The sequence below is a fragment of the Lampetra planeri genome, chromosome 25, assembly GCF_965212315.1.
Source record: "Lampetra planeri chromosome 25, kcLamPlan1.2.h2, whole genome shotgun sequence".
Classification (NCBI taxonomy): domain Eukaryota; kingdom Metazoa; phylum Chordata; class Hyperoartia; order Petromyzontiformes; family Petromyzontidae; genus Lampetra; species Lampetra planeri.
In genome coordinates this window covers 6,277,153-6,327,773 of record NC_136131.1, presented here as the reverse complement: position 1 = coordinate 6,327,773, position 50,621 = coordinate 6,277,153, and the positions used below count along the sequence as shown (strand labels likewise).

The window sequence follows — 50,621 nt, the reverse complement described above, 5'->3', positions numbered from 1 at the left end:
ATGTAATGAGTCTGCCTCGCGCAGGGAGTGCGTGCCATCGTGCTGAGTAGCGGTCGTGTCGAGGTTTTTCACGCTGCGGTACGGAAGCCGACTATAAGAGGTTTTCGTTTGGATCTCGTAAATATAGACCTGTCGTTAAACCCGATACGGCCAACTTTTAAGGGTTGTCTAAATACAACCTGCGATTTCGTCACTAGTACAGCACACCGGTGTGATGGATAGCCAAGTGGTCACCACGTCTATGCCGTTCAGGACCGAAACAGGTGGACTTCTCCACAAATCGGGCTATCGCCTGATGAAGCTATTGCTAATTACTGGCGAAACGTCGTACTTTGATTGTAAATGTTGCGGCTTGGCTCTCCAACACACCGGTGTGCTGTACTAGTAACGAATTGGCATGTTCTGTTTACGTGACAACCCATACTAGTCTGTTGGGTGGTTGCGGGCTTAACAACATCTACGCGATCTAACTCAAAAACCTATTCTACCTACTATAATCACCCAGGAATGTCTGAACGCTCGTGACGTCACTCCACATCGAGCAGCCCCTGCACTATGAATGAGACATTTTGTCATCCTTGCTCTCCAGATCGCAATAAAGTTTCTTGGGTACAAGTTTGACTCGACTTATGAAATTACAAGTAACATTCACAATAAGGAAAGTTGCAGGCTTCGTTAACTAGGCCTCGTAGTTATCGTAACATTTTAACAGCATTATAAAGGCATTTACATCACTATACCGGTCATTCTAACATAACAGCATTGCCAATATTATAAGAACATAAACGAACTTACAGACAATGCTTCTTAAAGTCCCACAATGGACAATTGCGGCTGGCTTCACTGGGACGCGATGTGTGCCGCCATCTTGAATTATGTGTGTAATGGCCGACGCCCGCGTGGTTGAGCGGGAATCTTAAATCGCAACTTCCTGGTCACGTGACCAAACTTAGCATCAAAAACAGGAAATTCCTGTGTACATACGCCCCACATCTGCCGTGAGGCAAGACACCTGCCGTGAGGCAGAACACTTTCGGTAAAGTCACGTAGATAGGTGTAATAAAAACTTCGACGACAATAGACTGTCGTATTTATTTATTTATTTGCTTATTTATTTATTTATCGCCGCTAGACAGCTCCGCGTTATTCCACACTATCTCCATCGCTACGCGTTGCGCGGCGTGAGTTGGTATCCTCCGCACTCGCTCACTCTCCCGCTCCCGCTCCCACGCACCGCTGGCAGACGGCGCGCAGGGAGACCGTCTCCGGACCGCCACGTGGCCGATGGCGTCCCGGAGGCGCGAGACGTGGTCCCACTTCCAGACTTCCCACACTGACCCAGAGTCCCTTCCAGCTTCCCCTTATCACCCCCTCCTGCGTCACCAAGCCCCACTACTAGCCACGCCCCCTTACGAATCTTCTAGATGGTACCCCACTAGCACCCTCCGGCTCTGCCCTTGAACTCTAGCCCAGATACTCCCTGTCACCCGATTGGCTTAGAGGCTGAATCGACGAAGTCTATCCCACCATTCGGCGACCGTCAGCATATGCAACACAAGCGGTCGTCTTCGAAAGGCAAACTATTGACAGTATAACGGTTTGAAATGGGCATAGCCCAAATGTCAGCAACCAATGTTAATGTTAAGGCAGCCAACCTGACGGTGGCTGCCATGTGACAATTAGCATGTTGAAACACGTAATCAGCCAGGCTATGCGTTAATTGTGTGTTAACCGACTCTCTGTGTTGTATTACATCACATTTCGATATTTTGCTAGGTTATTTAATTTTCGTGTGCCTGTCTCCTAATTCTCAATTTTGCGTGCCCGTTTTTAATTTTGCGTGCCCGTTCCACATTGTCATCTTACTTGCAACAGCAGTACGTTGCCGTACACTCATTGATATGCTAATTCTCTCTGCCCCCTCCCTCTCTCCGTCCCCGCCCCCCCCCTCTCTATATTTAAGGGACCGTCACAGAAACGACCCCTCTCTTTGTGCCGATTTGTGTCCTCTCTCTGTGTGCCGTTGTGATGTCTGTCTGCTTGTATGTCTGTCTATAGTTTTCTAGTTAGATTTTTGTTGCTATTTCTTTTATACCTGATGATGATTGCTTGTGTTGCAATCGAAACGTCGTAATATGTTATTTTAATTTATTATTTTATTTTTAGACGTGACTTAACCGAAAAGAACCAAAGAATAATTCCTGCAGTCACGAAAGCTCCAAAATTAAGATTGAACCACTTCTACGGGGAAGTTTTAAGCTTATCCTTTTTCTTTCTGGCTATTTGTTCTCTCTACCTGTGTCCTCTCTTTGGAATTTTCACACTTAAAATTCTAACTTAGCAAATTTTGAAACACGTAATCAACCAGGCTATGCGTTAATTGTGTGTTAACCGACTCTCTGTGTTGTATTACATCACATTTCGATATTTTGCTAGGTTATTTAATTTTCGTGTGCCTGTCTCCTAATTTTCTATTTTGCGTGCCCGTTTTCAATTTTGCGTGCCCGTTCCACATTGTCATCTTACTTGCAACAGCAGTACGTTGCCGTACACTCATTGATATGCTAATTCTCTCTGCCCCCTCCCTCTCTCCGTCCCCGCCCCCCCCCCCCTCTCTATATTTAAGGGACCGTCACAGAAACGACCCCTCTCTTTGTGCCGATTTGTGTCCTCTCTCTGTGTGCCGTTGTGATGTCTGTCTGCTTGTATGTCTGTCTATAGTTTTCTAGTTAGATTTTTGTTGCTATTTCTTTTATACCTGATGATGATTGCTTGTGTTGCAATCGAAACGTCGTAATATGTTATTTTAATTTATTATTTTATTTTTAGACGTGACTTAACCGAAAAGAACCAAAGAATAATTCCTGCAGTCACGAAAGCTCCTAAATTAAGATTGAACCACTTCTACGGGGAAGTTTTAAGCTTATCCTTTTTCTTTCTGGCTATTTGTTCTCTCTACCTGTGTCCTCTCTTTGGAATTTTCACACTTAAAATTCTAACTTAGCAAATTTTGAAACACGTAATCAACCAGGCTATGCGTTAATTGTGTGTTAACCGACTCTCTGTGTTGTATTACATCACATTTCGATATTTTGCTAGGTTATTTAATTTTCGTGTGCCTGTCTCCTAATTTTCAATTTTGCGTGCCCGTTTTCAATTTTGCGTGCCCGTTCCACATTGTCATCTTACTTGCAACAGCAGTACGTTGCCGTACACTCATTGATATGCTAATTCTCTCTGCCCCCTCCCTCTCTCCGTCCCCGCCCCCCCTCTCTATATTTAAGGGACCGTCACAGAAACGACCCCTCTCTTTGTGCCGATTTGTGTCCTCTCTCTGTGTGCCGTTGTGATGTCTGTCTGCTTGTATGTCTGTCTATAGTTTTCTAGTTAGATTTTTGTTGCCATTTCTTTTATACCTGATGATGATTGCTTGTGTTGCAATCGAAACGTCGTAATATGTTATTTTAATTTATTATTTTATTTTTAGACGTGACTTAACAGAAAAGAACCAAAGAATAATTCCTGCAGTCACGAAAGCTCCTAAATTAAGAATTAGCATGTTTATGAGAGATTAGCATGTTAATAGAAATCGTAAAGCACGCAACCGAGGGGTAGTTGGCGCGCGAAGTGGCTGTGTTGGTCTGAAACATGTGAACGCGCAAGTTTGAAATGGGCGTAAAGAACAACTAACATCGGAAATTGGTGGGATGGGAACATCAAAGCCAATTACGACTTAAACTGGTTGGTAACGTTCTTTCAATGATTGATCAGTTTGTACCCATATTCTCGGTTGAAATTGTGTCTGTGTCTATATATATGTGTAATAAATGATGCTGACAACACACAGCTTGGTCTCCGTCCCTCTTTTATTCCTTGTTATGCCGCTCACACTCTGCTGGTCCCGATAGTGGACCGGCTGTTCCTCTTGCGCGCCCCGCGCGCCCTTCCCATCAATCGCCCTCCTCCCTGCTCCCGCACACCGTTGGCTGACGGATTGCTTGGAGTCGTCTCCAGCCACATGGCTGATGGTGCAGAAGACCTCCCACGACCCAATGTGGTCCCACTCCGTGACTACGCCAACTGCCCCTCACACGTCATCCTGTCTCCAACTTACACCACGCCCTTTCCGAACCTTCCAGATTACGCCGTTCACTTAGCGCCCCCCCCCCCCGGTTCCGCCCTTACGCTCCGCCCCTGATCTTCTGGACCGGAGGTGGTCGATGGACCTTCCCATATGCCCACATTACTGGGCCCCACTCCCAATACGCCGGGCCGTCTGATTGGCCCAGAGCTGAGCGACAAAACCTCGCTTACAAATCTTTGTTGATAGCCAGTGGGCTTGCAAAGTACCTTTATCAAGGTGAAATCAATTTTGTGTGAGCCGACCGCATTAAAACAATGATCAGCCACAGCTGAGGTATTGGTCCGACCGTGTTTCAGATCTGCCTTATGTTCACGAACACAGTCCGAGACATGTCGCTTAGTTTCCCCAATGTAACTCCTACCACAGACACAACTTAGTTTGTAGATGCTGGGGTATTGCATGGGATCACACCCTTCACAGATGGGATCAGATCACGAATTTTATGTACTGTGTTAAATCGAACCTGCATCTTGTGTTTGCTCATGATTTTGGAAATATTTTTAGTGACCCCTACTATGTATGGCAACTTGATGGTTATGAACGGGTCCTCAGATGGTTATTTCCCAACGGTTGGGGTGATAGCTTTACGGATTGTGTAGTCTGAATATCCATTCATCTTGAGAGCCTGGTGTGGATGCCTGGATGGCATCTGGCTCATAGTTTTCCATGAAAATATTAGCTACACCTGGAGATCAGGGAGAACCCATTGGGGTACCTTCAACTTGTTTGGAGAAAGTTCCATTCCAGGTGAAGTAAGTGTGGTGAGGCAGTGTTCCACCATGAATGGTACATCAGCATTCAGTCCTTGTGTAATAAAAGACTCCGTCAGGCACTGCTGGTCTCAAGTTCTTTCTCCGTACCCCACTGGTCTCCTCCGCGGACCAGCGTCGTCTCGCGCGCGCCCCGCACGCGCTTCCTCCTCAGCTCCTCCACTCTTCCTCACACCCCGCTGGTCCTGACAAGGGACCAGCGTCTCCTCTCGCGTGCCGCGCACGCTCCTCCGTTAGCTCCGACCAGTGTCTCTTCTCGCGTGCCGCGCACGCTCCTCTCGCATGCCGCGCACGCTCTTCCGTCAGCTCCTCCTAGCACGCGCCCGCACGCGCTCTCCCGTCAGTCGCTCCACTCCTCCCCGCTCCGCACACCACTGGCCGACAGTGTGCCGAAGCCCCATCAGCCACGTGGCTGATGGCGCGGCGGCCACCCAACGTGGTCCCGCTTCTTCACTCCAACAACTGACCCCGATCTCTTCCGGGCTCCCACTTATATCTTCTTTCCCACGTGACCCTGACTCCTCCCCTTCCGGATCGTCAGATCCGGCCTTCCCATACTGCCCTGCAAACCAGGCTCCACCCCCCAATACCCCGGGCCGTGTGATTGGGCCAGAGCCCGCAAACAACCCCATTTACGCTCGCAATACATGACCCCCCCCCCTGATGAAAAAGCCAGCCGTCCCGGCTGCAATAGGATAAAATAATGCGAGCGACAGCATCACAATCAGGAATCACCAGACACAACGGAGAGTACAATGACAACACAATTAACGAAAGGGAAGGGATTAGGATCCGGTACGGAACACCGGCCCGTCCTCGGTGCAACAAGCAAGAAAGAATTAAGGAATGGAAGGCAATGCACAACAACGGTAACCGACACGCAAGAACGGCAGACTCGCATAAATCAGGAATGCGGTGTCTTAGAGCGTGTCCGTGTTGCTGGTCCATCCGCCTGGCTCAAGTCTAACTTCAGAGAACAACTGGTAGAGTAGGAGTGACGAACAGGCGCTCCACTCCCCCTTCAAGTCCACATCTGGTTAGCACAACCGGTGACACCCAGCGTGGCAGGCACCGAAGATCTGTGACGAGAAGGAGAACCCAACCCCCTGAGGCATAGCACCACGAACGCACATCCGCATGTCGTACACGAAAGCCACCCGGCCCCAGGGTAGTGGAGATGAACGTAATCCGCCCGGCGTGAAGAGAAACCCAATAAATACACAAAAATCGACGCGATGGATGCCCCAGTATCTACATTTTAGCAAAAAAATATTATTTACACGTGACAACAAAAATTTTCCTGCTCTTGCCCATCAGCAGTCCTCCCTTGAGGACCAGCACAGACATCTCACGTACTCCTCCCCCTTAGTCAGACACGGGCCACTATGCTGCTGTTACCCCGATGGGCGCCAACACGCCAGCATTGCGCACAACACGCAATGCACGCACACAAGAGTCAAGGGATGAGATCCATAACCGCATCCCCACGGCTCGACGTGTATCCTTATAATGGCGGCGGCACACGCGAAGCGCCCCGACCGAGGTTTCCTGCGCTCAAAATGGCAGCGGTACGCACGCCCTCGCGTGCTCAAAATGGCGGCCCCATGCGCCGAGCGCATCCCCGCGATTTCCCACGCTAGCCAAAATGGCGGCCCAACGTGCGACCAATTCGGCAGTTTTTCTCGTGCGTGCACCCCAGCTGCCCCTTGCTGGGGGTCACAACACACATCCCCTGTCACGTTTAAACAACCCCCAACGATACAACGCATCGCCGCTGCTCACAGCAGTCGTATCGGGGAAATTTTTAACCCATAGTTGACCAAGACACATTGCTCATACACACCAACTCGCAATACAACCCCTGGTCGCACGCAATCAACGGAAAGAGCGACGCCACTTGGCGGCAATTTACGGCCCCATCACCCTTGACGGCAGAGCCACCAACAACGCCCTCATCCCTCAACACTCGCAATTTCCTATGAACGCACATGCAATCTCGTGTGCACGAACACCCATACAACCAAAATGTAGGGTCCCCCAACGAATTGACAAATTTCCGAACAGGTACGCACAACTAATAACAATCCCGAACCCAATGGTCAGAACAATGCACCGCACTCCGTATCCGTACAGAAAGACAGTCTATACAGTACGTGCAGTCAGGATATCGCGATTACAAGCAGCAAAGTTCCACACAGGTCCCACATTATACACAATCGCAAGCAGAACTGCAGGCAGACAACACACCGTTAACCCTGTCGTACCTTGCAGCAAAAAAAAATCATAAAAATAAACACGTCGCACACGGCAACCCACGGGATGTTAATGGCGACTCGACGCAACCGAATTAAAAATTAACTTCGCCATCGAGATAACATCCCCATGCCGCAACGCATAAACACTATTTGACACAGAGCAACCACAAGCAGACAGCGCGTCCATCCTCAACACACACACACAGCCCGAACTGCGCTCCGCAATCTCAAGCCATAACAACCAATCGCACCCCGGCACACGCAAGATGGGTGAGGTGTGTGCTAGGGCCGTGCGCATATCGTCACGACTCGCTCGGGGCTGCAGCGAGCAGAGGACGGCAGGGTGGTGACTTGAGATGCCTCGAAGAACTCGGACGGTGAGCGCGGCGTCCTCCCTTGACTGCTCTGGTGTCTCGCACACGAGCCAGGACGGGGCTGCTCCCGCCCAGGCAGCAGCAGCAACGGCGGCTTCCCCCGTGGCTACGGCCTCTCTCGTTGAAGGTGGTGAAGCAGCGTCGGCGTCCTCTCCTTGCGGCTCCTTCCCACAAAACAGCTGCTTAGCAGCAGGATGCACACCACGTGGCGCCTCCGAAATGCCAGTGCACGGCCGCCTCTCCACCGCGATGTTCAAGATGGCGGCGTCCTGCCACGTGGTCGCTGGAGGACGTGTGCCGGTGGCTGTCTCTTCGTCGTCAGAAGATGTAACAAGTGGGTTACGCTTTTTCAAGTTCTCGGCCATCTTCCTCGAAGTTATTTTGCCTTGAAAAAGTCCACTTCTGACTCCAGTGTAATAAAAGACTCCGTCAGGCACTGCTGGTCTCCGTTGGTCTTTAATTCAAGTTCTTTCTCCGTTCCCCGCTATTCTCCTCCACGGACCAGCGTCGTCTCGCGCGCGCCCCGCACGCGCTTCCTCCTCAGCTCCTCCACTCTTCCTCACACCCCGCTGGTCCTGACAAGGGACCAGCGTCTCCTATCACGTGCCGCGCATGCTCCTCTCGCGTGCCACGCATGCTCCTCCGTTAGCTCCGACCAGCGTCTCCTATCGCGTGCCGCGCACGCTCCTCTCGCGTGCCGTGCACGCTCTTCCGTCAGCTCCTCCTCACGTGCGCCTCGCACACGCTCTCCCGTCAGTCGCTCCACTCCTCCCCGCTCCGCACACCGCTGGCCGACGGTGTGCCGAAGCCCCTTCAGCCAAGTGGCTGATGGCGCGGCGGCCACCCAACGTGGTCCCGCTTCTTCACTCCAACAACTGACCACGATCTCTTCCGGGCTTCCACTTATATCTTCTTTCCCACCTGACCCTGACTCCTCCCCTTCCGGATTGTCAGATCCGGCCTTCCCATACTGCCCTGCAGACCAGGCTCCGCCCCCCAATACCCTGGGCCGTGTGATTGGGCCAGAGTCCAGCAACAACCCCATTTATGCTCGTACTACACTTGTTTGACCAAATCTTCAATGACTGCAATGGTGTCAGGCACAGGAACTTTGGTTCTTTTGGTAAAGTCACGTAGAATAAATAGAATAAACACGACGTTTCGATCGCAATAAAAGTGGTCGAAACGTCGTGGTAATTTTTTTATTTGCATGTATTATTTTATTATTTATGCATTTCATTATTTTTATTTTACGTGACTTTACCTACGAGCAAACCACCTGGAGATAGTGAGATGTCCTTAATTAACGATAAGTACAGCTGAAGTGGTCTTACCAGTAAATGGTTGTAAGGTCTCAGACAGAAATCGGGCCAGTTTGTAGGTGGGTAAGTCAATGGCGGAGATGATAGGACGAAGGGGTGTACCCTGTTTATGGATCTTTGGTAAGCCATACAATCTGGGTGGTCGAGCATCAGAGGGTTTTAAGGAAACCCGCTTGGTTGGTTCGATTAAAAATGTCGAATCGGTGATGATGTTGTTGGTTTTCGTAGCGAGGCTGTTCGTGGGATCTCTTTTAATTTTAGTATAACTACCATCATTAAGTAGGGCCTGAATTTTGTTATTTTATGTGGTTTTGTCCATGATGACTGTGGCATTGCCCTTGTCGGCTGAGAGGATGACGATATCATCTCTTTTTTTTATTAAGAAAGCTCAAAGCGCTCATCAATACTGATGTTTATCATAGGTGACTTAGAGTTTTTTAGGATTGTAGCGATTTCCGATCTTGCCACGTCTGTAATGATGTATCCCAAACCTTTGAGGGCTATGTCAACCTGGGCAATGATGTCATCAACTGGGATGTGTTTAGGGGTGACTGCGAAATTCAATCCTTTGTTGTGGCTTGGCTCTCCAACACACCGGTGTGCTGTACTCGTGACGAATTTGCATGTTCTGTTTACGTGACAACCCTTACTGGTTGTCTGTGTCTGGTGGTGGCGGGATTAACGACATATTTATGCGATCTATCCCAAAAAAAACTATACCTAGTAAAATCACCAAGGAATGTCTGTCCTTAACGCGCATGACGTCACTCCACATCGACCAGCCCCTCTCATTAATAATCATGAACAGGTTACGTCCTCCTCATGGACCCCCTCCTCATTAATAATCATGAGCAGGTGACGTCACTCCACATGGAGCACCCCACCCTCACTAATAATCATGAGCAGGTCACGTCACTCCACATCGAACAGCCCCCTCATTAATAATTATTATAAGGTAACGTCCTCCAAATGGACACACCCCGCCATTCATAATAATAAGCGGCTGACGTCACTCCACATGGGGGGCCGAGGCGCTTCCTCCCCCCTCCTCAGCGTCAACTTACAACCCTCACTACAAAGGCAGAACCCTCACGTCACGCGATCTCCGTAACGCTGTTGAGATATAGAAGCAAACAGAGGGTCCAATGAGATCAGCTCCCGTGTAAGGCGCGAGCTGCATGCATCGTGAGAGGCGACGAGGCTGGGAGACGTTCCACCAGCAGTGGATTGATCAATATCCGATGATGATTATGACGACACCAACACACGCCGTCCCCCCCACCCACCAATGCGAGATTCCCATCGAGAAGTCACTTCGCCGCTTCCTCTCTGGAGGGGGTGGGGGAGGTGGGGCGGAGGTGGAGATGGGTGGTTGGTGGAGGTGGGCATGGGTAGGGGGGTGGTGTAGGTGGGGATGGTTTCTGATCCATCAGCGTTGCCGAGTGAATGAGCCCCACCTGAGCAAGTGCCTGCCGCGCCACTCATTGAGGCGCTCGACTCGTTGGTCGCGCCATTAAGCACCACGACGCACGCACCGGGATGGTCGCGCGCCCCAATGCGCCATTCACTCCTCGCGCTCATTGGCCGCGAGTTTATTGGGCACGTGGCTCCAATCATCACCCCCCCAAAAGCCCGCACCTCGCTGGGTATAAAGCAGAGATGTGGCGAGGAGGTGTGAGGGACACAGATTCGCTTTTTCCAGCCTCATCGCTAGCAACACTACGAAAAGATGCAGTCATCGGCGAGTCTCATGCTGGTGGGCGCGGTGCTGATGGCGCTGGGAGGCTGTGAGTACTCGCGCTGCTGCCAGGCACCCAGGGATCGATTTGGATCGAAGGGGGCTCGAAGCTACGATGGTTTTAGAGACCCATTTTGGTTATTTTACTTCCTCCCCTTTTACTGTTCACCACCAACCGTCCCCGATGCCGACTCCATTACCATTGTTCTACAGTGGCTACTTGCGTGCATTTTTGTGCCATTTCTCCTACCAACAACGAATGCGGTCGTACTAGTTCGCGAATCCATGGGCTTTGATTTACCATCGCCAATTCCCACCCCGATCCCAGGGACCACGAGGGGCTGCGTGGACGCCGCGACGATTCGTGGTGACCCAGGAGCGTGGCGGCAGGTGGCCCAGTCCGGGGAGATCTCGAAACTGAACCTGGCTGTGAGTAACGCATCGTGTAACAAACGATTCGGAAAGCTCGGTGGAATTCTGTGGTGCATCTGCCGGTCGCCTTGGTCTGTTAAAAACTACAATCTTGTTATGAGTGTAAGCGAATCTCTCTGCCAGGACTGGCCGAAATGTGCATCTGACATGCCACGGGTGAGTGCAGCTAAATTAGTAGGGAATGGCAGTGTTGTGGGAAGCTGCGTCTTGACTCCTGATGACCCGCGTCCTGTCCCCTGACGCTATGCCAGGTCCGGCACCACGTTCAAAGCGAAGCGGCCGACTTGCTAACTGGAGACGAAACTGCGACATCCGCGGCGCCGGCCACGGAGGAGCCCAAGACGCTGGAGCCGGCCACGGAGGAGCCCAAGACGCTGGAGCCGGCCACGGAGGAGCCCAAGACGCTGGAGCCGGCCACGGAGGAGCCCAAGACGCTGGAGCCGGCCACGGAGGAGCCGGCCACGGAGGAGCCCAAGACGCTGGAGCCGGCCACGGAGGAGCCCAAGACGCTGGAGCCGGCCACGGAGGAGCCCAAGACGCTGGAGCCGGCCACGGAGGAGCCCAAGACGCTGGAGCCGGCCACGGAGGAGCCCAAGACGCTGGAGCCGGCCACGGAGGAGCCCAAGACGCTGGAGCCGGCCACGGAGGAGCCCAAGACGCTGGAGCCGGCCACGGAGGAGCCCAAGACGCTGGAGCCGGCCACGGAGGAGCCCAAGACGCTGGAGCCGGCCACGGAGGAGCCCAAGACGCTGGAGCCGGCCACGGAGGAGCCCAAGACGCTGGAGCCGGCCACGGAGGAGCCCAAGACGCTGGAGCCGGCCACGGAGGAGCCCAAGACGCTGGAGCCGGCCACGGAGGAGCCCAAGACGCTGGAGCCGGCCACGGAGGAGCCCAAGACGCTGGAGCCGGCCACGGAGGAGCCCAAGACGCTGGAGCCGGCCACGGAGGAGCCCAAGACGCTGGAGCCGGCCACGGAGGAGCCCAAGACGCTGGAGCCGGCCACGGAGGAGCCCAAGACGCTGGAGCCGGCCACGGAGGAGCCCAAGACGCTGGAGCCGGCCACGGAGGAGCCCAAGACGCTGGAGCCGGCCACGGAGGAGCCCAAGACGCTGGAGCCGGCCACGGAGGAGCCCAAGACGCTGGAGCCGGCCACGGAGGAGCCCAAGTAACGCCATTGCAGCTTTTCTGACGCCGGCGGCTGTTGGAGGCTCCTTCTCCGGGTCGCACGTGGGGCCAAATATCCCTTTTGGAGCCGCTTTAGCCGGTCGTTAATTCTGACGCTCTGGGCATCCCTAATCCCGCTCCTTTGTCCCAATTGCTCAATAAAGATGATCTTGACTTGATGCTGCGTCCCGATTCGTGGTTTAACTTGCGTGAGTTGCACCGCCCTCCAACGTGAAAGGTTATTTTGTGAACCGCAAAGCGGTTGCCAAGCCATGAGCTGTTTTATCCACTGAGGGATTGGAGGCTTTTTCAATGAGGTCCTTTGTCTCATGATGCCACAGTATCCTTGGGTTCGAGGAGCTTGGTGGCCTTCACACCATGGGGTTCATGGACGTTGCTCATGCGAAGGTGGACGATTGACGCACGTGTTCTAGGAGCATGGGTGGAATCTTCCCGTTTGACTTGTGGGGGGAGGCAATTGGCGATACCGCTGTGGCTCTTGACCAGACACTGCGCGTGTAACGGCCTGAGCGCGAGCACGGCTGGCTGCATCAGTCGGTGCAGAGCCTCCACGTGTGGGGGACGTCCATTGCGCAACGTGACTAATGAACCCCAGCAAGAGCCGACTGAAATTCGTCGCAAACTTACCCCCCGTATAGACACCTGGAGCTATTCATGACTCCTAGCAATGTATAGAGGCCCCCTCTACAGGCGATCCTCTACTTACTAACCAGCTTCGTTGAAATGTTAAACAAATTGGTATTGACTCAACGCAAAAACTCGCACTTGCCACGTAAAAAATTGCTTTAAAGGCGCGATCCTCTGCGAGATGTAATGAGTCTGCCTCGCGCAGGGAGTGAGTGCCATCGTGCTGAGTAGCGGTCGTGTCGAGGTTTTTCACGCTGCGGTACGGAAGCTGACTATAAGAGGTTTTCGTTTGGATCTCGTAAATATAGACCTGTCGTTAAACCCGACACGGCCAACTTTTAAGGGTTGTCTAAATACAACCTGCGATTTCGTCACTAGTACAGCACACCGGTGTGATGGATAGCCAAGTGGTCACCACGTCTATGCCGTTCAGGACCAAAACAGGTGGACTTCTCCACAAATCGGGCTATCGCCTGATGAAGCTATTTGTAATTACTGGCAAAACGTCGTACTTTGATTGTAAATGTTGCGGCTTGGCTCTCCAACACACCGGTGTGCTGTACTAGCAACGAATTGGCATGTTCTGTATACGTGACAACCCATACTAGTCTGTTGGGTGGTTGCGGGCTTAACAACATCTACGCGATCTAACTCAAAAACCTATTCTACCTACTATAATCACCCAGGAATGTCTGAACGCTCGTGACGTCACTCCACATCGAGCAGCCCCTGCACTATGAATGAGACATTTTGTCATCCTTGCTCTCCAGATCGCAATAAAGTTTCTTGGGTACAAGTTTGACTCGACTTATGAAATTACAAGTAACATTCACAGTAAGGAAAGTTGCAGGCTTCGTTAACTAGGCCTCGTAGTTATCGTAACATTTTAACAGCATTATAAAGGCATTTACATCACTATACCGGTCATTCTAACATAACAGCATTGCCAATATTATAAGAACATAAACGAACTTACAGACAATGCTTCTTAAATTCCCACAATGGACAATTGCGGCTGGCTTCACTGGGACGCGATGTGTGCCGCCATCTTGAATTATGTGTGTAATGGCCGACGCCCGCGTGGTTGAGCGGGAATCTTAAATCGCAACTTCCTGGTCACGTGACCAAACTTAGCATCAAAAACAGGAAATTCCTGTGTACATACGCCCCACATCTGCCGTGAGGCAAGACACCTGCCGTGAGGCAGAACACTTTCGGTAAAGTCACGTAGATAGGTGTAATAAAAACTTCGACGACAATAGACTGTCGTATTTATTTATTTATTTGCTTATTTATTTATTTATCGCCGCTAGACAGCTCCGCGTTATTCCACACTATCTCCATCGCTACGCGTTGCGCGGCGTGAGTTGGTATCCTCCGCACTCGCTCACTCTCCCGCTCCCGCTCCCACGCACCGCTGGCAGACGGCGCGCAGGGAGACCGTCTCCGGACCGCCATGTGGCCGATGGCGTCCCGGAGGCGCGAGACGTGGTCCCGCTTCCAGACTTCCCACACTGACCCAGAGTCCCTTCCGGCTTCCCCTTATCACCCCCTCCCGCGTCACCAAGCCCCACTACTAGCCACGCCCCCTTACGAATCTTCTAGATGGTACCCCACTAGCACCCTCCGGCTCTGCCCTTGAACTCTAGCCCAGATACTCCCTGTCACCCGATTGGCTTAGAGGCTGAATCGACGAAGTCTATCCCACCGTTCGGCGACCGTCAGCATATGCAACACAAGCGGTCGTCTTCGAAAGGCAAACTATTGACAGTATAACGGTTTGAAATGGGCATAGCCCAAATGTCAGCAACCAATGTCAATGTTAAGGCAGCCAACCTGACGGTGGTTGGTTTTACACCAAACAAAGGGCTGCCATGTGACAATTAGCATGTTTATGAGAGATTAGCATGTTAATAGAAATCGTAAAGCACGCAACCAAGGGGTAGTTGGCGCGCGAAGTGGCTGTGTTGGTCTGAATCCTGTGAACGCGCAAGTTTGAAATGGGCGTAACGAACAACTAACATCGGAAATTGGTGGGATGGGAACATCAAAGCCAATTACGACTTAAACTGGTTGGTAACGTTCTTTCAATGATTGATCAGTTTGTACCCATATTCTCGGTTGAAATTGTGTCTGTGTCAATATATATGTGTAATAAATGATGCTGACAACACACAGCTTGGTCTCCGTCCCTCTTTTATTCCTTGTTATGCCGCTCACACTCTGCTGGTCCCGATAGTGGACCGGCTGTTCCTCTTGCGCGCCCCGCGCGCCCTTCCCGTCAATCGCCCTCCTCCCTGCTCCCGCACACCGTTGGCTGACGGATTGCTTGGAGTCGTCTCCAGCCACATGGCTGATGGTGCAGAAGACCTCCCACGACCCAATGTGGTCCCACTCCGTGACTACGCCAACTGCCCCGAGCCTCTTACGGATCCCCCTTATATTCCCCTCACACGTCATCCTGTCTCCAACTTCCACCACGCCCTTTCCGAACCTTCCAGATTACGCCGTTCACTTAGCGCCCCCCCCGGTTCCGCCCTTACGCTCCGCCCCTGATCTTCTGGACCGGAGGTGGTCGATGGACCTTCCCATATGCCCACATTACTGGGCCCCACTCCCAATATGCTGGGCCGTCTGATTGGCCCAGAGCTGAGCGACAAAACCTCGCTTACAAATCTTTGTTGATAGCCAGTGGGCTTGCAAAGTACCTTTATCAAGGTGAAATCAATTTTGTGTGAGCTCACCGCATTAAAACAATGATCAGCCACAGCTGAGGTATTGGTCCGACCGTGTTTCAGATCTGCCTTATGTTCACGAACACAGTCCGAGACATGTCGCTTAGTTTCCCCAATGTAACTCCTGCCACAGACACAACTTAGTTTGTAGATGCTGGGGTATTGCATGGGATCACACCCTTCACAGATGGGATCAGATCACGAATTTTATGTACTGTGTTAAATCGAACCTGGATCTTGTGTTTGCTCATGATTTTGGAAATATTTTTAGTGACCCCTACTATGTATGGCAAGTTGATGGTTTTGATTGGGTCCTCAGATGGTTATTTCCCAACGGTTGGGGTGATAGCTTTACCGATTGTGTAGTCTGAATATCCATTCATCTTGAGAGCCTGGTGTGGATGCCTGGATGGCATCTGGCTCATAGTTTTCCATGAAAATATTAGCTACAACTGGAGATCAGGGAGAACCCATTGGGGTACCTTCAACTTGTTTGGAGAAAGTTCCATTCCAGGTGAAGTAAGTGTGGTGAGGCAGTGTCCCACCATGAATGGTACATCAGCATTCAGTCCTTGTGTAATAAAAGACTCCGTCAGGCACTGCTGGTCTCAAGTTCTTTCTCCGTACCCCACTGGTCTCCTCCGCGGACCAGCGTCGTCTCGCGCGCGCCCCGCACGCACCTCCTCCTCAGCACCTCCACTCTTCCTCACACCCCGCTGGTCCTGACAAGGGACCAGCGTCTCCTCTCGCGTGCCGCGCACGCTCCTCCGTTAGCTCCGACCAGTGTCTCCTCTCGTGTGCCGCGCACGCTCCTCTCGCATGCCGCGCACGCTCTTCCGTCAGCTCCTCCTCGCACGCGCCCCGCACGCGTCAGTCGCTCCACTCCTCCCCGCTCCGCACACCGCTGGCCGACAGTGTGCCGAAGCCCCATCAGCCACGTGGCTGATGGCGCGGCGGCCACCCAACGTGGTCCCGCTTCTTCACTCCAACAACTGACCCCGATCTCTTCCGGGCTCCCACTTATATCTTCTTTCCCACGTGACCCTGACTCCTCTTCTTCCGGATCGTCAGATCCGGCCTTCCCATACTGCCCTGCAGACCAGGCTCCACCCCCCAATACCCCGGGCCGTGTGATTGGGCCAGAGCCCAGCAACAACCCCATTTACGCTCGCAATACATGACCCCCCCCCCTGATGAAAAAGCCAGCCGTCCCGGCTGCAATAGAATAAAATAATGCGAGCGACAGCATCACAATCAGGAATCACCAGACACAACGGAGAGTACAATGACAACACAATTAACGAAAGGGAAGGGATTAGGATCCGGTACGGAACACCGGCCCGTCCTCGGTGCAACAAGCAAGAAAGAATTAAGGAATGGAAGGCAATGCACAACAACGGTAACCGACACACAAGAACGGCAGACTCGCATAAATCAGGAATGCGGTGTCTTAGAGCGTGTCTGTGTTGCTGGTCCATCCGCCTGGCTCAAGTCTAACTTCAGAGAACAACTGGTAGAGTAGGAGTGACGAACAGGCGCTCCACTCCCCCTTCAAGTCCACATCCGGTTAGCACAACCGGTGACACCCAGTGTGGCAGGCACCGAAGATCTGTGACGAGAAGGAGAACCCAACCCCCTGAGGCATAGCACCACGAACGCACATCCGCATGTCGTACACGAAAGCCACCAGGCCCCAGGGTAGTGGAGATGAACGTAATCCGCCCGGCGTAAGGAGAAACCCAATAAATACACAAAAATCGACGCGATGGATGCCCCAGTATCTACATTTTAACAAAAAAATATTATTTACACGTGACAACAAAAATTTTCCTGCTCTTGCCCATCAGCAGTCCTCCCTTGAGGACCAGCACAGACATCTCACGTACTCCTCCCCCTTAGTCAGACACGGGCCACTATGTGCTGTTACCCCGATGGGCGCCAACACGCCAGCATTGCGCACAACACGCAATGCACGCACACAAGAGTCAAGGGATGAGATCCATAACCGCATCCCCACGGCTCGACGTGTATCCTTATAATGGCGGCGGCACACGCGAAGTGCCCCCACGGAGGTTTCCTGTGCTCAAAATGGCGGCGGTACGCACGCCCTCGCATGCTCAAAATGGCGGCCCCATGCGCCGAGCGCATCCCCGCGATTTCCCACGCTAGCCAAAATGGCGGCCCAACGTGCGACCAATTCGGCAGTTTTTCTCGTGCGTGCACCCCAGCTGCCCCTTGCTGGGGGTCACAACACACATCCCCTGTCACGTTTAAACAACCCCCAACGATACAACGCATCGCCGCTGCTCACAGCAGTCGTATCGGGGAAATTTTTAACCCATAGTTGACCAAGACACATTGCTCATACACACCAACTCGCAATGCAACCCCTGGTCGCACGCAATCAACGGAAAGAGCGACGCCACTTGGCGGCAATTTACGGCCCCATCACCCTTTACGGCAGAGCCACCAACAACGCCCTCATCCCTCAACACTCGCAATTTCCTATGAACACACATGCAATCTCGTGTGCACGAACACCCATACAACCAAAATGTAGGGTCCCTCAACGAATTGACAAATTTCCGAACAGGTACGCACAACTAATAACAATCCCGAACCCAATGGTCAGAACAATGCACCGCACTCCGTATCCGTACAGAAAGACAGTCTATACAGTACGTGCAGTCAGGATATCGCGATTACAAGCAGCAAAGTTCCACACAGGTCCCACATTATGCGCAATCGCAAGCAGAACGGCAGGCAGACAACGCACCGTTAACCCTGTCGTACCTTGCAGCAAAAACAAATCATAAAAATAAACACGTCGCACACGGCAACCCACGGGATGTTAATGGCGACTCGATGCAACCGAATTAAAAATTAACTTCGCCATCGAGATAACATCCCCATGCCGCAACGCATAAACACTATTTAACACAGAGCAACCACAAGCAGACAGCGCGTCCATCCTCAACACACACACACAGCCCGAACTGCGCTCCGCAATCTCAAGCCATAACAACCAATCGCACCCCGGCACACGCAAGATGGGTGAGGTGTGTGCTAGGGCCGTGTGCATATCGTCACGACTCGCCCGGGGCTGCAGCGAGCAGAGGACGGCAGGGTGGTGACTTGAGACGCCTCGAAGAACTCGGACGGTGAGCGCGGCGTCCTCCCTTGACTGCTCTGGTGTCTCGCACACGAGCCAGGACGGGGGTGCTCCCGCCCAGGCAGCAGCAGCAACGGGGGCTTCCCCCGTGGCTACGGCCTCTCTCGTTGAAGGTGGTGAAGCAGCGTCGGCGTCCTCTCCTTGCGGCTCCTTCCCGCAAAACAGCTGCTTAGCAGCAGGATGCACACCACGTGGCGCCTCCGAAATGCCAGCGCACGGCCGCCTCTCCACCGCGATGTTCAAGATGGCGGCGTCCTGCCACGTGGTCGCTGGAGGACGTGTGCCGGTGGCTGTCTCTTCGTCGTCAGAAGATGTAACAAGTGGGTTACGCTTTTTCAAGTTCTCGGCCATCTTCCTCGAAGTTATTTTGCCTTGAAAAAGTCCACTTCTGACTCCAGTGTAATAAAAGACTCCGTCAGGCACTGCTGGTCTCCGTTGGTCTTTAATTCAAGTTCTTTCTCCGTTCCCCGCTAGTCTCCTCCACGGACCAGCGTCGTCTCGCGCGCGCCCCGCACGCGCTTCCTAATCAGCTCCTCCACTCTTCCTCACACCCCGCTGGTCCTGACAAGGGACCAGCGTCTCCTATCACGTGCCGCGCACGCTCCTCTCGCGTGCCACGCATGCTCCTCCGTTAGCTCCGACCAGCGTCTCCTCTCGCGTGCCGCGCACGCTCCTCTCGCGTGCCGTGCACGCTCTTCCGTCAGCTCCTCCTCGCGTGCGCCTCGCACACGCTCTCCCGTCAGTCGCTCCACTCCTCCCTGCTCCGCACACCGCTGGCCGACGGTGTGCCGAAGCCCCTTCAGCCAAGTGGCTGATGGCGCGGCGGCCACCCAACGTGGTCCCGCTTCTTCACTCCAACAACTGACCACGATCTCTTCCGGGCTTCCACTTATATCTTCTTTCCCACCTGACCCTGACTCCTCCCCTTCCGGATTGTCAGATCCGGCCTTCCCATACTGCCCTGCAGACCAGGCTCCGCCCCCCAATACCCTGGGCCGTGTGATTGGGCCAGAGTCCAGCAACAACCCCATTTATGCTCGTACTACACTTGTTTGACCAAATCTTCAATGACTGCAATGGTGTCAGGCACAGGAACTTTGGTTCTTTTGGTAAAGTCACGTAGAATAAATAGAATAAACACGACGTTTCGATCGCAATAAAAGTGGTCGAAACGTCGTGGTAATTTTTTTATTTGCATGTATTATTTTATTATTTATGCATTTCATTATTTTTATTTTACGTGACTTTACCTACGAGCAAAACACCTGGAGATAGTGAGATGTCCTTAATTAACGATAAGTACAGCTGAAGTGGTCTTACCAGTAAATGGTTGTAAGGTCTCAGACAGAAATCGGGCCAGTTTGTAGGTGGGTAAGTCAATGGCGGAGATGATAGGACGAAGGGGTGTACCCTGTTTATGGATCTTTGGTAAGCCATACAATCTGGGTGGTCGAGCATCAGAGGGTTTTAAGGAAACCCGCTTGGTTGGTTCGATTAAAAATGTCGAATCGGTGATGATGTTGTTGGTTTTCGTAGCGAGGCTGTTCGTGGGATCTCTTTTAATTTTAGTATAACTACCATCATTAAGTAGGGCCTGAATTTTGTTATTTTATGTGGTTTTGTCCATGATGACTGTGGCATTGCCCTTGTCGGCTAAGAGGATGACGATATCATCTCTTTTTTTTATTAAGAAAGCTCAAAGCGCTCATCAATACTGATGTTTATCATAGGTGACTTAGAGTTTTTTAGGATTGTAGCGATTTCCGATCTTGCCACGTCTGTAATGATGTATCCCAAACCTTTGAGGGCTATGTCAACCTGGGCAATGATGTCATCAACTGGGATGTGTTTAGGGGTGACTGCGAAATTCAATCCTTTGTTGTGGCTTGGCTCTCCAACACACCGGTGTGCTGTACTCGTGACGAATTTGCATGTTCTGTTTACGTGACAACCCTTACTGGTTGTCTGTGTCTGGTGGTGGCGGGATTAACGACATATTTATGCGATCTATCCCAAAAAAAACTATACCTAGTAAAATCACCAAGGAATGTCTGTCCTTAACGCGCATGACGTCACTCCACATCGACCAGCCCCTCTCATTAATAATCATGAACAGGTTACGTCCTCCTCATGAACCCCCTCCTCATTAATAATCATGAGCAGGTGACGTCACTCCACATGGAGCACCCCACCCTCACTAATAATCATGAGCAGGTCACGTCACTCCACATCGAACAGCCCCCTCATTAATAATTATTATAAGGTAACGTCCTCCAAATGGACACCCCCCGCCATTCATAATAATAAGCGGCTGACGTCACTCCACATGGGGGGCCGAGGCGCTTCCTCCCCCCTCCTCAGCGTCAACTTACAACCCTCACTACAAAGGCAGAACCCTCACGTCACGCGATCTCCGTAACGCTGTTGAGATATAGAAGCAAACAGAGGGTCCAATGAGATCAGCTCCCGTGTAAGGCGCGAGCTGCATGCATCGTGAGAGGCGACGAGGCTGGGAGACGTTCCACCAGCAGTGGATTGATCAATATCCGATGATGATTATGACGACACCAACACACGCCGTCCCCCCCACCCACCAATGCGAGATTCCCATCGAGAAGTCACTTCGCCGCTTCCTCTCTGGAGGGGGTGGGGGAGGTGGGGCGGAGGTGGAGATGGGTGGTTGGTGGAGGTGGGCATGGGTAGGGGGGTGGTGTAGGTGGGGATGGTTTCTGATCCATCAGCGTTGCCGAGTGAATGAGCCCCACCTGAGCAAGTGCCTGCCGCGCCACTCATTGAGGCGCTCGACTCGTTGGTCGCGCCATTAAGCACCACGACGCACGCACCGGGATGGTCGCGCGCCCCAATGCGCCATTCACTCCTCGCGCTCATTGGCCGCGAGTTTATTGGGCACGTGGCTCCAATCATCACCCCCCCAAAAGCCCGCACCTCGCTGGGTATAAAGCAGAGATGTGGCGAGGAGGTGTGAGGGACACAGATTCGCTTTTTCCAGCCTCATCGCTAGCAACACTACGAAAAGATGCAGTCATCGGCGAGTCTCATGCTGGTGGGCGCGGTGCTGATGGCGCTGGGAGGCTGTGAGTACTCGCGCTGCTGCCAGGCACCCAGGGATCGATTTGGATCGAAGGGGGCTCGAGGCTACGATGGTTTTAGAGACCCATTTTGGTTATTTTACTTCCTCCCCTTTTATTGTTCACCACCAACCGTCCCCGATGCCGACTCCATTACCATTGTTCTACAGTGGCTACTTGCGTGCATTTTTGTGCCATTTCTCCTACCAACAACGAATGCGATCGTACTAGTTCGCGAATCCATGGGCTTTGATTTACCATCGCCCATTCCCACCCCGATCCCAGGGACCACGAGGGGCTGCGTAGACGCCGCGACGATTCGTGGTGACCCAGGAGCGTGGCGGCAGGCGGCCCAGTCCGGGGAGATCTCGAAACTGAACCTGGCTGTGAGTAACGCATCGTGTGACAAACGATTCGGAAAGCTCGGTGGAATTCTGTGGTGCATCTGCCGGTCGCCTTGGTCTGTTAAAAACTACAATCTTGTTATGAGTGTAAGCGATTCTCTCTGCCAGGACTGGCCGAAATATGCATCTGACATGCCACGGGTGAGTGCAGCTAAATTAGTAGGGAATGGCAGTGTTGTGGGAAGCTGCGTCTTGACTCCTGATGACCCGCGTCCTGTCCCCTGACCCTATGCCAGGTCCGGCACCACGTTCAAAACGAAGCTGCCGACTTGCTAACTGGAGACGAAACTGCGACATCCGCGGCGCCGGCCACGGAGGAGCCCAAGACGCTGGAGCCGGCCACGGAGGAGCCCAAGACGCTGGAGCCGGCCACGGAGGAGCCCAAGACGCTGGAGCCGGCCACGGAGGAGCCCAAGACGCTGGAGCCGGCCACGGAGGAGCCCAAGACGCTGGAGCCGGCCACGGAGGAGCCCAAGACGCTGGAGCCGGCCACGGAGGCGCCCAAGACGCTGGAGCCGGCCACGGAGGAGCCCAAGACGCTGGAGCCGGCCACGGAGGAGCCCAAGACGCTGGAGCCGGCCACGGAGGAGCCCAAGACGCTGGAGCCGGCCACGGAGGAGCCCAAGACGCTGGAGCCGGCCACGGAGGAGCCCAAGACGCTGGAGCCGGCCACGGAGGAGCCCAAGACGCTGGAGCCGGCCACGGAGGAGCCCAAGACGCTGGAGCCGGCCACGGAGGAGCCCAAGACGCTGGAGCCGGCCACGGAGGAGCCCAAGACGCTGGAGCCGGCCACGGAGGAGCCCAAGACGCTGGAGCCGGCCACGGAGGAGCCCAAGACGCTGGAGCCGGCCACGGAGGAGCCCAAGACGCTGGAGCCGGCCACGGAGGAGCCCAAGACGCTGGAGCCGGCCACGGAGGAGCCCAAGACGCTGGAGCCGGCCACGGAGGAGCCCAAGACGCTGGAGCCGGCCACGGAGGAGCCCAAGACGCTGGAGCCGGCCACGGAGGAGCCCAAGACGCTGGAGCCGGCCACGGAGGAGCCCAAGACGCTGGAGCCGGCCACGGAGGAGCCCAAGACGCTGGAGCCGGCCACGGAGGAGCCCAAGACGCTGGAGCCGGCCACGGAGGAGCCCAAGACGCTGGAGCCGGCCACGGAGGAGCCCAAGACGCTGGAGCCGGCCACGGAGGAGCCCAAGACGCTGGAGCCGGCCACGGAGGAGCCCAAGACGCTGGAGCCGGCCACGGAGGAGCCCAAGACGCTGGAGCCGGCCACGGAGGAGCCCAAGACGCTGGAGCCGGCCACGGAGGAGCCCAAGACGCTGGAGCCGGCCACGGAGGAGCCCAAGACGCTGGAGCCGGCCACGGAGGAGCCCAAGTAACGCCATTGCAGCTTTTCTGACGCCGGCGGCTGTTGGAAGCTCCTTCTCCGGGTCGCACGTGGGGCCAAATATCCCTTTTGGAGCCGCTTCAGCCGCTCGTTAATTCCGACGCTCTGGGCATCCCTAATCCCGCTCATCTGTTCCAATTGCTCAAGGATGATCTTTACTTGCTGCTCCGTCCCGGTTCGTCGTTTAACTTGCGCGAGTTGCACCACCCCCGCCCTCCAACGTGCAAGGTTGTATTGTGAACCGTGAAGCGGTTGCCAAGCCATAAGCTGTTCTATCCACTGGGGGATTTGAGGCTTTTCCAATGAGGTCATTGGTCTCATGGTGCCACAATGTATCCTTGGATTTGAGGAGCGTGGTGGCCGTCACACCATGGGGTTCATGGACGTGGCTCGTGCGAAGTTAGTAGCGGTCGATTGACGCACGTGCTCTCGGAGTCGAGGTGGAACGTCCCTATTTTACTGGGGGGGACCAATTGGCGATATCGCTGTGGCCCTTGACCAGACACTGCGTGTGTAACGGCCTGAGCGTGAGCACGGCTGGCTGCATCGGTCGGTGTAGACTGTAGACCCTCTGTGGGGGACGTCCATTGAGCAACCTGACCACAGAACCACAGCAAGAGCCGACTGTCGCAAACTTACCCCCTAGATATACCTTGAGCTGTTCTTGACTCGTCGGAATGTATAGATTTCCCCCCCCCCCCCCCTGCAGGCAGCCCCCAAATCGATTTTGTTCAGGAGAGATTTTCTGCGAGATGTAATGAGTCTGCCTCGCGCAGAGAGAGTGCCCTCGTCCATGGGGAGTGGCCGTGTAGCGGTTATCGCGCTATGAAAGCGATGGCCAGAGTTTGAATCTTGCTCGCAGTCAACGCCAGTGACAATTGTCACTCTTAAGCCTACCTAGGTCTATTCGGCCTCAAGTGAATCCTGAGTACGGTGTAAACATTGGGGAGGCAAAGGTGGTCAGGCATGGTGCTCGCGACCCACCCCCTCGTGTACTGTTCCGACTAAGTGCTCCTAAGGTCTTTGCGTGTGTGGGGGGAGTGGCAGTGCAATGATTAGCATGCTGTGCTACCGAACTGGCGACCAAAATTAAATTCCCGCTTACGATCAACCCCCAGTTAAAATTATCTGACTGTAACCCGTGCCTCCCCTAGGTCGACTTGTGAACAACAACATCATGCAATCAATAACTGGGCAATGCTGCGGACGTCGGTGGATAATACCCTGAGTGAATAGTTTACTTGTTTTATAACCACCTTTAATGCGTTTTGTCTGCTATTGATGAGATGCTATCCACAGATGAAACGGCGCAAATCACGTTGTTCCAATCACAAGACCACAACACTGCCAAGGTCAATGTCGGGCAGCTGTTGAAGGCGTACGGAATTAAAATGTTGACAAGCAACCGAGAGCGGGACTGAGTGCTTTTGAAACATCGAACTTGATCTTGAAAATCACATACCAATGTGCGCAAGGAAGACCGTTAGAACATTTTCAGTACGCTATATACTGCCGACTCTTACACGTGACTACGATTGACATTTACAAAAAATAAGAAAAGTGCGCAAAGAGAAATGGAAATTCACGATTGAAATTACATTGAAAGACAGGAGCACGTTAACAGACAGTGTCGTGACATCATTGAAGCTGTTAATGTAAGTGGACTTGGGCAGGAGACGGTCGCACCAACACGCAGGAGGCACAGACCCAGGCCACCCCTCAGTCCGTCTCCTTGTTGGGATAAACCTCCCCGCTCCCCTTCGGCGCTCCATTCGGACGATCCCAATGCATATTGGAGGGGTAGTGGGGGTGGATCGGCGGTGGTGGAGTGGGGGATTGATGGGTGGGGGTGATGGAGGTGCGGATGAATTCTCATCCATCAGCGCTGCTGAGTGAATGAGCGCCACCTGAGCACTTGCCTCGTTGGTTGCGTGCGCTCTGCGGACCATTAAGCATCGCGACGTTCGCACGCTTCGCGCTCATTGGTCCTTCGCTTAATGGGCACGTGGCTCCAATCACCCCCCCCCCCCCCCACATACGAGCCTTGCTGGGTATAAAGCGGAGGTGCAACGAGGAGGTTTGAGCGACACAGAACTGTGTGGTTTTTTTCTCATCGCCAGAATCAATACGAGAAGATGGAGTCTTGGGCGCGTCTCATGGTGCTGGGCGCGGTGCTGATGACGCTGGGAGCCTAAGTTGTCGCTCCACTGGCGAAATGTTAATTACCTCGCCTAGTATACAGGCGATCATGAGTTCGATCCCAACACTGACGCTTGTATCTTGGAGTATGCATCTTCTCCCCATGTTCCCGTTGATTTTTCTCCGTATCCTTCGGTGAGTTTCCTTCGTTCAGTCACATGCGTTTTGGCATATGTGACTGCTAATAAATGTCTACGTAACAAGCCACTTGGTTGCACTTTAATTTGTAGGCACATCTGTTCTGAAAGAGCTATATAGCTCCGTGGGCCTTTGCCTGTTTAAACAAAATGGTCTTCATTAATTTAGCTTGTGCCATGCAACGCCTAAATAAGTTTACATCAACTGGTAATAATCTTCGCTTTTTGCAAGGTGCGTTCCATCCGCGGATCCCACCAACGCGCCCCGTCTATGTAAAGCCGGGAATAAACAGACCGAGGTGAAACGGCCGCGGAGCCGGCGAACATTCGGAACAATCGGAACGCCTCCGGTTGGCTGCTGTCGGAGCTACTGCTCTCCACGAGCTCGTGGTGGGAGCGAGGTTGCATGACGAACATCCGATCGCGAGTGTCCAGAGCTCTCCCCAGCGTCTCCACGACGAGCCCAGATCCCTTCCCCTTCCCCTATTGTGCATGCACGGGCACCGCGTCGGCCACGAACGTAAGTGGCTCACCCGTGAACTCGCACGCGGAGGAACCCTCCTGGAACCCTCCTGGAACCCCTTTTTGAAGCCGCTTCAGCCGCGAGTTGAATCGGTGTGACTCTGTGCGCACCCCTACTCCTCCCTTTGCCACAACTGCTCTAATAAAGATGACATTGGCTTGATGCTGTGTCCTGTTTCGTGGTTAAACCTGAGTGCCAGGTCGTTGCATTGGCAGCTTTAAAAAAAAAACACATCCGCTGTTGCTGCTGGCTCTCGTGTTAACACGTGTGGGTGGACGTCTACTCGAGACGAGGAATGGTGGTACACTGCACAGATGAGGTAACCTACTCCATGTAGGTTACTAACCCTTTGGATATGCTCTATCCACTGCTAGGTAAAAGCTTTTTCCAAGCAGGAACTGGTGGCCTCTGCACCCCTTGCATGGCTGGGCTTGGCGTGAGGGATGTCGGCGGTCTGTGGACATGGCGCTCGTTTCATGTTTAGGGGCCATCCATTTAGTACGTACGCATGGAGGGGAGGGGGTTGACCCAAATGCGTACGCTTGCGTATGGGGGGGTCTACTGAAAATGTACGTACGCATCGGAAACGGGGGGGGGGGGTGAAGCCTCGATAATAATTTGTCTACATTGGCCTTCAAATTCGTTAGTCCGACGGTGGACTATCTGTTTGCTTAAACACGTTAATATTATTAATCATTGGTCGTTTCTGCGTGGATTAAATATCGGCCGTTGTATAGGATTCGGGTCGGGGGGTGGGGTGTAAAAAGTACGCGTGCATACAGGGAGGTTGGGGGTCAAGTTTTGACATATTTTTACATACCTACTAGCAGAAGTACCTGGCGTTGCCCGGGTGAAAAATATATTTCTTAATAACCTTACATATATACACAGATTTCATTGTTATGTAATGTTTGAAAGTTTTCAGAAGATTTTAAATGTATTTCCCCCCCGGGCAACGCTGGGTATATCGAGTTTATACCACAAAGTCGTCGCTTGACACGGGTGGGGTGTCGAGGCCTAGTACCGTGCAGAGCCTCCGGCCTCGCCTAGATTGCCCATCCGGCTGAGGCTGGGTACTGGGGCCGTTACCCCCCCCTCCCCGCGCTACAATAATACTGTCTAATCGCTATAATTTTATTATCTACCGACCCTATAATAGTAATTGCACACATTGGGGTGGGGGGAGTGAAGAGGACGTGAAACTTTGATGAATTTACATCAGAGTCGCGTATTAATGCGTGCGCATATTTTTAACGGGAATTAAAAATGGCGTCCACCCCGCAGCGAATGCGTCGCTACCCGTTGCCAGGAGCAACCGCCGTGGTCCGCGCCGGTCGTCCAATGAAACTGCGTATGGTCCGGCGACACAGACAGACAGACAGACACACACACAGACAGATTTGCGATTTTATATATATAGACTAGCAGAAGTACCCGGCGTTGCCCGGGTGAAAAATATATTTCTTAATAACCTTACATATATACACAGATGGGCTGCTACCCCTGCCCCCCCCCCCCCCAGCCACGATCTCCTCGGCCGCTGTGCAGTAATATGTACGGCCTATAGTGTGGTGGGGTGTCGAGGCCTAGTACCGTGCAGAGCCTCCGGCCTCGCCTAAATTGCCCACCCGGCTGAGGCTGGGTACTGGGGCCGTTACCCCCCCCCCCCCCCCCGCGCTACAATAATACTATCTAATCGCTATAATTTTATTATCTACCGACCCTATAATAGTAATTGCACACATTGGGGTGGGGGGGGGAGTGAAGAGGACGTGAAACTTTGATGAATTACCTCAGAGTCGCGTGTTAATGCGTGCGCATATTTTTAACGAGAATTAAAAATGGCGTCCACCCCGCAGCGAATGCGTAGCTACCCGTTGCCAGGGGCAACCGCCGTGGAAAACCAAACGGACCAATCGTGTCTCGCAAATCCCTCACATTTCGTCCAATGAAACTGCGTATGGTCCGGCGACACACAGACAGACAGACACACACACAGACAGACAGACAGATTTGCGATTTTATATTTATAGATTAGATGGATGGCCGGACAGCTGTTGAAGTCAAACTTCCACGGAGAATCTTGACTCTGTGCTTGGCGTGTGCCGAAGCCGCCGGGAAAGAGGCCTGCCAGCTCTGCACCAAACGCCACTGCACTCGGGGTGGCAATTTAGTCTGCACGATGGGATTGAGTGAACGTTATTTTACTTCCCTCAATTTGCACGTAGTGTTTGGTTGAACTACAAAGGGCACGCCGCTAAATCTGTCTGAGGTGTGGCTTTCGGTGAACATGAAGCAGTTTTTGGAGCCATACTCTTAGGTTTTTTTCGGTAAAGTCACGTAGGTAAAAATTAAAATAAATAATAAAAATAATAGAAATAATAATAGAAATAAAATAATAAATCACGACGTTTTCGGAGGCAACACAAGTCTCCGTCATCAGGTGGGATCGTCACAGCTAAATTTACGGTCCCAACTGATGACGGAGACTTGTGTTGCCTCCGAAACGTCGTGATTTATTATTTTATTTCTATTATTATTTCTATTATTTTTATTATTTATTTTTATTTTTACCTACGTGCCTTTACCGAAAAAACCTAAGAGTATGAATCCTTGCAGTCACGAAAGCTTCAAATCTAGAATCAGTTTTTGGAGCGTTTCAGAACCTGAGGGTGTATTTTGAAGTTAATTTTGGTCCTTTCTGCGCAGTGTTTAATACATGTTGGCACTTTGGCCTCCTTTACTGCACGTCTGAATAAGAGCTTTAAAGCCCTTCGGATTCCTCCAGTATAAATATTCTGATTTGAGCTTAATTCTATTTTGAACCGTTCTGAGTTGCGTTTGCAATACTGTGAAAATAAGGTCCGTGCTCTCAACGCCTCGCCAGGTTTTCAAGTATTTTTTCAGAAGGTAATTGTCACGTTGGGATTTGGCCAAGCGATACTGAGATTTGCATGCGAGAGGAGATTGGAGAGCACCAACCACGCATGAGGGCATACCGCTCAAAGGTTTGCACAGATGGATACAATAATAATTTGCCGTGCTTCCATCCCCTAACCAACTTCCATGTACAGTACCTGGTCTAGTGCATAGCATTTGCCACGTTTGTGATTGTCAAACAGTTGCGGTCGTTTTCCCCACCGCGTTAGAAAGCAAACGTGGCAACAAATACGGAGAGGCGCCTTTAAATCGAACGCCCAACGTGAAGGGGTTTTACCTCTAGACCTGGCAACGCCACCAGGGCGCCCCCTGACTCATCCACTGCGGGAAATCCAACCCCGCAGCCAGCTGCAACCCCCTCCGCCGGCTCATCTCCCCGTTCATCTCCTCGGTCTCCCTCTTCCCCACCGACCCCCCCGCCGGGTCCTGCTCTGACCACGGCCGTGCGCGCGTTCACTCATCCCCGGGGCCCGTCCGCGTCTCCTCCCGGCCGCCCCTGCGACCCCCTGGGGGCCCTCGATGGGCCCCGCGCCGAGGAGCCACGGCCCTTTCTGCTAGAGGCGCTGCTGGGCAGGAGGAGGGTGGCGGCGAGGAGGAGGAGGGGAGAGCAGGAGCAGGAAGCGGCGGCGGTGGTGGTGGTGGCGGTAGTGGTGGCGGCGGGCCCGGCATGACGAGTCTGCGGCGCTCCGTGCTCGCGTGGACGCGGCCGGCGCGCCGCATGTACTGCCTGCTGCTGCTCGCCGTGTGCGCGGCGTGGCTCTGCGCGCTGCTCTACAAGTCCTGCTTCGCCGAGAGGATGGTGGCCAGGGGCACCCGCCTCAAGCGCGTCTTCGCTCCCAACGAGAGGCCCGTCGTCGGTAAGGACCCCCCCTCCACGCCGGTGCCCCGGGAGAATCTCACTGGGGGCGCCACCCGACCCCCAGAGGGCCTTCTGTGTGACGGCGGTGGGGGGGTCGAGAGACCGTCCTTGACATCGCGTGAACGATTCTCAGTTGCTTGCTCAGGAGATCTGACCATTCGAGGCTTGGCTTTGATAGGCCTCCGGAACACCGAGTTCTGTCAGTGACCCGGTAACCGTCTTGGCATCATGGTTTATGTTTAGGGGTCAACGTATGGGTCAACATGACCCAATGGGGTGCAGTGGTCAACGCAATGTGCACCGATTCTGGCAATCGGAGTTCGATTGCCAACCCAGGCCAACAGCGGTGGTGATGGCCAAACCGGTTCTTGGCCTTACCTCGGTCGACTCCACATTCAGTAGAAGCCTGCCAACAACACTTGGCTCTCCTGTCTGAATGCTTAAATAGTTCTCTGTGTAAAGTGGGTGTCGCGCGCTCGTGTGTGTCCGTGTGTGACCGTGTAGGTGTCTTGGCCCAGCAAACGCACGGCAACCTGGCCCGTCACGGCAGCACCTATATTGCCGCATCGTACATCAAGTACCTGGAGGCTGCCGGAGCCAGGGTGGCTCCCATCAGGTGAGAGGGCGACATTGCACGAGGTCACTACTAGGTCACCAGCCACGTCTTCCAAAACCACCGTGGTGACTGCAGTCGATGAGAAACGAGGAACAGAGAGAGAGGCGATATCACAGACATCGTCCCAAACGAGATGATTGTCTTCTCGTGCGCATCGGTGGAACGAGGGCTAAAGAGGGCATCCGAGTAAAAGTGTCTCGATAATGTTAGAAGATCGTCTGCAGCTGGAATCGAACTCGGAGCAGTGGATAGGATGTAGCGGTCATAGAACCAGAGACGGGCGCAGCTTGAAGTTGGCCATGCCAGCGTGGGGTGCTAACACGCACCGGCCAGTCCGTGTCGGAGTCATTGAACCAATTAGTTAGTCATACAACCATAGTTGGTCTCGCCAAGTCTCGAGACTCAAGTGCGGCAGTGTCCGGTGTGAGGATGTTTGGATAAATCATCTTTGTGTTACGTGGTGTGTGAGCGAGAGAGGGAACTGGAGTGGTTGAACAAAAATCTCTTTGCTTTTTGAGGGGGTGGCTCTCAAAGCCACTCGCGCTTTGCGTGGTAGAGGCACTGTCAAGTGATCTCCGCTCTGTGTTTATTTCCTCAGGGTGAATCTCACCAACGCCGAGTATGAGAAAGTATTTTATTCCATCAATGGGTGAGTACGGCACGCTTGTTACGTTGGTTTAATGCTCGCGATGAAAATGATTCGTTCAGAGGCGCATTTCCCCAAGTTCTTTTCACTGTGCTCATTTCGAAAAACGTGTTAACTCTCTTCTTTTGTTATTTGAACCTTATGGCGGGACCCCGGGTCCCGAATAAAGGGAAATCAAAATCGTAATTAATTCATTTTTTTTGGCGACTCCGTCCCACCGCGCACATAAATGCCGCGACCCACCTGGCGCGGATCATTCTGTTGTCATGTCGTCCAAGCGCAGTGAGGACGAATGCACAGACGAAACAAAACTTTGAAACTTTGATTAGCGCATCGTGTAGAGCTCGTCGAGAGGAATAGATTGCCGTATCGTTCACCTTCAACAGACATGAAATTACGTCGCAACGCAGTTTATGTGAGAGGCGGGGGCTTATGGGACTTCGGGGTCCCGCCATAAGATTAATTTGTTGCTGACTTGGCAATTTGGGACTTTGGGTCTGTGCTCAGTAACTTATCAACTGCTGATTATTTTTGTCAAAATCCCGACAGCTTACAAATTCCAAATCAAAATATTAAACCTTGCATCATTTTTTGCCAACGTCGTCACGAACATGTCATGACATGTCGACCACTCGGACACACAAGGGAACATTCTCGTGCCATGATGCCATGGCAGGGCAACGTGGCGCCGTTGGTGCCAGATGCCCTGCGGGGGGGCAGAGGGGGGGGAGCGTCAGTGCTCCCGAGTTTCATGAGCGATCCATGAGCGCTCATGCTGGCGCTTTGGCTGGCCGTCCGTCCTTCCTGCTGGCCTGGCTGCCCTTTGCTCGCCGGCTACCCTAGAGTTTAGCCGTGACTGAGTGATGATGTGCGTGGGGGATTTGGCGCAGGCTGCTGTTGCCGGGAGGTGGCGCGGACCTGCAGACATCGGGCTATGCCCACGCAGCCCGCATCCTCTACAAGCTCGCCATCAAGGTGCCGGGAGTCTATCGTCGGCGTCGTGCATGTCTGCCGGGCGTGTAACCAATGCATCGAACTCAATTTAATATACCAGCACGATACGTGCGTTGAATTGTGCACAGGAGAAGCATTTTCTTTACGATACAGGTAGTCCTCTACTTACGATGGAGATGCGTAACGACGACCCCATCGTAAGTCGAAAATATCGTGAGTCGAAGATGGCCTAGCCTACCCAGGAGTCTTATAGAATGGTGATAATTTAGCAAAACAGAGTAATTTACAGTACCGTACTGTATAAACCATATACTGTATGTATTTATTAATTACAATACTGTATTGCACAGTAAAATGTAAAGTAAAAAAACCAAGGTAAATTCTTAGCCTACCTATATGAACTGCAATTTAATAGAAAGTTTTTTTCAGGAAACAATCATATCTGCTATCAAAAACTTTTAACATGCATTTAACGTATTGTATCGTGGTAACCTTAAAATGAAATCGCTAAAGCTACATATCATACATGCATTGAACATATCGTAACATATATTGTGCTGTACTCACCAAGATTCTGTCCGTCGTCTGCATACTTGAACGAATTTTGTCATATCGCTATCGCCATCGTAAGATCGAAATATCGTAAGTCGGACCATCGTAACTCGGGGACTACCAGTATTTTGTGAATAATGTGCGAAAGTTACGTGAAGGCTAATGTTGCGCATGAGACGGACATTACAGACGAGACGACTGCAGATTAGATGGTATAGTTACAAATTGAGGAGGTGATTAACATGCCTCGTGTACACGTGTATGTGTGAGTACGTATCGGTGTGCGTGTGTATTGGTGTATCTGTGAGTATCGGCGTGTCTGTGTGAGTATCAATGCATGTGTGCTCGTGCTTGCGTAGCGGTGGTGCGTAAACATCGGCACTGTAGACACAGACAGCTGGGTGTGATGCTAGCCGCCCTATTGCCACGTGCGCCAGTACTGGCCTTAATAGGTGCCCATAGGCTACATTGGGGGGTTTTGTTATGGCTATTAGGGGATTTGTTTTTATTGTTGTGCACATATGTGTAGCTGAGTGGTTCACCCCAATGCCCGCTCACCTGGGTTTCATTCCTGGCTGTGATGCACAACATCAGCTACAGTACTTGGTTTCTCCATTGGAACCTCATTTGCCAGTAAAAAATATGATCATTGTTTTTTTACCCTTCTATCTGGCAACAAAACTGACACCTTTTTTACTTGGTTTCTGTTTGGTTGAGCCATGTAGGTATGGCGTCAGTATTTAACTGCAACCTGCCTGCACCCGACAGAGCCAACAAATACAGTTATCACGTCGTGGGGAAATTTGCAAATCGATTTGGTTCATCAGCAAAACCAGAGGAATGTTGAAAGGCGAGCTAAATTGTGGCAATTTATATTCGACGTTGCACTGGAGATTACTTACGTCCAGTGTCATTAGGCGTCGCCAAGATCTCGGCTGTCACGGTGGTGGAGGGTTTTGGTTAAAGATTGGCATTGCACCTCCACACGGTCGCTGAAACAGAAACTAATAATGAACCATGACATCGCGAAAGCACGCGTACGTAATGCAGCAGTTGTCAATTGTCCGCGCTTGCGAGTGGCTCATTGACAAGATGGGGAGTTGTGACCCACTGCTCTTGCACAACAACAACAGCAGCAGCACGTTGGCATCGCTCGTTATCACGTTCCTGTTTTCACGCGTCCGCGCGTGCTCGCATAACACAGCACAGTGCGGACGTCCGAACGACCTTTCTAAATAAAGCCATCGGCATTTGTGCCGCACGCATCAGCAGTATTGGACGTCGCCCCACCCATCCCCTCCACTACGTTCAGGACTCACTCTAAACCACAACATTTTTGGAAGAATACCAGTCGCCGAAAACCAGTGACAAGAGAACCCCACCAAATTTCTTGACCTGTCGTTTATTGTGCAGGTTTACTCATTCAGAAACTCTCCATGAGTATTGAATGTTGGTGTGGCACACTATCAAATTAGAGAGCTGGCAGAAGTGATTGCAGTTAAGCAATCGCTACGTTACAGGGTTGTGCCCTGGAAATTCTGGCAGATTTGAATGCATTTAACAAGAAAAGATATCTTAATTGGCATATAAACACTTCTCTCTTCGTAGCCCTTAGGTCCAATGCCACGAATGTTCTTTTTTTAAGTCAGATTTTTTATTAAAGTGTGCCAATGTCTCCTTCACCAACATTGGAGCAAGACAATGACTCGAGATGTGAATGTGTCCTGTTGAGTGGCAACATCGCCTTAAAGAGTCGGACATCTCTACCGCTCAGTCAGACATCTCTAACATTAAGTCCAGTTTTTTCCATTTGATATCAGAGCCCCTTGTTGGTGTTTTCATGAAACCAGGCCAACGACCGCGGGGACTACTTCCCGGTGTGGGGCACGTGCCTGGGCTTCGAGCAGCTCACCGTGCTCACCAGCGGCATCAACGTGCTCACCGACACCAAGAGCACGCGCTACGTCGCCCTGCCACTTAAGTTCACCCCAGGTGGGCCCACGCTGCATGTGGTATGAGGGCAGGCGTTTGTGTGGGCACGAGTAACTGCAGTGACCGCACTGAACAGGGGTCCGCAGCTTCTGTGTGCGAGCGCTCTTGCCAATAACATCATGTGATCAAGCAGCATCTCTTAACAGACGTAGAAGGTTGAAAGCAGTCCAGACTTTGCATGTGTAATGACTCCCGGACAACTTCTGTCTTTACTCTTTGGTTCTTTTGGTAAAGTCACGTAGGTGAAAAAAAATAGAAATAATAATAAAAATTGTATTCTTATTTTTTTTCACCTCCGTGACTTTACCGAAAGAACCAAAGAGTATGGATCCTTGCAGTCACATCTTCAAATCTAGAATGAACTTCTGTCTTCTTTATTTATTAGGGCACGTCGTGCAGATAACGTACTCTCATATCCTACAGTACTTAGCTATGACGAGCATACAGTACTTGCGCTAGAATAACAATAGATACTTGAGCTAGGATAACAACAGATACTTGAGCTAGAACAGCACCCAAGCAACGACCGCATGGAGACAGCGACGGCACGTCGAAAGTCCATCCTGATCCCAGGGCAGCCTCGAGCTCTCTCAGCCTCCGCCTTATATTCCCCCCAGCGTGGCCTCCCCCTGCCTCTGGCCACGCTTTCTTTCCCGAATCCTGATCATCCCCCCCCATGGTTCCCTGTTGTAATTATCCCTCGTGACCACCTGGCCACGCACTGTCCCTATCCCCTCATTATCTTCACCCACGCACCGTCTCTCTCTTTCCGCACTGTCCCTACACATGTTTAAATGCTGATTTGACAATATTAGTCTGGAAAGCCAGTAGGCTGCTGGACTAAAATCATTTTTTATTTATATGTGGGGAACTGAAGACATGGAATAGAATTCTGCATACAAAATGCGCGACTCCTACTGACAGCAAAGTCTTTGTTAGCATCCATGCCGGACAGCAGTGGGAAGGTGCTGGGTAGGCACCGAGCCAAGGGTATGCTGGTACCACATGGGGTGATGCATGTTGCCAGTATCCACTGTGGGCCGCTTGGCGTCTATACAGTTTACAAGACACTAGATATTCCGAAGATGTTTCGCGTCACATTTTTCTTCTGAGATAATATTCTCTATCAAATGCACCACGGTTCTCTCCTTTCGTGACCTTTCATGAGCAAGCTTTTACGATGACCTTGCTATCATAGATATTTGTGATCGATAGATAAATGCTCCAAAACTCACAGTTAATGTTGGCCACCCCGGGTGGCACTGAAAAGTGTTTTTTGGAACAGTGGCGCAAGGACTGCTATCGTCACTCGTGCCACATGCCGGATGTCCGTGTTCCTCCCGCGTTTCGGTGACGGTGTGTGTTGTGTGTTATCGCGTTGTGGGAGCAGGCTTTGAAGAGAGCCGCATGTTCCGGAACATTATGCCGGAGGTCGTGCGGGCGATGGCTGAGGAACCCATCTCGGCGAACGTGCACTACAAGAGCCTCTCGGTCAAGGTTGGTGCCACGATCGGGACACTGCAGTAATATGAAGTTGTGCATTACGGGATGGGGAAGGATTGCTGCTCGGAGAAGGTTGGCAGACAGAGGTTGACGAGAAGGGTAGGAACAGGGAGATGGAATAGCGCCTTGCTCTATCCGCTCCGCACGTCAAACCGGTATTGCGTTACCTCTGACACCGGTGTACCAAAATAAACAAGTCAAAATATGAAGGGCTGTTGGCCAGTAGTTGCCATCCAGAGGTCCAGAGGGTGGATGCTTAGATGCGGAGGCCACTAGGCCACAGAGCTGTATCTCAGTCTGTTAGCAGGAAGGCCCAAGTCGGCAACAAAGTCAACGCAACGACCTGACTACGGTGAACTTGCGTGGATCGTGTTTTACAGAACTTCACTGCGAATGAGAAGTTGCGGAACTTCTACTGGGTTCTGTCAACCAACGTGGACGAGAAAGGCCTGCAGTTCATCTCCACCATGGAGGGTGAGTGTGGGCTGGCGTCCGTCGCGCTCACTGCTACGAGCGCGACGGCTCAATGCATGGCAAGCACCAGAGGACACATTTCAACTGCATTAGCATTTTCGGTAAAAATAAGACTTTGTGATGCTATGATAAGTAGACCGATTAGAGTCGGTGAAGGTTCCTCCAAATATCTCCCTTTGTTTTACTGCCTTTGGCATCTCCCCGGATGAACTGAGCCAGCGTGCTTCTACATCCACAGTGGGAGAATATTGTATTTGGTAAATAATTGGTATGCGTAATTACATATTGATATATGTTCATGAAATAGTATTGAAATATATAAACTGCCTCGAGAGAATTGATTTATTCATGCTGGTGGGGCTCTAGTTATCACAACTCAAATACCTCCAAGGACAGATGCATTTTGGAAAGCATTACAGAATCCAAGCATATGCACAGTTTACCTTCCTCGTTTTCTTAGACTGAATGAGATGGCAAGAGGGTGCGTTGTCTGGTTGCACTGCTTGTTGCTTGGTTCCACATTACTGCTCACGCTGTGAGAGCCTTTTTCGCGCGGTATCAACCAGACCCACGTGTCAGAGCTAACGAGCACGACCGCGAACACCTACGCAGACATGCAGACAACGAGAGCGGGCGTGTGTGGGGAGCGGTAGTGTAGTGGTTGAAGCACTGCACTACGAACCTGGCGACCCAAGTTCAAGTCTCACCCATGGCCAACACCAGCGACAATTATCTGAACCGGTCCTGGGGCTTCCTTCAATCAACTCTAGCTCAAATGAGTACCTGGTACTGTATGTAAACATCACCACCGCGGAGACTAAGGTGGCCGGGCGTTGTACTGGCCACCCCACCTCCTCGTGTACCGTGCCGTCCTTCATATGCACTCGCTAACAGCACTTGTCCTAAAGGTTTGTTAATACTATATGCGGGGGGTCTTTGTCTTTGTGCGCCTGTGGCAGCGTACGAATACCCGTTCTACGGGGTGCAGTGGCACCCGGAGAAGAACCAGTTTGAGTGGAAGCGAGGAAAGTCCTTCCCACACTCGCGCTCCGCCGTGCATGTGGCGTTCCACCTCGCCGACTTCTTCGTGACGGAAGGTAGCACCGCTGCGCCTAGTGCGGAGGAGGAGGAGCCGAGTGATTTGCCGGCCAGAGGTGGCTACACACGGCTGTAATCCACCACTGTGGGGGCAAGGGTTGGTGGATCACGCAAATACCATGAAGCTCCGCATTGGCGTCGAAGTCGCCATACCCTAGCTTACCGGAAGAAGGTGGTACAGAAATGGGATTACTCTACATCTGTTTCCATCTGTACGGAGATAGTGATGGTCCCCCCCTCATATGCGTGGGTATTCTCAGGGTCCTCCTGTTTTCTCCCACATATTAATTGGTTGAAAACATTTTAACTTGTACTACTGTTGGTAGCGCCAACCGTTGGTAGCACCGGCTCCACACCGCGTGGCTGCTGTTGCTGCTTCTCCCGCTCGTCTGCGGTTCCTCCTCCTGGCGCCTCCGAGCCGTGCTGTCTCTTTGGGCGCGAGCGAACACTGCACACATTCCAAGTCTAAACTACTTTAATCGTTCATCGTCATGCCAACGTTGTGATGCGCGTGACCAAATGTGTGCGTGTGTGCACACGCGCGTCCCTCAGCTCGCAAGAACTTGCACGCGTTCGCGAACGAGGCGGAAGAGAATGCCGCCCTCATCTACCACCACGCCGCCGTGTACACCAGCGAGGAGTCGTCGTTCGAGCAGGCGTACTTCTTCAGCTGAGCGCGACATTGGAACCACGCAGCCTACGCCCTCCAGCCTGCCTGGACACTCACCCTCACCACCTCCCACTCACCCCTACACATACACTCCAGCATTTGGCTTGTAATGACTCCCGCACCCCCTAATAATGTACTGTACATCTACACACACCAAAAACTTAATACTCACCCTCACTTCCTCGCACAATATAAGCCTGGACATCGACACTCACCATCCCCCACTGAACCACAACTATCCACTCCGTTATGAAGCTGGACGCTCCCACACACCACTAATCACTGGCTACGGACCACTGACCACAACGAAGAACGCACTCTCTCCTCCCTTTGCTTGGGAGAAACCCAGACTGATAGCCTTGGGGGCCGTCCATAAAGGACGTCACGCACTTGTGGGGGGGGGGGGGAGTGTCGGACATTTGTGACAATGTGTGACGAGGGGGTGGGGTTGAGAAATGTGACGTGACATAAAAATGCGCAACTTTAAATATAGACAACACGTTCTACTTAATTAAATAGACTTACATAAATGTTTTCTCCTACATCGGAGTGCAGTGCCACATTAAATACGCACTACAATGACAATAGTTTAAAGCGATTTAAAGCATGTTTTATATTATTGGGGGGGGGGCAGAGCTTTGTGATGTCATTTGAGGGGGGTCTGACTTTTTGTGACGTCGTGTGACAAGGGGGGGGGGTCAAAAATCGTCCAAAATCGCGTGACGTCATTTATGGACGGCCCCTTGGCTCCCACCACTCGCTCACACCGCTGGCACACACCGCTCTCGCACCACTGGCTCGCACCACTTGCTCCCACCGTTCGCTTGCTCACACCGCTGGCTCACACCGCTGGCTCGCACTGCTCACACGCTCTGCACCTGTGCAGTCCCTGTACTGTCTACGTGTACTAAACGACTGAATCCGACCAGAACAAATCCTGTCCCTACCCAGTGTTATGGGCCCATTCCACCCTCGCCCATCCTTACTCAGCAACTCTCCCTATACAACAACAACAGCAGCAGCCGCCATCCGCTACTAAGTGGCAGTGAAATCACCGCACGATAGAAAAACCACAGAGTCAGCCCCTCCCATCCGTTCCTGCTGATAAGAGGCGTGCGTTTGTGTGGCGCATTGTGCAGATGGGGCCCAATGAGCAGTGGATCAATCAGATTGTACATTCAGGCCAACTTGGCCGTATTTATGAATTATTTAATTGGAGTTCGTTATCGCTCAAGTTGGCATGCCGTGATATAATAAGGATGCGGTGCCGGGTGAATGCACATCGTCCTATGGGTCACGTGACACGCGCAGCCGGGAGTCGCAACTTTTCAGTCACACGGGGATCTTTGGGCGCCCGGCCCTGCTGTGAATTTAAACCCGTGAATTGGCACCATGGGGCCAAGGTGTATGTACAGTATTTATAAAACATTGCACTCGCTGTGTAGTAGCATAGGGCCACCTGCAACCAGTGTTGATGAAGTCAACAATGGACCTTATAGTCTTGGGCTAGTCGATGGCAACCAGTATAATTAGTCTGTGGATTTAAAATGAAAAATGTGGACCAAATGAAAGCCACATAACTAAAACTTGACCAAAATGCTACAGGTCGTCGACGAGACTAAAATGCTGACTAAACGTCGCGGTGGTCGCCCTGTGGTCGCCGTGTGGTCGCCGTGTGGTCGCCGTGTGGTCGCCGTGTGGTCGCGTGCTCGAGGTCGCATTCTCGCGGTGGCCGCGTGGTCGTGCTTGTGCTGTGGTAATGAAGTGCATAGCTGTGATGAGTGTAGTTGTGTTTGTGCTTAGGCCGAGCAGTTCCAGTTGACCAAGCTCTGAGCTCCGTCAAAGCTTGGCTCCGCATTCAGCTTTTAATGTCCGTTCGTCCGTTCCGTGGTTTGTCCTGAACATTGAAATGCAAGTCTTTCCCAAAGCCTGAACAATGGGACTCCTCGGGCATAGCATAGTGATCGTTATGAAGGAGCCAGGGGACTTGGGGTTCGCATTCACGATGTTATATATATAACTTATTGCTGCTTCTGTGATGCTCGTGAATAAAAAAGAACCCCAGTGAATTACTTTTTCTGTTGTGGTGTTGCACCTGTGCGTGCTTGCTTCTGTCCAGCAGGATAAATTCTTTCGCCACGGTTCATCGGCAAGTCGCGTGTGAGTACTGCCTCCTCTTCCAAGATGCCTGGCCGTTGTGGAACGGTGGGTCCCTGTAGCGGAGTCCCTCGGCCAGCAGTTGCGTGAGCCAGCAATTACAGGGCCGTTACAAATTACCGATGTTTAACTGAGTCATTACTGCAAGACGATTCTTGATCAACTTTAAGTATATATTCTCTCGTGAGCTTAACATTTTATGATTCACGCATTGGCTTGAATACTGCATTGTCATCATAAAGACGATAATATCGGCAGGTAAATGTTGCAAAAGAGAACGTGGCAGTGGCTACATATCGCGGTGCTGGTGGTTACGGCAGCGGAGACCCCGTCGGATTGTCGTCCCGGTTCTTATTCGCCTCCATCCCAGTCCCTGTAACCCCCGTGGGGTCTGTCTCTCTTGAAAACCAATATTTTTTATTCATATTCAAATTTATGTCACTTGGCACCGCATGCAACCCGATTGGTTTATAATCACAGACATGCCATGCTTTAAAGCAGTCTTTCTCAATTCCATTGCTTGGGGCGCCACGGTACTGCTGTAAGGTATGGAATTGAGAAAGACTGCTTTAAACCGTGGTCAAACTTCAGACAGAGGAGGCACGAGCCCTACCGCTGAGACTCCATCCGAGTTCAATAACTTAGTTGGTTTACAAAGTCAGCTTTAGCCGTCATCGCGATTAAGAGCCAGGCCAAACAAGGATCCAACTTAAGCCCTCCGAGCTGCCTTGGGGGCCAGGAGCTACAGCCACCCGTCAGCCTCAAAGTCAGCCCTCAGGGCTGCCTCCTCGTGCGGCTCCAGCGGCTGGAGCGGCGAGCGACAGGGGCCCCCGTAGAAGCCAAACCACTCCAAAGAGCGCTTCAGGCCGGCCACACCAAAGCGCTTGGTCACCTGTGTGGGCGGCAGGGGAGACAATGCCGCGCCGACTCAGTCATGCAAATCAACTCTTACGCCCGTGGGACATGCGTCTCATCATATGCAACAGTTTGAGTCCGATGAGTTTCCGAGTTTTACCGCGTGTTGTTGGCACTGCTGCCTGTGGGGATGGGCACTTTTTCAACTCTTTTTGAGCCGGTTGGCCCAAACAACGAAACAGCCCCATACGTTCAGCTCTATCGAGCTGGTGACTTAGGCAAGGCTAAGAGCGTTGTACATGCAGTGTGGTGGTTAGATGACATGAATGCAAGACGTCGTGGGAGTCGCGCCTTCCCGCCGTTTGTGCACAGCACACCTCGGTGTGTCGTTAAACCGACGTGGCCAGAGTGCGGATCAGCCGAAGAAAGTTCTTCGGAGAGGAGCACGTGGGAGTGGAGACAGATCAGGGAAGAAGAGGCGCAGAACAGAACTCTTGGAGGCAGCAGCGACACGTCGAGGCAACGAGAGCAGGAGCAGAAGACCCAGTGACCCAAGTTCAAAAAGAAGACGTCGTTATCTCCACGACACCCAGGACTCGCGCGGCCTCACCGCGGCGTTGGGCCGAATGAGACGCAGCTGCAGCTCCCGCGCCTCCTCGTGTCGTCCCTCCCTGGAGAGGCGCGCCAGCTCGCACACCTCGGCGCCCAGCACGTTCGCCAGCGCGCACACCCCGCCCACCGCCCCTGTCGGCGGCACACGCAGAGGGGTTAGATTGCTGGAACAAGGCCATAATTATTAAAAAAAAAAATCTGCGCAAAATATACCCCCCCAATATATTGCTATAAAATAGATTTCTGTGTATATGATTGTGGTTATGGTTGTACTTTATAAATCCCTAATCTCTGCCATTATATACAATGAAACAAGAAAAGGTAAAAAAGAAAAAACAGAGTAATGTAATATAATACACTATTAGACATTATTGTAGAAAATAAATGAAAAGTCCATCATATGGGTTAGTGCATTTTTTTATATTTTAGGCAGCAAATGGCAGAAAATGAGTTTTCAAATTGAGATTTTATTTCTGGTGGGGGACCCCCCGACCCCCTGGAAGATTTGGTCCCCCCCAATGTTCACTCCATAGCTACGGCCTTGGTTTAGAATGCTCGCCCACCCATGACTAGACACCCGGGTCCGGCACACCCAGGGCATACCAGACACACCCAGGCTACACCACACATACCCAGAGCTCACCACGCCCACCACGACTACTGCCAACTTGCACAGGTTCAGGGCACGTGCACAAACTTTACCGGCTTCTCTTTGTTCAAACAGGATAGGACGACAAATATATAAAATCTTAACGCATTATTTTATTATGTTTTATTTTTATTATTTTATTTTATTTATTATTATTTTATTACTTCCCTTCTACGTGACTTTACCGAAAGAACCAAGAAGATGAATCCCTGCAGTCACGAAAGCTTTAAATCGAAACTTAACGCAGTGTTTTAGAACTTAGAGGATATTGTGCGTTCTGTGGCTGCATGATAAAAAAAAAGTTCACATGCGTTTTGCATATTTCTGCAAATCTGAACGGATTATTTTAGTAATGCTGTTGCATTATTTAATTATCGAATGCCAACAACTACTGTGGCATTGGTAAGTGCTAAATTCCCCATGCTGGTGACGCCCCATGCTGGTGAGGCCCCGTGATGTTGAGGCCCGGTGCTGGTGAGGCCTGGAAACCTGTGATGGTGAGGCCCCGTGCTGGTCAGGCTGGAACCCTGTGATGGTGAGGCCCGGTGCTGGTCAGGCTGGAACCCTGTGATGGTGAGGCCCGGTGCTGGTGAGGCCTGGAACCCTGTGATGTTGAGGCCCGGTGCTGGTGAGGCCTGGCTACCCTGTGATGGTGAGGCCCGGTGCTGGTCAGGCTGAAACCCTGTGATGGTGAGGCCCCGTGCTGATGAGGCCTGGAACCCTGTGATGGTGAGGCCCCGTGCTGGTCAGGCTGAAATCCTGTGGTGGTGAGGCCTCGTCCTGGTGAGGCCTGGAACCCTGTGATGGTGAGGCCCCGTGCTGGTCAGGCTGAAACCCTGTGGTGGTGAGGCCCCGTGCTGGTCAGGCTGAAACCCTGTGATGGTGAGGCCCCGTGCTGGTGAGGCCTGGAACCCTGTGATGGTGAGGCCCCGTGCTGGTCAGGCTGAAACCCTGTGGTGGTGAGGCCCCGTGCTGGTCAGGCTGAAACCCTGTGATGGTGAGGCCCCGTGCTGGTGAGGCCTGGAACCCTGTGATGGTGAGGCCCCGTGCTGGTCAGGCTGAAACCCTGTGGTGGTGAGGCCCCGTGCTGGTCAGGCTGAAACCCTGTGATGGTGAGGCCTCGTGCTGGTGAGGCTGAAACCCTGTGATGGTGAGGCCTCGTGCTGGTGAGGCTGAAACCCTGTGATGTTGAGGCCCGGTGCTGGTGAGGCCTGAACCCCTGTGATGGTGAGGCCCGGTGCTGGTGAGGCTGAAACCCTGTGATGGTGAGGCCCTGTGCTGGTGAGGCCTGGAACCCTGTGATGGTGAGGCCCCGTGCTGGTCAGGCTGAAACCCTGTGATGATGAGGCCTCGTGCTGGTGAGGCTGAAACCCTGTGATGGTGAGGCCTCGTGCTGGTGAGGCTGAAACCCTGTGATGTTGAGGCCCGGTGCTGGTGAGGCCTGAACCCCTGTGATGGTGAGGCCCGGTGCTGGTGAGGCTGAAACCCTGTGATGGTGAGGCCTGGTGCTGGTGAGACCTGGAACCCTGTGATGGTGAGGCCCCGTGCTGGTGAGGCTGAAACCCTGTGATGGTGAGGCCCGGTGCTGGTCAGGCTGAAACCCTGTGATGTTGAGGCCCCGTGCTGGTCAGGCTGAAACCCTGTGATGTTGAGGCCCCGTGCTGGTCAGGCTGAACCCCTGTGGTGGTGATGCCCAGTGCTGGTCAGGCTGTACCGCTGGCGATGGCTGGCTAGAGGAAGCTCGCGGACCGGGCCATCACCTGGAAGGCTTGCCCAACCGTCAAGGCACGACCTGCCCCACCAGCCACTGTGGCATTGGTAAGTGCTAAATGCCCCATGCAGGTGAGTCTCTGTGATAGTGAGGCCCTGTGATGTTGAAGCCCCATGCTGGTCAGGCCCCATGATGGTGAGGCCCCGTGATGGTGAGGCCCCGTGATGTTGAGGCCACGTGATGGTGAAGCCCTCTGCTGGTGAGGTTGTACCGCTGGCGATGGCCGGGTAGAGAAAGCTCGCAGACCCGGCCAGCACCTGGAAGTCTTGCCCACGCGTCAGGTGCACAATCTGCGCCATCTTGGTGACCTGGAGAACAGCGTTAATATAATAATAAATGTACAGCCCTGCTATTGCTTGCTCAAGCCCCTGTTGGTGGAAGGGCCAGTACTGAAGGAAGTTCTACAGAGTCCTTTGAGGGAATTTTGGCTTACTCGATCATGCTGGTCAGACGTCTCAGAAGACGTGGGAATACCCACATTTTACCCCATCATATGGAACCTGCCAATCGACTCGCTGTGCTGTACCCATTTACCCTGCTGGGTGGACAGAGGCGGACAATTTAGGTAATGTATGTATGTTGAAATTATTTCGCACTGTATATACTCAACCGTGATAATCGGAGGTGCGAGGGAAGGACAACAGAATTAACACAACAATCTTCCCCCCCACACCAAACATCATCAGGACAGTTTGATCAGCGATGTCGGGAGATGCTTTATATATAACGTACTCCACATATAAGTGTTTGGTGAAGTTTCTGATAGCGATGCTAAATTCGTCTGCGTCACTCATCTTGTCATCGCCAGCCACGCTCAGGGGTTTGGTGGTGGGGACTCGTCACCGTCACGCTCTCCGATACCGAACAGGGTTTTGCCCGAACTACGTATGGCGTGGCCAAATCAACTCATCAGAGCATCGGCGAATAACTCGTTAGCGTACATCCATCACCGAACCACCAACCACCGGGAACCATTAGCAAGCGGAGCACCTTCAACTTCCACAGTGTGGCGATCGTCGGATTAGTTTGGATAAGTCGGAAATCGCGGCTCAATATGAAATTTCGAATCACTTCCCATTCTGCCTCGATGGTGCCACGTGGCGTCGAGTGACGTCACCATCGTGAACCCAAAGGCACAGGGAAATAAAATTAAAAACTCATCCCTATTCCCCACAGGAGGTCCATTGTCTGCCAAGAGAGGGATGTCCCTCCCCAGGTAGCATCCCAGTGCCCCCCCTGTATCCTGGTGTCTCTTGTTGTCCCTCCATTGTCTCCCCAGTATCCTCCAGTGTCTCCCCGTTGTTCCACCGGTGTCTCCCGGTGTCCCCCCGGTACCCCCTGGTACCTCCCGGCGTCCCCTGGCGTCCCCCGGCACTCACGTCTCCGCCGCTGTCCTTGACACCGATGACGTTGGGGTGCTGCGACAGTGCCACGATGCTGTCGAGGGGCAGGTCAAGGCCCGTGTTTCCCGGGACGCTGTAGAGCACCACGGGCACTGGGGAGCCGTCAGCCACCTGCGTCCACCATCAGCAGTGTGTGCGGTAAATCATCGCCATGGCAGTTGTGGCTACCTTACCCGCGAGTTCCAGGTTAAGGCGTTGCCTAATTGTGACTGCGGGGAAAATGAGATCTGTCACTTACGTTACGTGATATCGTATTTATTGGGTCTATATGCAAGTCTAAGAGTCTGTGTAAATCGATGGATCTCTGCGAGTCTATGGTTCTTTGTGCAAGTCTATGGTTCTTTGTGCAAGGCTATGGTTGTCTGCGAGTCTGTGGTTCTTTTTGCAAGACTATAGTTCTCTGTGCGAGTCTGTGGTGCTATATTTCAGTCTGTACTTCGCTTTGTGACAAAGTGCTTATGATGAAGCCACTGCCAGCATATTCCTCTTTCTCAACTAATCCAACAGCTTGTCTTCCACGAGACAAGTAAATCCCAGGATGGAGTTTTGTCGGCTCCTCAACGTTGAGTCACGAGGAGCCGCCACCGCCCCCCGGGTCCCCCCTTGTCCCCCTCGTCGCCCCGCGGGCCGCACCTGGGTGTAGTGGTGGACGAGCGCGGGGCCTGTCATGCGTCCGCGGTAGAAGCAGGGAGTGACCACGAGCACCGCATCTGCGCCCGCGTCCGCCATGCGGCGGGTCAGCTCCAGCGTCTCGTACGTGCCTAGCAGCCGTGGGCAGTCATGCACCGTCACAAAGACAAAGATCCCAACAGACTTTTGGTGCAAGTGCTGTTAGGGAGCACCTCTGAAGGCCGACACGGCACACGAGATGGCCAGCACCATGCCCGGCCGATTTTGTCTCCCCAGTGGCGATTTTTACATGCTACACCAGGTACTCATTTGTGGCTGAGTCGACCTAGGGGAAGCCCAGGACCGATTCATATATTCGTCACTGAAGGGCAGCATCCTAACCACTGCGCTACCGTTCCCCACGCATCGTCACAAAGGCAAAGACACGCATAGTCACATACAGTCACATATTTACACGCGGCCATGCACAGGCAGCCACAGTCATGCATCGGCAGTCATACACAATCACATACGGTCATGGACTTTCACGCACGGAAAGTTTTGAATAGGCAGTCATGGCCACGTACATTGACCCGCAGTCACGCACGGGTAGTCAGTCATGCGCAGCCATGGTCATGTTGATTTGAAGCTTTCGTGATTGCAGGAATCCATACTCTTTGGTTCTTTCGGTAAAGTCACGTAGGTAAAATAAATATTATTTTATATAAAATAATATTTTATATAAAATCATATTTTTAAATAATGTTTTTATAAAATGATATTTTTAAATAATATTTTTATATAAAATAAAATTCTATTAAAATTAAATAATATTTTCTTTTATACCTACGTGACTTTACCGAAAGAACCAAAGAGTATGGTCATGTTCCCTCGCCACGTAGAACCACAGTGTTACACGAGCGCCCTCGTGTGGCGGCGCTGGGTAGCAGGGAGCTCTGCTGCTCGTGTGGAGTTCGTGCACGAGGGTCCTTAAGTCTCTCCCGGAATGGCCTCGAGGGTGGCGCATTTTCCGCTTGTTGCAGAGTATCACGGTTAAAGTAGAGCGGCCGCCCTGGTTAATTTTGCGCTGGGTGTATTACCCCTGAATATGTGCACCGTCTGCTTCAGAGTGGACGTTAAATATCTCGGGGAGTCAATCGCAAGAGTATCGTGTGCGGCGTCATGGTCCAAATTTGTCAAATAAAAAAAAATGACACTGAAAATTATTCGATTGGAATCTACATTGCAAACATCGCCCCCTACAACAAAAACACTTGGCAGTACCCTCCTGAAAATGAGTCTTGGGATTCATTGGAGGTTTCCTGTGTAAACAAGCATAACAAAACAAAACGGGAGGCCTGCTATTTCAGTTAATTTTTGCTGGGGTCTCTACAGTATGAGTGACCGCAACTGTGGTACAGAACTCCGCTTGTGTGAGGTCCCCAGGAGGAGGGCCACTTTAGGATTGAGGGGTCCCTGGTTTACCCGGTGGGGTGAGGTTAAAAACCACTCCGGGAAGGGGGTGGGATCTCAGTTACCCTCGCATCCGGAGCCCGCGAGGATGAGGCGGTCCCTGGGTACGCGCGCGCGCACCGCGGCGAGCACGCGCGTCCGCTCCTCGTGACGCAGCAACACCGGCTCACCGTTAGAGCCGTGAACCACCAACCCTGCGGGCAGGTGAGCGGGCAGGTGAACGAGCAGGTGAGAGGACTGGTGAGCGTACATGCGAAGTGTGTAGATGAGCGGGCAGGTTTGTGTGCAGGGAAGTGCACTCGTGACCGCGTGTCGAAATCTTCAGCACGGTACTGACAAAAGGACGATGAGGCACGTCCACTGCAGTTGCGATTGCTTCACGAAAGCCATGCAGCCACTAGGGGCACTATATTCCCCACATTAATAAGACAAATCAATCGATTTTTTGGAATCGTCAGAAGTACCCGTAAGGGGCCATCTATTTAGTAAGTACGCAAAAATATGTCAAAACGTGACCCCTCCACCCCTCCCTGTACGCACGCGTACTTTTTACACCCCCCCCCCACCTGCGTACGTACGCCTGACGCGCAGATAGTCCAGATGCATCATTATCGAGGCTTCACCCCCCCCCCCCGTTTCCTATACGTACGTACATTGTCAGTAGACCCCCCCATACGCAAGCGTACGCATTTGGGTTAACCCCCCTCCCCCCTCCATGCGTACGTACTAAATGGATGGCCCCAAATGGCATTTCAAGAAGGGCAAATCACCCAGACTAAATAACCGACATTTTCCACACCACAGGCCGGGGTGAGAAGGACCGCACGTTCTTACACCCACATTGTACCCCACCGTGGCGAGCCCACCCAATCTGTCGCCCGTGTTACCGCTGGAACGAGCCAAACGACCCGACCCCACCCGACCCTCAGGTTGAACCCAGATGGCGCACCTCGGAAGGGCTTCTGCAGCCACTTGTCCAGATTCTCGCCGAGGCGGCCGAGGTCCAGCTTCGCCTGGGAGTCGAAGGCGGCTGTGATCGGGGGGAAGACGCCGCTGAGATCGAGGGTACTCCCTCCATGCGCCCTCCCGTGGGCCCCACGCACAGCCGCCGCTCCATGGACCGCACGGGCCCCATGGGCCCGGCCAGCCTGGCCCACGACCCAGGAGGCCTGCATGGCGAGGTCCCTCCAAGACATTGGCACTGCGGTCGCTGCCGCTAAGCGATAAATCGACTGCTCAGGCTGGACTTTAACCTTAAGAGACTTAACACCCCGGGATTTTTACGCCGATATTTCCTGTAGTCTAAAGCACTGGATATTTAAACGTCCAACTAACTTTACTCCAAGATGATTTCAAACCCCGTGACTGCGAACGATGCTTGGCGCTGGGCCGAGGAATGTGGAGTGTGCAGCAGAGAGCCCCCACGCGCCCCCGGCTGGCTGCTCGTGAGTGGCCGCGCTTAAGCCGAGATGTCAAACATTGACCACAGCGATGATGTTGACTCAGCGAGAAGCTTAGAAACAAAACAACAACACTACTCTGCCAAGCAAGGCAACGTGTTAAAGTTCTTAAGACACTGCGCTCAAACGCGTTACGGTGCGTCTGCGCACAACGTGGACGTCACAGCACTCCGCAGTGGTCGTCCTTTGGAAGCGGCTGTAGGCTTCACTGCTATAACGCCGCGCACACCAGACGCTGCCCGGCGTGTGCTGCGGTATGATGCTATGAGAGAGCGCGGGCACACAAGTGCTCTGGGAGTGCGTAGCGGTAGTCGGTATCACGAGCGCTGAGTACTTAGACAAAGAGCGGCCGAGTCCCCGCACAGTGGGGGGGGGGGGGTGTAGCCGCTACGCCGCCTCTGATTGGCCCATGGGGTCTGTGGCTGCCACGTGGATCCTCCCACCCCCGTTGCCAACTCTGTCAAACTGTTGGTGTCTTTAACGTCACCGTCGTGATCAGTAATTGTCTACCCACTGCTGGATGAAGGCCTCCCCATCCCTCACGGCCCAATGCCGCTGCCCACGAACTGATCTCATCATCGCTCTATTTAAGCCGTGATTGTCCTCTTGGGGGCCGTTCATAAATGACGTCACGCGATTTTGGACGATTTTTGACCCCCCCCCCATCGTCACACGGCGTCACAAAAAGTCAGACCCCCCCCCCCGCTCAAATATGACGTCACAAAGCTCTGCCCCCCCCCCAAAAAATAAAACATGCATCAAATCGCTTTAAACTACTGTATTGTCATTGTAGTGCGTATTTAATGTACCCGCTGCACTCTGATGTTATAGGAGA

The 50,621-nt window shown here is 52.6% G+C and overlaps 4 protein-coding genes and 1 long non-coding RNA gene across 5 annotated transcripts; 4 read left to right on the top strand and 1 right to left on the bottom strand.

Moving 5' to 3' along the window:
- Positions 1-10,493: 10,493 nt before the first annotated feature.
- Positions 10,494-12,378, top strand: LOC144727312 (uncharacterized). Its single transcript, XM_078606050.1, has 3 exons — positions 10,494-10,652; positions 10,932-11,032; positions 11,287-12,378. The coding sequence occupies exons 1-3, from the start codon at positions 10,595-10,597 to the stop codon at positions 12,202-12,204; spliced, it is 1,077 nt and encodes a 358-aa protein (XP_078462176.1). The 5' UTR covers positions 10,494-10,594; the 3' UTR covers positions 12,205-12,378.
- Positions 12,379-21,690: 9,312 nt separating this feature from the next.
- On the top strand, positions 21,691-23,524 carry LOC144727504 (uncharacterized; the record flags this gene model as incomplete). Its single annotated transcript, XM_078606380.1, has 3 exons — positions 21,691-21,849; positions 22,129-22,229; positions 22,484-23,524. Coding segments are annotated over exons 1-3 (1,200 nt in total), but the record flags the coding sequence as incomplete, so codon positions are not given.
- Position 23,525: 1 nt separating this feature from the next.
- On the top strand, positions 23,526-26,655 carry LOC144727311 (uncharacterized). Its single transcript, XR_013587363.1, has 2 exons — positions 23,526-25,968; positions 26,203-26,655. It is a non-coding gene; the product is annotated as an uncharacterized LOC144727311 (long non-coding RNA).
- Positions 26,656-29,737: 3,082 nt separating this feature from the next.
- Positions 29,738-40,866, top strand: LOC144727309 (gamma-glutamyl hydrolase-like). The gene is made up of 9 exons (XM_078606047.1): positions 29,738-30,290; positions 30,797-30,908; positions 31,507-31,557; positions 32,445-32,529; positions 34,911-35,052; positions 36,443-36,549; positions 36,936-37,029; positions 37,989-38,126; positions 38,680-40,866. Exons 1-9 carry the CDS (start codon positions 30,101-30,103, stop codon positions 38,799-38,801), a joined length of 1,041 nt encoding a protein of 346 aa, XP_078462173.1. The 5' UTR covers positions 29,738-30,100; the 3' UTR covers positions 38,802-40,866.
- On the bottom strand, positions 38,585-50,144 carry HOGA1 (4-hydroxy-2-oxoglutarate aldolase 1). Its single transcript, XM_078606048.1, has 7 exons — positions 49,276-50,144; positions 48,392-48,520; positions 46,878-47,005; positions 46,221-46,355; positions 45,053-45,149; positions 42,420-42,553; positions 38,585-41,846 (listed from the first exon to the last, which is right to left on the bottom strand). Exons 1-7 carry the CDS (start codon positions 49,520-49,522, stop codon positions 41,697-41,699), a joined length of 1,020 nt encoding a protein of 339 aa, XP_078462174.1. The 5' UTR covers positions 49,523-50,144; the 3' UTR covers positions 38,585-41,696.
- Between the last annotated feature and the right edge of the window lie 477 nt (positions 50,145-50,621).

Excerpts from the sequence above, each read along its gene's own strand:
- LOC144727312 (XM_078606050.1), top strand. The coding sequence starts at position 10,595 with ATGCAGTCATCGGCGAGTCTCATGCTGGTGGGCGCGGTGCTGATGGCG. Across the intron at positions 10,653-10,931 it reads GCTGATGGCGCTGGGAGGCT|GGACCACGAGGGGCTGCGTG; the intron begins GTGAGTACTCGC and ends CCCCGATCCCAG. Across the intron at positions 11,033-11,286 it reads TCTCGAAACTGAACCTGGCT|GTCCGGCACCACGTTCAAAG; the intron begins GTGAGTAACGCA and ends ACGCTATGCCAG.
- LOC144727309 (XM_078606047.1), top strand. The coding sequence starts at position 30,101 with ATGACGAGTCTGCGGCGCTCCGTGCTCGCGTGGACGCGGCCGGCGCGC. Across the intron at positions 31,558-32,444 it reads GTATTTTATTCCATCAATGG|GCTGCTGTTGCCGGGAGGTG; the intron begins GTGAGTACGGCA and ends GATTTGGCGCAG. Across the intron at positions 35,053-36,442 it reads GCCACTTAAGTTCACCCCAG|GCTTTGAAGAGAGCCGCATG; the intron begins GTGGGCCCACGC and ends TTGTGGGAGCAG.
- HOGA1 (XM_078606048.1), bottom strand. The coding sequence starts at position 49,522 with ATGTCTTGGAGGGACCTCGCCATGCAGGCCTCCTGGGTCGTGGGCCAG. Across the intron at positions 46,356-46,877 it reads TCGTCCACCACTACACCCAG|GTGGCTGACGGCTCCCCAGT; the intron begins GTGCGGCCCGCG and ends TGGTGGACGCAG. Across the intron at positions 41,847-42,419 it reads TCATTCGGCCCAACGCCGCG|GTGACCAAGCGCTTTGGTGT; the intron begins GTGAGGCCGCGC and ends CCGCCCACACAG.